The sequence below is a fragment of the Ictidomys tridecemlineatus genome, chromosome 2 (genome assembly GCF_052094955.1).
Source record: "Ictidomys tridecemlineatus isolate mIctTri1 chromosome 2, mIctTri1.hap1, whole genome shotgun sequence".
In the NCBI taxonomy this organism is placed as follows: Eukaryota; Metazoa; Chordata; class Mammalia; order Rodentia; family Sciuridae; genus Ictidomys; species Ictidomys tridecemlineatus.
In genome coordinates this window covers 80,520,756-80,589,648 of record NC_135478.1, presented here as the reverse complement: position 1 = coordinate 80,589,648, position 68,893 = coordinate 80,520,756, and the positions used below count along the sequence as shown (strand labels likewise).

General features: G+C 50.2%; 3 protein-coding genes and 1 long non-coding RNA gene across 9 annotated transcripts; 2 read left to right on the top strand and 2 right to left on the bottom strand.

The window, feature by feature from the left end:
- Positions 1-18,740: 18,740 nt before the first annotated feature.
- C2H12orf43 (chromosome 2 C12orf43 homolog) lies at positions 18,741-51,228 on the bottom strand. Of its 3 annotated transcripts, XR_013434675.1 has the most exons (7): positions 51,043-51,228; positions 46,495-46,537; positions 46,229-46,327; positions 42,937-43,010; positions 42,318-42,408; positions 23,199-41,825; positions 18,741-20,145 (listed from the first exon to the last, which is right to left on the bottom strand). XR_013434675.1 is itself a non-coding variant. In XM_005336793.5 (6 exons), the coding sequence occupies exons 1-6, from the start codon at positions 51,182-51,184 to the stop codon at positions 41,471-41,473; spliced, it is 804 nt and encodes a 267-aa protein (XP_005336850.1). In that variant the 5' UTR covers positions 51,185-51,228; the 3' UTR covers positions 18,741-41,470. The 3 variants fall into 3 exon arrangements, 2 of the variants coding, with proteins under 2 accessions (XP_005336850.1, XP_021589905.1); XM_005336793.5 differs by having other exon boundaries at positions 18,741-41,825; XM_021734230.3 differs by having other exon boundaries at positions 18,741-41,822.
- On the top strand, positions 21,277-40,315 carry Hnf1a (HNF1 homeobox A). 2 transcript variants are annotated; one of them, XM_040289382.2, is made up of 11 exons: positions 21,278-21,812; positions 29,820-30,019; positions 32,828-33,014; positions 33,459-33,700; positions 34,721-34,872; positions 34,996-35,197; positions 36,063-36,254; positions 37,296-37,417; positions 37,510-37,654; positions 38,304-38,375; positions 38,933-40,315. In XM_040289382.2, exons 1-11 carry the CDS (start codon positions 21,487-21,489, stop codon positions 39,058-39,060), a joined length of 1,968 nt encoding a protein of 655 aa, XP_040145316.2. In that variant the 5' UTR covers positions 21,278-21,486; the 3' UTR covers positions 39,061-40,315. The 2 variants fall into 2 exon arrangements, with proteins under 2 accessions (XP_005336852.2, XP_040145316.2); XM_005336795.5 differs by lacking the exon at positions 38,304-38,375 and having other exon boundaries at positions 21,277-21,812.
- Positions 51,229-52,687: 1,459 nt separating the features above from the next.
- On the bottom strand, positions 52,688-68,648 carry LOC101964051 (2'-5'-oligoadenylate synthase-like protein 1). Of its 3 annotated transcripts, XM_078038987.1 has the most exons (6): positions 68,429-68,648; positions 64,250-64,532; positions 62,307-62,482; positions 57,727-57,968; positions 55,294-55,441; positions 52,688-53,701 (listed from the first exon to the last, which is right to left on the bottom strand). In XM_078038987.1, exons 1-6 carry the CDS (start codon positions 68,624-68,626, stop codon positions 53,201-53,203), a joined length of 1,548 nt encoding a protein of 515 aa, XP_077895113.1. In that variant the 5' UTR covers positions 68,627-68,648; the 3' UTR covers positions 52,688-53,200. The 3 variants fall into 3 exon arrangements, with proteins under 3 accessions (XP_077895113.1, XP_077895111.1, XP_077895114.1); XM_078038985.1 differs by lacking the exon at positions 64,250-64,532 and having other exon boundaries at positions 68,429-68,637; XM_078038988.1 differs by lacking the exons at positions 52,688-53,701; positions 57,727-57,968 and having other exon boundaries at positions 55,299-55,441; positions 68,429-68,638.
- On the top strand, positions 53,491-54,786 carry LOC120891292 (uncharacterized). Its single transcript, XR_005735671.2, has 2 exons — positions 53,491-53,629; positions 54,697-54,786. It is a non-coding gene; the product is annotated as an uncharacterized LOC120891292 (long non-coding RNA).
- Positions 68,649-68,893: the final 245 nt, after the last annotated feature.

The window sequence follows — 68,893 nt, the reverse complement described above, 5'->3', positions numbered from 1 at the left end:
CCTCTGGACTCCCCGGCCTCAGTCCTTCCTGGATCTTCAGCTCTGAGCAGCCGGAGGAGTCCTTAGCAGATGGAAGCCAGGTTGTGCCATTCCTCTGTCTTGGACTCTGGTGGCTCCCCAGTGCCTGATGTCCCAGCACCGTGCCCACCTCAGCGCCGGCCACCCCTCCCTCCCCACCTGCGTCACACCCCTTCCTGCCTCCCCACCAGCGCTGGCCTCGCCTAAGCCTCTCTTCCCTTTCACCTGCTCCTCCTTCGGCTCTCGAGGCAGATGGCATTGGAGGCCAGCCTTCTCGTATCTGTCCACTCGCAGGTCGGGCCAGGCACTCGGGTTGAGGCCCCGGGCCTCACACAGGGAGGCAAGCGCACTATGCGGAGCCTGGCCCTCGACCTGGGGCTGGTCCTGATGCCGCATTCTGGGGCCTGCCTGTCTGTTTCCAGCCCTGGATGCAGCGAGTGGGGACTCCCCCTTCTGCAGACTCTGGCCCTCATCCCAGGGGCGCGCCTCATCTGGAGGGGGTGACCCTGCCTTCCACTCCCCACGCAGCAGCGGTGGTCAATGGCTGACTAATGGGGAAGGGGCACTTTCTTGGCTTCCTTTCGTGTGGTGCAATTTGGACTCCAGGGCAAGCCTCCTTCCCCTCCTCTGTAGAGGCTGGGTCAGGCCCAGGGGAGACTTTGCCTGAGGCAGAATCCTTCTCTCCCTGCCCTCTTGCCCTGTCTGGCTGTCCTGTCACCTCTCAGAGAATCCCTGTACCTGGCTCAGACTCTGCTCCCAAGGGACTCAGCCTCAGATAGTAACATTGTACATGAGATTGGAAAACTATCCATGCTGATACCCAGCACTTCTGCTTCCTGTTCCTGATGGAAGTGACAGGCAGTATCAGGGACAGTTCAGCACTGTCCCTGGGCCACGAGTGCTCTCCAGGGCTGATGCGCTTCCCTTTTTGCCCCTACATGTTTCACTTATCTGCTAGTTCATTTTCAGTTGCTATAATAAAATGCCCGAGGCTGGATACTTTATAAAGCAAAGAGGGGTGTTGAGCTCACAGCTCTGAAGGTCCAAGAGCATGATGCCAGTATCCACACGGGTGTGGTGAGGCCTCCTTGGCTGTGTCACAGCATGGTGCAGAAGTCATCATGGTGGGAGTGTGTGTCAGAAGGAAAGAGCGGTTGACGGCAAGACCGGAAGCTGGAGTCTGGGGAGAGGCTAGCCTTGCTCTTTTTATAGCAATTCACTCTGGAGGGAACTAACTGGGTTCCTGGGAGAACTACATTAATCCCATCCAAGGGCAGCATCCCTGATGACCCAATTACCTTCCAAGAGGCCCCACCTCTTGAAAGTTCCATCACCTCTTGATACTGCTGCATTGGGGACCAAGACTCCAGCCCATGAGCCCTTGGGGTATGAACTGCATCCAAACCATAGCAACTTGCTGTGTCTCTCTCCCATTGTCTCATTTTCTACCTTATCCTCATTACCTGGCACCTTGGGGGAGCCCGATACATGTTTGGTAAAGAATGTTCCTCGCTGAACTATTTACAACACCAAGAGATTACAAACAAATCTAGATGCCCTTCAAAAGGAAACAAATAAATAAATCAGGACTTTCCTCTGTGATAGAATACTACACATCCATTAAACCTGAACAGAGTGGATTTATGTGTATTGATATAAAACAAACTTATGTATGGGTAGGTGAGAAAACTCTATGTGCTCAACAGTACATCTAGCATACTATCTTTTGTGTTAAAATATGCACTTTAAAAGAACTATCTAAGGATATTTGTAGAAAAACAAAAGTATCAGCACACAACACATTTACCTAACAAAGTGAAACTCACAATTCCAATATCTAATTTTTAAAAAAATTGTAGCTAGGCGCTGTGGCATATGCCTGTTATCCCGGCAGCTCTGGAGGCTGAGGGAGGGGGATGGTGAATTCAAAGCCAGCCTCAGCAACAGCGAGGCCCTAAGCAACTCAGTGAGACCTTGTCTCTAAATAAAATACCAAATAGGGCTGGGGATGGGGCTCCGTGGCTGAGTTCAAGCCCTTGTAACCCCTGCCCCAGAAATTATCTACATCCATGTGAGTGACTTGCTTAAATGTAGAAGAGTGACTATCTTCACAGTAGGGGCCTGGGTGCCTGCAAGGTAGGAGGGAAGATAATCATTTTACTCTACACTCTTTCCTCTTGAATTTTGTACTGTTTACACTTTATCTAGTCAAAAATACATAATCTTTTACAAATTTTTTGTGGTGCTGGGGAATAAATGTTTGAATGAGTGAATAAACTGTCAGAAGAAAAATTTCTTAGACCAATTAAATTTAGTGCAGTTTAAGCAAAGCAGGAAGAAACAAAAATGATTAGAGACTCAGAAGCTCTCAAAACCACAACGCGTTCTGAGAACTCCAACCAACAACGTGATCCGTCAACACTTACAGAAAAGGTGAGCTGGATGCCAGCCTATAATCCCTGTGACTTGGGGGCCAAGGCAGAAGGATCACAAGTTCAAGGCCAGCCTCATTAACTTAGTGAGTCCATAAGCAACTGAGTGAGAACCTGTCTCAAAATATAAATAAGAAGGGCTGGGGATATGGCTCAGTGGTAAAGTGCCTTGGTTTAGTTCTCAGTGCCACAGAGCAAATAAACAAACAAGCAACAATAAAAACCCAGAAGGGAGGTGTAGAAAACAACTTGATTAGCAGGGACGCCTGTCATCCCAGTGACTTGGGAGGCTGAGGCAGGAGGATCTCCAGTTCAAAGCCAGCCTCAGCAAAAGCGAGGGCCTAACCACTCAGTGAGACCTGTCTCTAAATAAAATACAAAATAGAACTGGGAATGGGGCTCAGTGGTTGAATACCCCTGGGTTCAAGCCCTAGTTCCCCCCCTCCAAAAAAGACTTGATTGGCTCCCCCCTTCAATCAATCAGGCAATTGGTCCCAGCAGACTTAATTGATTACCATGCTTCTTGCAGCAAACCAGAGCTCGGTTATCATAATGAAACTCTATTCTGGTTTTGCCTGCTGGGCCTGGTGCTGGTGCCCAGCTCAAATCTGCGACCTTCCAAAATTTATTAGAATGACTGGGGCATAGCTAGCAGCCTCTTTCCTGTTTTCATTGACTCACAGGCAGCCGGCCGCTTTCTCATGACCAGCTTCCTGATGTCCTGCACTTAGGGCCAGAGGAATCAGAGGATCTGAGAAGCCCCAAGACACCTCCCCGTCATCAGCCAACCACTTGGGAACCAGAACGGGGCAGTAGAAGGAGCGTGGGATTTTCTTGGCTATAAGTATCCCCAGAGCCAAAGGAAAAAAGCATGCAAACAGTTTGACCCAGAAATTCCCAAACCAGGAATTTATCCTAAAGGAACAATGAAGGAGTGGGCATGAGGCTGAGCTACGTGAACATTCACTGAGTGGTTGGGTACCCCAGGGGGCCAAGAGTACAGGAATGACCTCAGGAACAGGGGACAGGCTGCATGAATCGGGCAGGGTTCCCGAGAACCGTGGTGCTCATCCCTCTTGAACTTTTAAAAAGTTGTGTAGAGCCACACCCGGTGACACACGCCTGTGATCCCAGCTTTTTGGGGAGGCTGAGGCTGGAGGATCAAGTTCAAGGCCAACCGGGACAACTCAGTGAGACCTTGTCTCAAAGTAAAAAAGTGGAAAGGGCTGGGGAGGTGGCTCAGTGGTAGGTCATCCCTGGGATCAATCCCCAGTACCCTCCTCCCCCACCCAAAAAAAAAAAAAAAAAAAACTTGTTTAAAGAAAGAAAAGAGAAATAAGAGTGCTGGCCAGTACCAGGCCTAGCTTGGTTCAAACCCTGACAAACTACAGGAGTGTCCCTTAACCAGGGATCCCCCTCAGCCCATGGTCAACCCAGGTCTGAAAATATTAAGTGGAAAATTCCAGAAATAAGCCAGTCCTCAGTGTTAAATGATGTTCTATTGAAGTCTATAGGTGGGATCGCTCTATTATTAGCAGGTATTGCTCATCTCCTGCTGTGCCTAATTTATGCATTAAGCATGACCATAGGCGTGGACAGGAACAGCGTGGTCTATATGAGGGTTGGTTCTGTGGGGCCAGGAGCCACCCACGTGGAGATGTATCTCTGCAGATAAGAAGTGACTGCTGTCCTCATGAGGCGCTGTGACCTCCATCCACTGGATCAACCTCTCTGTGTCTCTGTTCCACTGTTCTGGGGACGGCTGACCACAGTGACAACAAAATCTCCCCTGGTTGACATGAAGAACGGGATACACCTCATGGGCCTCCTGAGAATGAGTTTTTGATGAAATAGTACCCAGTAGATGGGCCAATAACTTTTTCTTCTCTCCCTTCCTCTGTCGTAAGGTAGAACGACCCTAACTCTGCAAAAACCCATGTCCTCCTGAAAAGTTTTATGTATAATGAGCCAAGATGTTTATCCTTGGTGGGGAAGAGGGTGGAGCCACTGGAGGGCAGGGTTTCCATTTAAAAGAGCCCTGGAGAAGAGACCATTCATTCCACCCGTCTACCTTCCTTCCACCCAAGTAACCTGCCCAAGCCATCTGGCCACGCTGCTCTCCAGCATAGAACCTTCAATGGATCCCTATTGCTTGAAGGGCCAAGTCTAAACTTCTCACCTCTGCAGGTTCTGGCCCCAGCCTTTCTCCACAGCTTCCTGCCTCACCCTTCCACACCTCAATTTCTAGAACATCCCTTGCTCCTGTCTGCCTCTGGCTTTTACGACCTGCCCTCTCTCCCACACCCCTTTTCGATGACCCAGCACTCCCTCAGACATTCTGTGGTGTGACTCAGGACCTGTCTCTCCCACCAGGACTACGCACTCAGGCAGGTAGAGGGTGACATCTATTCTGCTGGCCACTCTGTGTGTCCAGTGCTTTACTTTCCTCGTCTGTAAAATGGGGTCAATAACGGTCATGTCCTCTTCTCATAGGCTGCAGCCCCAAGCCTCCAGGAGACCAGGGCTTTAAGGAAATGGCTGAGGTTAAGGGAGGTCATAATGGTGGGGCTCCGAGCCAACAGGATCAGTTCCTTATGAGAAGAGACAGAAGAGGTCACATGAGCATGTAATGAGCCGGCCGCGGCCCCCAAGTCAGAGGCTTCAGAATGGAACGGCCTTGCTGGCACGTTGACCTTGAACTTGGCCTCCAGAACCATGGGAAACGGACTTCTCAGTCTGTGATGGCAGCTGGAGCAACCAACCAACGTCACGGAACCAACCTTCAACGCTTGCTCTTTGAAGACGGCGGATCCCTGGAAAACACTATAACACGTGCCTGGCGTGCACCCCGATAGCCTTCTCACTGTGAGGGTGGCCCCGCTAGTGTGTTTGTGGGGTGAGTCAACAGACCTGTCTGCAAGGTGAAGTCCTCCGACAGCGGCTTCTCCAAGAGGACCGACCTGCATCCTGATCTGGGGACACGTGGACACAGATGGGCTGCTTCGGGATTGACAAAGACAACACTGTCAACTTGAAAACCCGGGCAGGCGGGTAGGCGAGGAAGGTCTCCAAATCAGGGGGCTCCTGGGGTGACCATGGTGGGGAAGGAAGAGTGATTGGTTTCCTCCATTGATTTGCTCCACGGGGGTAAATGAAGTCAATACCGTCTGGATTTGACTGATGAAAGAAAAACAAAAACTCAGGCCAGTTGAAAGGCCAGCTCGGGTCTTGGATTCCCTGGTCTAGGGTTGGGGTCTGGACGATGTCTCTGAGCCTCCCCGAGTTCTCATCTGGGAAATGGAAAGCATCCTACCTGGAACACAGGGTTGTTGGGAACATCGAAGAAAAGCATTCTGGTTTTTTGTTTATTTGCTTTATGGTACAGGGGACTGAACCCACGGAGTCACACCCCTGGTCCTTTTTATTTTTTTTTTATTTTTATTTGGAGACAGTCTTGCTAAATTGCCGAGGCTGGCCTCCAATTTGTAATCCTCCTGCCTCAGCCTCCTAATGGCTGGGATTACAGGTGAGCACTGTGGATGACACTGTGCCCGGCTTGAGATCAACATTTTGTGAGAAGGCTCGCTGTTGCTATCCTATCACTAAGTTGCACGAACCAACTTAACACGCATTGTCTACATAGGGAGCTAGCGATGTCACCCCTGGGGGACTCTTGCAGTTCGGTCCACTAATGCCTGTTGTTGAGCGCTGGGGATTTGTGCCCGCATTTGGGGCTGTTTCTAAATCATTTTTGCCACAGTTTCTGCTGTTATGCATTGTCAAGGCCTGTCTCATTTCACCTGCCTGCCTGGCCGCTAAGGCTTCTGAGTTGGCAGCTTGTGGTCTACACAGAGAGTTCTCCTGGGCGCCAGTCAGGTGGTGACTTGGAATGCTGCGTTAATCATCTCCTCCCGATTATTTATTGAGTCAGGCATCAGGTGTATGCATGATATGTGTGAGCCAAATATAACCAAGGCCTCTTGTTGCCTGGCTGCTGCATGGTGACTTATCTGGCAGGAGAATGTCATTGGAAGTAATTAAAATCTTTTCTCAGTCTAAAAAAATGCCAGTGAGTATATTTATTTATTTTTGCGTCTCTGTGTATGTGAGTGTGCGGTGCTGGCGTTGGAACCCAGGGCCGCACATGTGCTCAGCAAGCTCTTTACCACAGAGCTGCGTCCCCAGCCCCCACAGCGGGAATGCTTTTCAACAGAGCTCTGTCGGGGTGTAATTGGCATGCGATAAATGGCACATGTTTGAAGGGTACAATTTGATAAGTTTTGACATGAGTGGACCACTGTGAAAATATCAGCATCATCAATCAGAAACCCCAGAACAGTTTCTCAGTCAATAATGGACCACCCATCAGACCGTGGTCCTGTGGGATGTCACCTAGCGACCCTGCAGCCACCTCAGCTTGTGTCAGTAGGTGCTATGATGTCTGCCCGTATTGAAGTGGCCTAAGGTAACTCTCAGAATGTACCCTATCATTAAGTGATGCCGATTGTATACCTGTCATTCCTAATGTTTTCTCGGGATCCTGGGTAAACCCTTCTTTCTAGTATTTTAACATAGCTCCCCATTCCCAAGTCATCACTACTCTGCTTTTTATCTATGCAATTTGCTTTTTCTAGAATTTTCTATAAATATGATCATGAAAGCTCAATAGTGGGAGCTGTGGTGGCCCACGTCTGTCATCCCAGAGGCTCGGGAGGCTGAGGCAGGAGGATGGTGAGTTCAAAGCCAGCCTCAGCAACTTAGCAAGACCCTGTCTCTAAATAAAATGCAAAATAGGGCTGGGGATGGGGCTCAGTGGTTGAGCGCCCCCAAGATCGATCAATCCCTGGTACCACCCACCCACCCCCCAAAAAAAGGGAAAACAAAGCAGACTAGCTTTTATGATTTTTTTGATGGTTTTAAAATTCTCTATGCAAAACGCTCCTCTCTGGTGCTAGTTGCCCCCCGCCCCCTCATTGGGAGGTGACGGGAGGAGGGATCTGGTGGTGTCTTAGGGCAGAGATGGGAGGACAGCTGACCATAAATAGCTGCTCAGCCCTGATTTCTCCGCATCAGCCTCAAGGAGGAATCTTCTAGAAGCTCTTTTAAAGAGGTGAGCTCCAGCCACACAGGGCGGTGACCCTGTCGTTGGGTTGATCCCTTTCCTCTGGGGCCCGTAGGGGAGGAGACGTTCCTGACCGTCCTCAGCCACTTAAGGGCCTGCATGGGGACTCCTGGGTCCACACTGTTCCTGTGACTTCGTCATCCACAGTGGGAGCCCTGGCGCCCACTGAAGAGGGCATTCTCCCCTCTACCCTCCCTCTGCCCCACCTGCCTCCAAGTCACCTGCATGCTAGGACCTCGTGGGTGGCTGAGGACGGCCTTTGTCCAAGGCCTGGACTCTCCAGTTAGAGCCGTGTGCATCAGGGTCAACCCGAGGCGCCCTGGAGTTTCTGATTCGGGAGGTTCGAGGAGCGGTTGAAGGACGTGCTACTGGTCCAGGGGTCACACTGAGAACCATCCCCCTACTTCTCTCATGGTAATTCCATTCCCTTTGGTAATTCCATTCCCTTTGGCCAGCGGTTGATTTAGAGTTGGGCCTGAGCCCGTGGACCAATGAGATGCAAGGAGAGGCTCTGGGCTGTTGGAGAGGCATAGTTCCTCCTGCCCCCTGGAGGCCCCTGTGAGTGGTGGCAGCCACTTTGTGACCATGAGGGGAAAGGACCCTCAGTGGAGCTGATTCTATGGACTTGTGAGAAGCCAGAGGAGAGACTCTGGCCTATAATGATACCTATCATAAAGACCACGCAACCTTGGGATTTTTCTGGTGGGAGTTCCGGGGGATTGAACTCATGGGCACTCAACCACTGAACCCCATCCCCAGCCCTATTTCGTATTTTATTTACAGACAGGGTCTCACTGAGTTGTAGCACCTTGCCTTTGCTGAGGCTGGCCTTGAACTCGAGATCCTCCTGCCTCAGACTCCATAGCTACTGGGATTAAAGGCAGATTTTTTGTTTTTGTGTTTAACTCTGGGGAAGCTTTTATATTGACTGTGTAGTACGAGGCCGATGAGCAGTCACGGATAAAGCCCCGGAGTTTCATCCCAGGCTTTTAAAGGACAGTTGTCCTCAGTGTACCTGGGGAAGGCTGCGGGAGAAGGTGGAGGGGGAGAAGATCGAGAACTCTGGTTGCTGCTAAAGACCTACTTGAAACAATGTTTGTTTTGGTTGTTTCAAGAAGTTTGTTTGTTCGTTTTTTAGTTGTTGTTTTTTTTTTTACCCCCAGTACCAGGGATTGAACTCACTTTACCCCTGAGCTAGCTACATCCTAGCCCTTTTTGTTTTATTTTGACGCAGGGGGGTCTCTAAATCGCTGAGGCTGGCCTCAACCTTGCCAACCCCCTCGGCAGCCTCCTGGGTCACCGGGGATTACAGGAGTGCAACAGAGCATCTGGCTTGGGATTCTCCTAACAAGCTTTCCAGCCGCAAGGGAGAGGGACTGGAGGTGGCCAAGACCTCTCAGGGTGGGATTAGTGACATGATGGGACAGATAACCCAGTGCGTCACTCCGTCACTGAAGCTGACTCTCCACCAACCAGGGCTGGTCCCTGGAGCAAGCTGACCGTGGGGAGGAGCTTCTTCCCCTCCCCCTCCTGCACTGGGATAGAGAAGTCACAAAGGACAGGGAGGGCACTCGAAGCATTGACGACCTGCATTTCCCCCCAGTACTGGGCCCCGGGGTGCTGTGCCACAGGGCTACATCCCCAGGCCTTTTGATTTACCTTCTATTTTGAGACATGGAGTGACCCGCATATTTCTATCATCTGCATAACCCTACTGGGTGGAAGTGGTGGCTCACAGCTGTAGTCCCAGCCGTTCGGGAGGCTGAGGCAGGAGGATCACCCGTTGGAGACCAGCCTCAGCAGCCCTGAGCAACTTGTCTCAAGATAAAAAATAAAAAAGGGCTGAGGAGGTGGCTCAGTGGTTAAGCAGCTGTGGGTTCAATTCCTGGTTAAAAAAAAAAAAGTCTCATGATCGGTTTGGGGACTGCCAGTGAGGGACAATCAGGGCTGAGGTACCCATCCATTGCCATGTCCCCTAGATGACTAATTCAGCTGCAGCACATACATCTTTTTTTGGAGGCTAGATACCTGGGTCAGCAGGTCTTTGCTCTCTTTGAAAGCTGTAGGGCAGAATCCCTGCTGACCGCATTCATCTTTTTGTCTCTGGTGACCTTTGGTGGCCATGGCAGGACACCCCTCTCTGCCTCTATCACTGTGTGACCTTCTCTCTTTTTCCCTATTGACCTTCAATGGTGAGCATCCTAACCAACCCCCAGTCAGAGTCACTTGAGTTTGGAGAGTGTCTCAGGTTGACAGTCACCTCCAAAGTTTGTCACATGTGGCAACCAGGAGGAGGGAACAGCCCAGGACAACTAAAAAGTTTGTATTTGAGTCCCTTTCCGACTTGCGCCTATGTGTTCCTCCTTTGGACTGGCATGGCAGTCCGTGGAAGACTGTGCCCTTAACTCTGAGTTTAGCAAATTTGTTGCAGAAGGATCAACAAAGAATACCCTCATCTTCTTTTTTTCTTTTTTTAAGGGGTGGTGGTGGACCTATTGGGGTTGAACCCACAGATGCTCTACCACCGAGCTACATTCCCAGCCCTTTTTATTTTGAGACAGGTTCTCGATAAGTTGCTGAGGCTGACCTCCAAGCAACTTCTGATCCTCCTGACTCGGCCTCCCAAGTCGCTGGGATCACAGGTACACACCCCACTGGACCCAGCCACCCTCATTTTCTTGCAATTTGGGACAGGTCTGAATTTCTCCCTGGGGTGTTAAGAATATGATTTTGCTTGGAAATCAAATTACTTCTGACCCAAGACTTCCACGTGTTTGGGTGGGGTGACGTGTAAGCTCAGGGCTTCCTATTTCTAACCTTGTACAGAGGTTGTGAGATTCCTATGCAGGCAAAAATGTTTGAGGGGAGCCCTCTGGCCTCTGGTCTATGCAGATTCTGTCGACATACCTTTCGTTCAAGCCTATGGGGCCCCTGAAGTCCAGCAAGACCAGCATTTCTGTGCCACACTTTGGCGCACAGGTCTCCGTCTAGACTGGCCACTCTGTATCAGGATCCGGCTTCCGGATGTGTTAGGAATCGTCCATGAGTTAGTTGCTTGTGGGTCATGGTGCTGGAAGCCTCATGAACATTTTCTCTGGTCCATTGCCCAGGGACAGTGTGAATTTCCATCCCGCTCTGCCGTGGCCCACACAGCACCTGAGATGGGTGTGACCTGCCAAGATGTCACTCAACCTGCTGACTGCAAGACATCTCGAAGCAAGACTCCCCTCTGGAAACCTTATCCCTGCCTCTGATGTACCCCTTCAATAAGCCACCAGAACCCGTGTGGACCAGATCTATCAGAGGCTTCGGCTTTTGTAAATGTATTTCTGAATATTTGTGTTCTGTTATTCACTAATTATTTGAGACTTTAAGTTTAAGGGTGACTTAGATTCTCCTGGGCAGGAAAAGAGACCCCCGATAGATGCTGATCCTCAGAACCTCCACAGCTCTTCTCCTAGCTTGGGGGCACGGCCTACTTCTCGTGAAACACCAGCCATTTCTCCAAAAATGACTCAGTCCCAGGCCTCCTTTCTGTAAATTGCAAAGTACATCTGTTCCCCGAGTCTGCCGTCACCTGCCTTTCTTCTCCCAGTGTCTGCTGCCCCACAGAGAGGGACAGGGGACATTGGCCTCATGGTTTGTTCCTTCCTCTGGGGGACAGGGTGTGTGTGGGGGTCTCTCGGGCTCTCCAGGGTTGGCTGGGGCAGTGGGGGGGGAGTTGCACGCCAGATTGTGGCTGGTTTTCTCTCAATAGATTTGAAATCAAACGTGTCTCAAACCACCAGGATTAATTTCCTTCCGAACACATTCCCCTCTCTCCTCTGCATTAGGAATTCATATTCCTCCCAGTCACAGGGCCGTGACTTAATTTCATGAATCCTGACCTTATCATGCTAAGACAACATCACACCCTCCCTGCTCAGGGTCACAAAGACTTCTCACATCAGTGGCTCCCAGCAGGGTGTGTGTGTGTATGTGTGTGTGTGTGTGTGTGTGTGTGTGTGTGTGTGGCTACAGAAGCAACAGAAGGCAATCTTGTTCGAGCAGGCTGCATTTTTTAAGTGTTCGCTCAATACATGCAGATGCTGGGGTCATTTGTAGCCAGTTACACATCTAGTATACATTTCTGTCTTTTCCTTAGTAACACAACCCTGATCTTGTTGCCTGGGATAAAGACATTTCCCAGTCTCTCTTGCCCCCCTACATGAGGTCCTATGATGACATTTTGTTCCTTGTTGTGTGAGACTCCTGGGAATCTCAGCTGTGATTCCTGGGAATCTCAGCTGTGATCACTGCTTTTGCCTTTCTACCTCTTTCTGCTGCCTGGAATTTGGATATCATGGCTGGTGCTTCAGCAGCCACAATGGACTAGGAGGTAAACCTGAGTACAGATGCTACCTACTGAGGATGGTACAGCAGAAAGGTAAAAGCATTGGAGACATTATGGGAGGCCTCAGTCTTAGAATGTCTACTTCTGGAAGGAACAAACTCTTATGTGTTTATGCCACTGTCACTTGGAGTTTTCTGTCTAATATAGCTAAACCTAATACCTAATTGGTACCTTTTTAGAACTGAACTGAATGAAAGCTTTCATGAAATCAGGAGTGTCCTGCTCCTGTAAGTGATCAAACAGAGAAGACGGATTCACTGATTCATTCTTCACGTTTCACGTGCCAGGCCTTATTTGGTCATGAACAGAACAGAAACGTCACGAAGTTATAGTTGACTGGGGAGAAACACGTATAATTACAAATGTTAACAAGCACCACAAAGGAGCCACACAATGCAGAGACAAGGAGTGATAGAGGGGACGGTGTTTTGATGTGTCAGGCAGGGCATTGTGTGACCATGACATTTCAGCTGAGGAGTGGGATGTGCATTCGTCAGCTTTCTGCCACTATGACAAATACCCGAGACAAATCAACTTGTCAAGAGAAAAGGTTGACCATCGCTCTCAGTTTGGGAGGTCTCAGTCTGCTGTTGGCTGGCCCCATTGCCTGGGCCCGTGGCAGTAGATGCTGGTGTCAGCTCTTGGTGGAGCAAAGTGATCTAAAGACCTCCCACTAAGCCCCGCCCCTTAAAGGTCCCACCACTTTCCAGTAGCACCCTGCTGGAGGCTGGGCCTCTAATGCATGGACATTTAGGACCCAAACCATAGCAGGGATCTTAGTCTCTTCTGGCTGCCATACAAAACCCCATAGGCTGATTCCCACGGTTCTGCAGTCTGGAGGTCGGGGAGGACCTGTTTACCAGGTTGGCATCTTCTGGAGACACCTCCATGGCAGAAGGACCAAACAAGCTCCCATGAGCCTCCCAAGACAAGCAGGAGAACGGAAGGAGGGGGCCGTGATGGGCGGGGTCCTCTCTCCCAGTCCCAGTGGCCAAAGTAGTGTGGGTTTCCCATGTGCTGGGCCGTCCTAATGCCAGCTTTTTCTACTTCATTATGATCCTGGCCATTTCCATCTACATCCGGGTAAGACTCTTGGCCCACATTATCCCTACTTTTAGATGAGGACACTGAGGTTCAGAGTGGCCCTGGGCTCGCTCAAGGTCACACTACTAAAGAAGAACTTGCTTAACCTGTGCCCTCAACTAGCCCTGGGAGTCCCAGGTAATTTATTTATTTGTGCTTTGTGCTTCTGTATCACAGGTCTCTCTGGGCTTTTCTTGTTAGGAGCCAATTTTTGTCTTCCCTCCTGCACACCCGGAGGACAGGAGCCAATCTGAGACACCCTGGGGCTGTGAGCTGGACTTCTACAACTTGCTTGATCCTGAGCAGCTTTCATGAGTTGTTTATGCAAACAAGAGACTCTCTGGCATTTTGACTGGAGAGTCTGATTGAGGAATAATGAGACTGGGCCTTGGACTGTGAATTCTAAACCCACCCCACTGGTTAGGAAGGTCTGGAGGTTTTGCAGCGTGGAAGTAGAGCGCCCTCTGCTGTCAAGGAGGAGGATGGCAACCACCCCAGGCATTCCCAGGCAGGGCCCTTCTCTGCCTGGCGCAGGTGTCCTTCCTCTGTTTTCCTCTGGGGGGTAATTATGTGTCCAGATCAGAGTTGGGCAGGGACCAGAAGAGTAAAAGGAAGGTCAAGGTTGTCCCCACCTTCCCAGAACTCACAATCTAATTCTATTGGCAGTTATGAGAAAGGCATCCAGAAACCGTCCAATTTACACTTGGCAACTATTTCTTGGGCACCTGCCGTGTTTGGAGTTCTAGGTGTGTAGGTGTGAATGTCTACGGAGCCCTGCACATTCAGGGACCATGGGAACTTTGTTCTTGTCAGCTATGGCCAGGTGACAAACACCTGAAGATCCAGAGACAGACAAACACCTCTCACAGGGAACAGAACTGTGGACTCCTTTTTTGAGGGGAAGGGAAGTGGAGGTAACACCCAAATAAAATAGTAATTTTTTTTTCTGACAAGTAATAAATGTTCATATCAAATGATTCAAATAGTTCAGAAAAGAATAAGCATGAAAGTAAAAATGACCTGAAATTCCACCACCTAGAGATAACTGCAGATGCAACTTTTGGAGACCATCCATACGGCTTGCTCTGGTTCATATCCAGACCTGAACCAAATCACTTCATTATACAGGAGGTGTTTTATCGAGGCCTATTTTCTTTAATTCTTTTCCCCTATGCTGCTAGTGTTTTGTTTATGTTTGTACGGACCTCCCCTCCAAAGGTAACTGATGTGGAGAGTTTGGAGTACATCCTTTCACACCTTTCTCAAATACTTCACTACAAACACATCTTGAGAACAGCACTCAGTTCTCTGCTCTTTAATGCAAGGAGCTGGCATAATAAAGAGATCCATCCCAGACCTACTAAATTAATATCTTTAAATGTGGGCCCCTGAATCTGTATTCCTAAGATTCAGGACATGGAATTCAGGATATTCTGGTGCTACTGGCTAAATTCTAGTGAGCAGGGAAGACCATCTAGTGAAGGCTCATGTTGCTTTAAGTAGAAGGGATTAGTTGGAGATTCTGACCAGGAGGATCTTGAACATGGTAACAGGCCAACAGATGGAGGTTTCAGGTAAAGAAACAGTTTGAACAAAGGCACAGATATAATAAAGTTCAGGGTGTGCAGGAGATGACAAAGAGTGTGGATGTCCAGGTAGGGGCTGTGGAAGAATATGAGGCTGGAAAGATTCAAATTAAAGAGGGCTTTGCCCGTAATTCCAGCTATTCAGGAGGCTAAGGCAGGAGGATTGCAAGTTCAAGGCCAATCTGGGCAACTTAGACTCCATCTCAAAAAAAAAAAAAATTGAGGCATAAGCTTTAATCCCAGGCTAAGGAATTTAAAAATAATGATTTGTGGAGATAAGGTCTTGCTGTTGCCCAGTGTGTTAGTCAGTTTTTTGTTGCTGGGACAAAATACCTGAGAAAAGATACTTTTTAAAGGAGGAAAGGTTTATTTTGGCTCTGTTGATTCTGGGCCTGAGGTGAAGCAGACCATCATGGCAGCAAGGGCCTGAGGAAGTGAGTTGCTCCCTTCATGGCAGCCAGAAAGGAGTCTGAGGGGAGAGGAGAGGAGAAGGAGAAAGACAGGGCTCCAGAGGTTGGGGACAAGATATACTCTTGCAGGGCATGTCCCTAGTGACCTACTTCCTGCAACTAGGCCTCACCTCCTAAAGGCTCCCAATAATGCATCAACCCATTAGTGGATTAATATGCATCAACCCTTTAGTGGATTAAGCCATTGATGAGTTTAGAGCCCTCATGAGCCAATAATCCCCCCCTTCCCCTCTTCTGAGCCTTGCTATGCTAGAGATCAAACCTTTGGGAGTCTTCCAGATGCAACCCATAACTCCCAAGTTGGCCTCCAACTCCTGGGCTCAAGCCAACCTCCTTCCTCAGCTTCCAAGTAGCTGGAACCACAGGCACACACCACCATGCCTGGCAAATCAAATCTTGTACGTGTCTTTTTATTTTTTAAATCTTTTTCCCCAGTGCTTGGGATGGAATCCAGGGTCTTGCACGTGCTAGGCTAGCACTCTGCCACTGAGCTCACCCCCAGCTTGGGAGTCAAAGCTAATATTGTCCTGCTGCATTCTCCAAATGATGGAACACAGGACAGTTTTAGGTGATATGGACCCTTTGGTCATTTATGGAGAACACTGTCTTTATAGTTCCTTTGAAAGTGATCACCTCAAAGAGGAAGCCTCTGTCAGGAGCTAGTCTATCTTTAACAATCTTCTGATAGTGGCTAATTTCCTTTTAATACAAAGGGGACAGGCCTTGGGCTTAGAGGCCTGGCATGAAACTAGACCAAGGGAGAAGGCTTCACTCATTTATTCTCTATTTATGGTAAGGAATCCTTTTTGTTTGTTTGTTTATTATAACTTTTTTCTCTTAAAACACTTTTTTAAATTTTTTAAAAAAGCGAGTTGCTAGGAGCCCAAACTTTTACATAAATAGTGGTACAGATGGCGCTCAAATGTGGCAAAAAAAAAAAAAAAATGCAGGTCCTGGGTTCTTGCATTGGGGAAATAATATTATAGGAAATGGGGAGCTATTGAAAGTTCTTGAGCAGGCGAGTGACCTTGAGCTTTAAGGAGATGATTCTGACAGCTAGGATGCACCCATCCATTCCACGGGTATTTATTGAACAAACAACTGCTGGGTGCCAGACAGCGTGTGTGTGTGTGTGTGTGTGTGTGTGTGTGTGTCTGGACATAGAGTGGGAGTCCAGTGTGGTCTCTGCCCCCAAGGAGCTCACCATCTGATGGAGCAAACTGATGTTTAAATAGGAGATGAGGTAGCAGTAGGAGGATGGTGGAGGGCCCACTGCAGATCAGGGGCGCCCTCTGATGGGTTTGCAGATGGTATGATGCAGCTGGTGGTGTAATTCAAGGCCAAAATATTTGGGAGCGCGAAGTGAGGACTCAGGAATTCTGAGATTGGCTAGAGTGGTCCCCATCAGTGGGATACTCAGGGCAGGCTTCTCGGAGGAAGGGCCCAAACAGGGACTTGGACATCACCATCGTCATGGTCAACATTGCCTGGGGAGGCCAACACTTCAGGAACAGAAAGGCCATGCCAAGTGTTTACACCATATTTAACCCTCATAAAACTCTAAGAGGAAGTACCGTTACCACTCCTTCCTTGCAATAAAAAGCAGGTGCACAGCCGGGTGTGGTAGTTCACACCTGTAATCCCAACCCTTATGGAGGCTGAGGCAGGAGCACTGAGAGTTCTAAGCCAGCCTCAGCAATTTAGGGAGGCCCTAAGCAATTTAGCAAGACACTGTCTCCAAAAGAAAATACAAAAAAAAAAAAAAAAGGTGGGGGGCTGGGGATGTGGCTCAGTGGTGAAGTGCCCCAGGGTTCTATCCCTGGCAGATAACAACAACTAAAAACAAAACAAAAACAAACTAAAAAAACAAACAGGTGCAGAGATTCAGGCCACGCCTCCCGTCCCAGAGCTCCTAAATAATGGAGCTGATATGGAAACCCAGGTTTTTTGGTCTCTGGAACTCATCAGGAACGGGAGGAGTATCAGGTTGGCCTTCTGAACACCAAAGAAGCAATTAAAGAAACGACCCCAAACCTCCCACCCGACCAGATCTGCAGCACTTGCCTATTTCCACGAAAAAGCTTCAATGCCGCCAATCTGGCTTCCCAGGGTTTGGGGCGGGAGGCGAGGAGAGAAATTTTGGAGGAAACACATCGCCATCTGTCGGCCACCCTGTGAGCTACCAGCTCGAGGTTTTCCTGCGAAGGTTGAAGGAGGCGAGGTTGCAGGATATCATCGCGACTTCCTGAGGCTGAGTTTATGGCCTTTCTTGAGATAAAGAGCAAAGTGCCTTGAAAAAAATTACTGCAGAGCAGGAAATAAAGGTGGTGGTGTCCAATATAATGCCAAAGTTCGAGCAGTGGTGCAAAGCCCGCCGCATGCATCCCATGAATCCTACTGCAGGTGTATAAGTGAACCAAAAGATGATTTTTCAAGTTATGCACATTATTTTTTTCAAGCAGATGCTCAGTTGTTAGGTCATAAATATAAGTCGTTTTGATCTGCCTACTTACTAAACGTGACTGCTATTTTGGTGGGAAGAGGTGGTTATGAGTGTCCTGAGATGCAGAGCCTGCTTTGAAGCACTGAAGGTCAGGGCATCAAGCCCTTTATGCAAAGTTGTCTCAAAAACCTATCAGAGCCATACTTCTGTTTTATAGATGGTCAAGAAAAACTAACTCAGCCAGCACCATAGCGCAGACCTGTAATCCCAGCGGCTCAGGGGGCTGAGGCAGGAGGATCACGAGTTCAAAGCCAGCCTCAGCAAAAGCAAGGTGCTAAGCAACTCAGTGAGACCCTGTCTCTAAATAAAACACAAACTAGGGCTGGGGATGGGGCTCAGGGGGCAAGGGCCCCTGAGTTCAATCCCTGGTACCAAATAATATAAAATAAAGAAGATTAACTAACTCACTTGCCCGAGGCCACCCCGTTGCAGGTGGATACAGTGAAATTCAAAACCAATCCTGGGTGCTTCTCAAGAATACAAGCTGCCTGACAGGAGGATGTTACGTTGAATGAAATAAGCCAGGTACATGTTCCCACTTATACATGGCCGTCAGCATGTCCTGTGCAGCCGGACCACCTGGCTCAGGGGGACTGAGACCTCAGTTCTGAAGGACTCTGAGTTGACAGTTATTTAACCCTCAGAACTTCCCTTTCTCCTCCTGCAGGATGGGAATAATAATGGTCCCAAGTCATAGTTTTTCTGAGAATTTGCTACATGACTAAAGCACAGTGCGTGACTCAGTGTACACAGTCAGAATATCAGCATCTGAGGAAGGCAGCCTCCCTCTGTGTAATCCCATGGCAGAAGGCAGAAGGGCGAGGGGGGGGGCGGTGCCAGGCAAGAGAAGTCAAATTCACTTTTGTGCCAGATCCACTTTTTTAACTGCTAACCCACTCCTGCCCTCAGGATCTACCTGCTTATTATGAGGCCTCACCACCCAACACTGTCACACTGGGGATTAAGTAGCATGTGAACTTTGAGAGAAATATTCAAACCATAGTAGACTGGATTCAAGCCCCAGGGCATGCCCACACCTGCGTGCTTGCACGCACACACACACACACACACACACACACACACACACACACACACCACATACACAAACAAAAAACTACAGGACATAATTGCACTGAAATTTAGCCATTCATTTATTTAACCAGTATTTATTGAGCACCTACTAGGTATGGATAAGGCAATATACTAGGCCTTGGGAATATGGCAGTGAACAAGACAGACCAAAAAGCCCTGCCCTCATGGGACTTACATTCTAGCAGAGGACTATTTATGAGGTAAAATCAACATAATACATAAGTAAATTATAGAGGAGCACCAATGGAAATATAATGTGAGCTACATATGTAAGTTATTTATTTATTTATTTGGCAGTGCTGGGGACAGAACCAGGTCCTTGCACATATAGGCAAGTACTCACCACTGAGCTTTACCCCAAGACCTATATATATTCAATTTAAAAGTTTCTAGTAGTACCATTAAAAAAGTAAAAGAAACAGGTGAAGTTACTTTTTTAATTTTAAAAATTAGAAAGTATAATTTTCATTAATCAAAATCATATTCAATTCAAACTATTTAAAATTCAAGTTAATTTAAGTGAATTTAAATGACCTATAAATATTAATATTAATATATTAGAATATTAGAATCTATCAGAATATTAGAATTAATGTATTTAAAATTAACTTTTTAGTCTAATTTTTTTGGATTTGGCATTGAAGATTGAACCCAGGGGCCCTCCACCATGGAGCTACATCTCTGACCCTTTTTATTTTTAATTTTGAGACAGGATCTTGCTAAGTTCCCCTGGTTGGCCTTGAACATCCTCCTGCCTCTGCCTCCTGAGTCGCTGCGATTACAGGCATGGGCCACTGGGCCTGGCAATTTTTTTAACTTTAAAATTTCAGCCTGGCATGTCCAACATGTTATAAGCATTTCAACAAGAGGCGTCAGCCGTGGTTCAGATTGTTAGCAATGGCGTGGGGCTGTGCCACTTGCTATGTTGGAAGGCAGTCGTGGGGGAGGTTGGAGGTTGGGCAAAAAGGAAGAGATTCAGGGGAAGGGACCAGGAATACCAGGCGGGGAGGGGAGGGCATCGGGCTGACGCAGGGCAGGAGACAGGGAGACACACAGACTGTCCCTTGTAACCAGCCCTCGGGCTCTCCTGCCCCACAGGCAGGGCTTCCCCGCCATGGCTCCTTTTCCTTCCTTCTGTGGCCAAGCACCCCCTGGCTCCCCAGAACCCTGAAAGGTACCTCTGGACACCACCCAGCTTGGCAGGAAGCCCCTCAGCACCACCTGCCTCTCCAGAGTGTCCAGGGGCTCAGGGTGGTTCCCACCAACAAAGCAGGTTCTGGTGACCCCAGCCCCAGCTGCGGGAACCACATGGGTCTACCTTCTCTCTCCGTGGGTCTCCTGTTCTGGAAATCTCTGGAAATGGAACGAGGCCTACTGTGACCAGCTTCTTCACTTAGCATGTCTGCAAGGTCCATACAGGCAGCGTCATGGGTCAAAACGTCATTCCTTTTATGACAGAATGATATACTATTGTATGTTGTACATTTTGCACTTTGTTAATTCATATGTTGATGGTAGTTATGTTGTTTTTTTTGGGGGGGGGGTCCTAGGGATTGAACTCAGGGGCACTAGACACTGAGCCCCATCCCCAGCCCTATTTTGTATTTTATTTAGAGACAGGGTCTCACTGAGTTGCTTAGGGCCTCACTTTTGCTGAGGCTGGCTTTGAACTCACGATCCTCCTGCCTCAGCCTCCTGAGCTGCTGGGATTGCAGGCGTGCGCCACTGCACCCAGCTGGATATTTATGTTTTCTCCCCATTTTTTGGCTACTATGAATAATGGTGCTGGGAATATCCATGACGTTTTTTTGGATTGTTTTGTTGGTACTGGGGATCTGAGCCAGGGCTTCATGCCTGCCAGACAAACGCTTTCCACTGAGCTCCAGCCCCAGGACTCGAACGTGAGAATTTTTGTATGGACACGTGCTTTTAGGGGTTTGCCTTGATTTTAATTTTTAAAATCCATTGCATAAAATCTTGATTACTAAGTTTGTGGGTGCCCCTGAAAATTTGTACTGAGGCAAGTGCCCAGCTCCTGTCCACCTAGTCCCATCCCACAGGTCTAATCCCTTCCTGTGTGACTTTGGCCACGTTGCTTCATCTCTCAGAGCCTAGATTTCCTCCTCTATAAAATGGAGACAATCCCTGCACCCACTCACGGTGAAGTAAAGGCACACGTTACAGACCCAGCACCATCCCTGAGCACAGGCCTGGTGTAGTGTGAGAGGGTCCCCAAATGAACAGGACCTAGCTCTGTCCTTGACAGCTGGCCCAGTGGCCTAAAACTTCTTGTGGCTTCTATTCCCCCAAAGAAATGGGCGTTCTGCGTCCTTCTGCCTTAGCCTGACTTCCTGCAAGGCCCTGGGGGTGGGCCCCAATGCTGCCCCCTGGCTCCTAGCACCTTCGGTCCAGCTGCCACGGTCCCCCCTCCGCCTCCCCACCCTCCCCTGCCCACTCCCACTGAAGGCCGCGCTCAGGCCCTCTGCGGCCATGAGGCCTGCACTCTGCAGGGCTGAAGTCCAAAGTTCAGTCCCTGCGCTAAGCACACGGATAAATATGAACCTTGGAGAATTTCCCCAGCTCCAATGTAAACAGCAGCCAGGGGCCTGATTCACCGGCCGCTGGGGCCAGGGTTGGGGGCTGGGGGTGCCCACTGGGCTTGGCTCGTGGGTTTGGGGGGGCAGCGGTGCAGGAGCCTGGCTGGTGGCTGCCGGCCGGGCCAGTGGAGGCCCTTGGGCGGGGGGAGGTGGCAGCGGGTGGCCGGGCCGCGTGGCCCTCTGCGGAGCCATGGTGGCCAAGCTGAGCCAGCTGCAGACCGAGCTCCTGGCCGCGCTGCTCGAGTCGGGCCTGAGCAAGGAGGCGCTGATCCAGGCCCTGGGGGAGCCGGGGCCCTACCTGCTGCCCGGAGAGGGTCCCCTGGACAAGGGGGAGGCCTGTGGCGCCGGTCGAGGGGAGCTGGCTGAGCTGCCCAACGGGCTGGGGGAGACGCGGGGCTCCGAGGACGACACGGACGACGACGGGGACGACTTCACGCCGCCCATCCTCAAAGAGCTGGAGAACCTCAGCCCCGAGGAGGCGGCCCACCAGAAGGCCGTGGTGGAGACCCTTCTGCAGTAAGGACCCCTCCCCTCCCCAGCTGCCAGGAAGGAGCCCCCAGGGCCACCCTCCGCTCTGACCAGCCCCTCTGCCAAGTCCAGAGTCCTCCTGAGCCGTGGCCTTCACCTTAGCCGTCGGGGAGGGGGACAGGGCCCAGGCCAGGGCTCGGGGGGTCCCTGTTCAGAGGTTGGAGCCTCCAGGCACCAAGAGCCACGGTCTTCAGCCCTGTCCTCGGGAAGCGGGGACAAGCCCTGGGGAAGCTCTGGGACAGGGACCCCAGAGTCCTGGAGAACAGAGGGGCTGGGAATCCTTAGCCATGTGGCCCTTTGTACCCCCGACAAAGTGCTCAGATGGCAGGCCCCGGGGGGCAGAAAGCACCTCTGGGAGGCAGGGCTGAGACTGGGGTTTTGGGGAGCTTCCCTGGCCCCCCACTGGGAAAGCCCAGGTCTTTCTTAGCCAAGGCAGAGGGGACTTCGGGGTGGGAACTCTTACCTTTCCTGCAGCGCCACGGGTCCCCAGCAGGCTGCATGTCAAAGCCCCCCAGTATGTCCTGCACCCCCATCCCTGGCCTTCTCCCCACTCCTGGAGAACTGGGTGGGTCCCTGGCGATGCCTCCCCTCTCCCCAGCCGAGCTGCCCTGGTTACTAATTACCCACGTGCTTTATTATTTCTCTTTTGTTTTATAAATTTATAAACAGCAAAAGGCTCTGATAAGGGCTGTGATCATTAACTTGTAGGATCGTGGCCCGCAGAGGCAGGAGCCAGCCCCAACCCCGCCGTGGGGTGGAGAATGGGAGAATGGGGGGCACGGGGTTGGGGGAGAGCAACCTGGGGCTACGGGACCACCAGTCCCCCAAGCTCCCTAGGCCTGCCCCTGACGGCCACTGTTCCTGCAGCCCGTCTGCCTGCCGAGGGTCCCTGTGTGATTTCCATAATGTGGAGCTGAGCCCGGGGAGGAAGCTGTTGAGGACTGTGCCTCACAGATGAGGAAACTGAGGCATGGAATGGGAAGGTGCTCTGGCAGGAGCCAGGGCCCAGCGGGGGGTGGCTGAGGATTTGAGGGAGGGCTCCAAAGTGCTCTGTGGGGGACCATCTTTTCTGTCCAAGGTGCTGATCCCTCCTTGGGTGGGGGAGGCTGGTGGAGGGACCTTCTCAGAGGCTCAGGGAGCCTCGTGGGGCCCTCGGCAGGGGGCAGGGGAGCAGCCAGGCCCCCGACTTGGCAGGAAGAGGAGGGCAAAGGCTGCGGCTCTGCAGGGGAGGGGCAAAGAGCCAGGCAAGGCCAGACCCAGGGCGAGGGCCACCTGGACAGGGTGGGGCTGGGCCTGACCTGCTCAGGGTCCCAGGTGGAACTGGGGGGCTTTGGGGTGAGGGCTGGGGCAAGGGGCACCAAAGGTCTTTCTTACCTGGCTCTGGGGGGCCTCTGGATCAGCAGCCCCTGTGGTGGGATGGTGGGGCGGGGGAGGCTGGTTCCACAGCATTTGTGGGGAGCAGAGGTCAAAGTGTCCTTGGGGACCAGCAGAGATCTGGAAGCTGGGGGAAAGAGGGACAGCAGGGAGGAAAGGAGAGGCTGTCGGGGAGGCTGAGAGAGAGGGCAGAGGAGCCAGGAGGGGAGAGGGGTTCAGGCCCAGCTGGGAGAAGGGGCAGGGGAGAGAGCGAGGCACCCCAAGCTGGGAGGAGGCCGGAGTGCCTCCCTCCTGCCCCGATTGGGTTTTCTTTAATGCTAACAGCATGCTATTTACTTTCCATTTAAATTTGAGATGTTGCTATAAATTATCAACCAGCTCCTCGTTCCTGCAGAGTTTATAACTAACTACCCGGGTTACTTATTGTTCAGGTAACAAAAGGGATCTGAAACGCCCCAGGGATAAAAGGGGGGCCTTCAGCCTCAGGGCAGGGGAGAGGACCCCAGGGAGAGAGGTGGGGGACCCCTGATGGAGGCCTGGGCAGCGGAGAGGCTGAGGCTGGGGAGACCACAGAGGCAGGACCTGCAGCTGGAGATCTTTGTGTGGAGCAGGGGGTACCTGGGAAGAGGCAGGGAGGGTCCCATGTTTGAGGCCACAGCAGGAACCTGAGTTCTTCCCTCAGGTCTCCACCCTTAGTCCACTGTGTGACCTTTGGGAAGTCCCTCCCCTTCTTCTACCTCAGTTTCCTTATGTACAAAATAAAAGTAACGTGAATTCCCTGGTTCCACCCCGCTGCCAGTTGACCACCTTCCCTGGCCTCACTCTTTCTCATCTTGCTCCCCTTATGCTGACTTTGCTGCCCCTCAACACACAAGCTGATTCAACCTCTGGGCATTTGCACATGCTGTCCCTGCTGCTCAGGACCTCTTTTCCTGATCTTCCCGGCTTTCAGCTCCCTGGTTGCCCCCTTCATAAGTGAGCCTCACCCCCATCTCTCTCCTTCACCACTTTCACCTTCCCTTTTCATTTAGTTATTATGATCATATTTGTTTTCTATCACCTGCCATGAAAATAGGGAATTCTTCAATCCCAAGGCCTGCGAGGTCTCCTTCACCACCACTCACCCCTCCCAGCAGCAGCCCTGGGGCTGACCTGAGACATGTGGGAATGAGGGATGAGTCTCCGAGGCCCTGAGAGCACCTAGCTAAGGGAGGTCCAGGGTTCCATCCTGCGCATCCTTGCAGGCCCCCTCTGGTCCTGAACAGCTCAAACCCCAAAGCTGGAGCTCTGTGCTCCTCCCCGTCAAGCAGCGCCCAGGCACTGAGAGCTAGGAAGACAGTGGCTGAGGTGGGACAAAGGACCTGACTGGGCCAGCCTGCCTGGCCCTCATCCCCGTTCTGTTCCAGCTCAGCAGCTGGTTTCAGTTTTCTAAGCCTCAGTTTCCTCTGCAAAGTGGAGATGAAAATCACTCTCACACCCAGGACTGAATGGCATGGTGCCTGCAGAACTGTACATGGAGGACTCGCAGGGACGGGTAGCTGATCCTCCTGTTTCAGGTGACCCCATTTTACAGACGAGCCAATTAAGGTTCAGAGAGGCAAAGGACTCACCCAAGGTAACACTTCCAAGTACTGAGGCCAGGACTGGGCCTGCGGCATCCTCTGCCCACTAGTGCGGAGCCCTGTGCCCATTAAACTCTGAGGCCCCCCAGGCTTCCAAATGCACGGGACTCGTTTCTCCCTCCTGAGGATCTCTGAGAGATGAGACATTTCTAGCCAGGGTTCACAGACGGGAAAACTAAGGCCGAGCTCCTTCCCAAGGCATTCCGATCCTGGGCAGAAGAGTCGGGATTCGGACTCAGATCTAAGACCAGAGATGGGGGAACTCAGCTCCTCTTCTAGGGGAGCAGCCCTTCAGGCCAGTATCCCCCATTCCATGACCTTGGGGACCAGAGGACAAAAGGCCCAAAGTCTTGGCTGTCCGGTTGACCCCAGGGTGGGCAGAAGGCGAGAGCAGGAGGAGGTGGGCAGATCCTTGGGCTTCCTGGGCTCTGCGGGGAGGCCGGGTCTGAAGGACCACATGGTGGACGGGGATGTGAGGGCGAGGCCCAGCATCACAGTATCCTACCCTTCCTGAGCCCCTCCTGAGGGCCAGGCCTTGCCCCAAACCCTCCCTGAACGCTCCTGACAGGTGTGGGGGGCATGGATCACCCGTGTTTGGGAGCAGTGAGGGCAGGCGAGCTCACACAGCTGCGGGACCTGAACCTGGCTTGGTGCGACTCTCAAACCCACTGGGGTCAAAGCAGGAGGGACCTGGGGCCTCGGTCTCTTAGTTCTGAGCTGGGGAAGCTGTCCAGGGAAGGGTCGGGTCCTTGGAGACCAAGGGGGTGTGTGAGTGGAAGAGAGGGAGCCACCGAGAGACAGAGACCAAGTCAGTAGGTTCTAGAAAAAAGGAGCACGGGAGACTTTCCCCAGAAAAGGGAAAGGGAGGCCCTCTTAGTGTTTGTTTGCAGACCGACTGTTTTATTTTTATCCTTTGGTACTGAGGTGTGAACCCAGGGCTTTATCTATGAGTAGTTACATTAACAGCCTTTTAATTTTTTTTCTTTTAATTTTGAGACATCATTTTGCTAGATTGCTGAGGCTGGCCTCAAACTTGCAGATCCTCCTGCCTCAGCCGATCGAGTTGCTGGGATTTTAGGTGCGCATCACGAGGCCTGGCCTGATTGGTATTTTAAATTCACCTTTTTTTTTTTTGGATGTGCATTTGTTGTCTAACTTTACTAGGTGTTGTTCTTTATCATTATACCTCTATTTTGTTTATTTTTTTAAATGTGGTACTGAGGATTGAACCCAGTGCCTCACACGTGCTAGGCAAGTGCTCCACTGCTAAGCCACAACCCCAGTCCCAGGAATTGTTTAAAAATGGAAAGTTCTACCAGGTGTGGTGGCACAGGCCTGTAATCCCAGTGTCTCGGGAGGCTGAGGCAGGAGGATCTCAAATTCTGAGAGCCTCAGCAATTTAGTGAGGCCCTAAGCAACTCAGTGGGACTTTGTCTCTAAATAAAATATAAAAAGGGCTGGGGATGGGGCTCAGTGGTAAAGTGACCCTGGGTTCAATCCCTGGTACAAAAAAGAAAAAAGAAAAAAAGAAGAAAGGAAGAAAGGAAGGAAGGAAGGAAGGAAGGAAGGTCCTATTAACTGAGTTTAATGCTTCTGCTTGTCATTTTCCCCATCCAGGTAACTGTCCTGTGTTTGTGGAAAGTGGTTGGACTTTATTTTATTTGATCTGGTGTGCAGGAGAGAGAGAGAGAGAGAGAGAGAGAGAGAGAGAGAGAGAGAGAGAGAGAGAGATATGCCCTGGGGAGAGGACTGACCCCATTCTCCAGGGAGGAGAGAAAGGGGAGGGAGGAGCAGGGAGCAGGGGGCGGTGGCTGCCACCAGGGGCAGGGGCGGGAGGCCATCAGATAAACATGTTTGCCCGCAGCACAAGGCTGGACTTTGTACTGCCCTTCCCTCCTAGCTCTGAGTGGCACCCAGGGAAGGGGGAGGTGGCAGAGGCTCCCAGGAGCCCCTGATCACAGAGCGAGAAGCCAGGGAGGGGCGGGCGGGCCCCAACAACACAAAATATTCTTGTACCCCAGTTAGGTCACCTGACAGCAGCCTCCCCTTCCTGAGCCTAGGGGAGTGGGCATCCCAGTGGAGCCTGCTTCCTGGGTTATTGTGAGATTAAATGGTCACCCGCAGGACAGTGCTGGGCTCATGGCAAATAATCCAGGATCATTAATTCTCATCATTGTCATTTTTTACGAAAGTGGGACTTTGCAGTACTACGCTGACCAATTGACTTACCTGTCCCCACCTTCCTTTCCTCTCTGCCCTGCTGTCAGAGAACTGCTGATAAGGAGGAGGAAGTTAGAGGGTCCCATGACAAAGGCTGGGGTCCCTGATCCCTGGGGAGGGCACTGCCTCCTGAGGGAGCCAGGCAACCGCTGCTTCTTGGAGGGAGAGAGGGCCGTGGGGTGGCTTCCGAATCTAGGGGGTTGATTTCAGTTTGCAGTTTCATTTAAAATCGTCTGTACAGTGGAGCCCTGTATCTGCAGGTTCTGAATCCTTGGCTGCTAAGTCTGCAGATTGAACCAACTGTGGATTGAAAATACTCAGAAAAAAATGTGTCCGTTTGGAACACAGAGAATTTTCTTGTCTGGATTCCCTAAACAACACAGTGAAATAATTAGTTCTACAGCACTGACGTTGTATTAGGTATTATAAGGAATCTGGAGATGGCTCAGAGTATGCAGGTGAGTGTGGCAGGTTCTCTGCAAATACCATGGCATTTTATACAAGGGACTTGAGCATCCATGGATTTTGATGTCCAAGGGAGACCTGGCAGTGATCCCCCTTACTGAGGGACTGTATGAATTATAGAATATGATTCAAAATTGCAATGTATTAAGTGATTTTAAAAGTACAGCTTCAGAGAAAATCCCTCTCACCCTGTCCCCAGCCCCGCCCCCTGAGGGTCACCTGCATCCCCAGGTCCTGGCACACCTTTCTGGTATTTGACATGTGCACAAACATGGAGAAAGCCTGTTTCACCGCCCTCTACATTTTACACAAATGGGAAAAAAACAAATTTTACACAAACAAAGCAGAGCAGATGTCCCTAACTGCCCCGGGCGGCTGCGCACAGGGCTTCTGCAGGGGGCTCCCAGGGCGCAGTCAGGACGCAGCCTCCTTTTGCTGGATTGGTTGCTTGCTTGGGGTCTTCTGCCCGGGCAAGCAATGCAGCAAGAGTTGCCTTCTATGAGCGCCATGTGTCATGTGTGCAAACAGTGGAAGCCTCAGATTCTAGAAGCAGATCGCTGAGTCAAGCCAGGAGGGGAGAACGGGGGGGGGGGGGGCTTTGGAATCACGCAGATGTGGGTTTCGCCTGTTCCAGCACCGACGTCCTGATCCGCATTTCAGTTTGTACTGCAAGCGAGGGGTGGGGGCTTGGGGCAGAGCAAGAGAAGAGAGAATTGATACGGTATGGGAGTGTGATCCCTTCTTTCCTCACAGGGAGACTCACAGTGAGCAGAGGATAGAGACATGGATCACAGGTGACCTCAGGCCCCTTGAGTCACTCTCCTGGAGAGCTTCGGTCCTCAGAGTGGGATTCCAGAACTCAGTTTTATTTTGGTTTTGGTGCTGGGAATCCAACTTGGAGCCTCGCACATGCTAGGCAAGCAATCTACTCCTGAGCTACATCCCAAGCCCTTTTTATTTTTTGTGTTGAGGTAGGGTCTTGTGATGTTGCTCAGGCTGGACTCGAACTTGTGATCCTCCTGCTAGAATGACAGGCTGCTTTACTGTGCCCAGAAAAACACAGGTGTTGTCGTTACTGGTGGTACTGGGGATTGAATGCAGGAGGGCTCTACCACTGAGTGACATCTCCAGCCCCCTCCCCTCCTTTCTGAGAAAAGGTCTTGCTAAGTTTCCAAGGCTGGCCTCAAACTTGTGATCCTCCTGCCTCAGCCTCCTAAGTCACTGGGATTCAGTGTGCACTACTGAGTCTGGATGAAAAAAACAATTTTGTTGTAATGAGGGTTCTGAATGCAACCTGCATCCTGGGTTCACCTGGGTCTCTGCTGGTGCTGTGGAGAGACTGGCTAGGCTGCTGCCAAGGGCTGAGGGCAGATTTCAGGCATTTTGACCCTGTGATTTTGCCTGATGGGCTGACTGAGAACTGAATCCCTTTAGTTAGGATGGGACCCTCTAGGCCAGCCTTGTGACCTTGGGCAAGAGACAAAAGTAATTCCGGCTCTCTGAATCTCAGTGATCCCGGCTGTAAGCCAGAAGGATCCGCATTTCTGCTTTTTGTCCCCAGTGGGTATCCTCCATACCCATCCATCCTCTGTCCATCTGCTCACACATCATTCCATCAGCCCTTCTGCCTGCCCTTACTTCCCCCTGTCTGTCCATCCATCTATCTACCCACGCACCCTCCCATCCTTCCATCCAACCACTTGTTCCCATGTTCCCACATCAATGGCCTATTCTAAGTCAGGCCCATTTTGGTGCTGAGAGGACAGTTCCTGCCCTCGAGGTGCTTACAGTTTCTCCAGGTAGATAACACACATTTAACATTCCTAGGGCCAGGCGAGGTGCATGCTTGCCATTCCAGCGGCTTGGGAGGCTGAGGCAGGAGGATCGAGAATTCAAAGCCAGCCTCAGTGACTTAGCAAGGCCCTAAGCAACTCAGTGAGACCCTGTCTCTAAATAAAATATAAAAAAGGGCTGGGGGTGTGGTTCAGGGGTTAAGCACCCCTGGGTTCAATCCTGAGCACAAAAAAAAAAAAAAAATTCTCAGAGAGGATGAGGATGAGGGGAGGAATCCGTGGGAGTCTGTTCAGGCCTACATCTGTGTCCATCTGTCTGTGTGTCCTCAGGCCTGTGTCCTAGGGTGACTGCACCTCCCCATTCCTGCCGGGTGCAGCCTCTGGGCTCCGTATCCACCTTCCTCCACAATCCCCACCCAGGGGCAGAGGAGGTCTCGGGTGCCCGGGCCCCACCTCACCTGCTGGTTGGCAGGGGTCATCCGGCAGCCCAGAGAGCTGACCCCGTCCTCGCTCTCTCCCAGGGAGGACCCATGGCGCGTGGCGAAGATGGTCAAGTCCTACCTGCAGCAGCACAACATCCCACAGCGGGAGGTGGTGGACACCACGGGCCTCAACCAGTCCCACCTGTCGCAGCACCTCAACAAGGGCACCCCCATGAAGACGCAGAAGCGCGCGGCCCTGTACACCTGGTACGTCCGCAAGCAGCGAGAGGTGGCGCAGCGTAAGTAACCGCCCCAGCAGGTCCCCAGGCTCCTCCGGGCCTCGACCCCACCTAGGGCGGGGCTGGAAGCTTCCCTGCCCCATTATACAGACAGGGAGACTGGAGGCCAGCGGGACTCAACCCACATTTATTAAGGCACTCTGGGGGAGGGTGCTGGGTTGGTCCAGGGCATCCAAAGATGGATGGACTGGACCCCTCCTGCCTTCCACGAACTCACTGTTTAGTGGGAAGGGGGTGGAGACTGTTAGGTTACAGTGAGACATTATAACGTGGCAACAAAAACAACCATGAGATCTAGTATTTATTGAGCACTTACTTTGTGCCAGGCCCAGGGTAGAGTAGTCAGTATTTCAGAGTAGTGAGTTGACTGTGGAGGGGGGAGATTAACTATTCTACCTCAGGGTGGCAGAGGTATCAGGAAGGTTCACACTGAAAGTATGACCTTTAGATAAGGTCCTCAGTGTGAGTTGAATTTTAACCTTTGGAGATGCAGGGAAGGGTGTTTCAAGCAGAGGAATGGCACCAGCAAAGGCTCAGAGGCAAGGGGGTACACTCCACTGATAAACTGGGAAGACCTGGGTACATAGTTACTCTGGGAATGGTGAGTCTCCTTATTAAGGCTTCCCTCCCCCCCAAGTTCCCAGTGCACTTGCACGCTCTTGAGCTTCCATTTATATGTAAAATTTTGACCTTTCTTTTATTCATTTTCCAGGTCTTAAAAAAGGCAATATGTATTTGGTTTTAAAAAATGATAAAAATTAGTTGTCCTTCCCCTAAAGCAGCCATTGGCATTCCCAGGGTCCTGTGTACCCTTTCAGAGATATTTTCTGCATATACTAGCTTTAGATGTTTCTTTCCAGTCAATGGGGACATATTACACACAGTTTTGGCACCTTGCTTTTTTCTCTCAGCAATAAAATTAAGCCTGTACATCTTCTTTTTAAAAAATATTTTTTATAGTTGTAGATGGACACAATATCTTTATTTATGAGCTGAGGATCAAACCCAGGGCTTCATGCATCCGCGGCAAGCGCTCTACCACTGAGCTACAAACCAGGCCAATAAAATTAATCCTATATATCTTCTTATATCAGCATTGAGAGATTGATTGCATGCCCACACTCTCACTTGCTCTCTTTCTCTCTCTCTCTCTCCTTTTTTTTTTTTTTTTTTTTGGTACCAGGGATTGAATCCCAGGGTGCTTAACTCCTGAGCCACATCTCAGCCTTTCTATATTTTTTATTTAGAGACAGGGTCTTGCTAAGTTGCTGAGGCTGGCTTTGAACTGGAAGCCCTCCTGTCTTGCCTCAGTCCCCTAAGCCACTGGGATTACAAGTGTGTGCCACTGGGCCCCGCCTGACCTCATTCTTTTTAAGGGCTACTGGCTATTATTTGAAGGTACCTATAAGGGCTTATAAGGTTTTTCCAATCTGCTATTGCAATCACCTGCTGCAAAGAACATCCTCACGTGCGAGTCTGTAGGAAGAATTCCTAGAGTGAAATGCTGGGCCAGAGTAGGTACTTTGGAATCTTTGATAGATCCTAATGTAGCCAGCTGCACTCCTGTCATCCCAGCAACTCAGGAGGCTGAGGCAGGAGGATCCCAAGTTCAAGACCAGATTCAGCAACTTAGTGAGGCCCTAAGCAACTCAGTGAGACCCTGTCTCTAAATAAAAAGTAAAAAGGGCTGGGGTTGTGGCTCAGTGGTAGAGCACTTGCCTAGCACATGAGAGGCACTGGGTTCGATTATCAGCACCACATAAAGATAAATAAAGGTATTGTGTCTATTTACAACTAAAAATATATTTTTTAAGAGAGAGAGAATTTTTTAATATTTATTTTTCAGTTTTTGGCGGACACAACATCTTTATTTTATTTTTTTTTATGTGGTGCTGAGGATTGAACCCAGTGCCCCATGCATGCCAGGAGAGCATGTTACCGCCACATCCCCAGCCCTAAAAAAATATTTTTACAAAAGGGCAGGGATGTGGCTCACTGGTTAAGCACCTCTGAGTTCAATCTCTGGTACAAACAAAACAAAACAAAACACCTGCTCAAGAGGTTGCTTTTTTTTTTTTTTCTCTTGGATTATCTGTTTTTTCTACTGATGGTTTTATAAGAGTTTCTTAAAATACACTCCGATTATAAGGCCTTTAAAAAAAATTAAGTACTGTAAATATAATCTCCTGCTCTGTGGTTTGCCTTATACTCTAAACTGGATGTCATTTGATCAGCAAAAGTTCTTAGTTTTTAAGCTTATAGTTAGTTTTTGTGTCTGTTTATGAAGTCTTTGTTTAACTCAAGGTCATGGAGAGATTCTCCTATATTTATCCTGATCATTTAATTTTTCCTGGCCAACATTGCATTGTAAGCTTAATTTCCAGGTCTGGAGAGGTGACATGAGCTCTGAATCTGCTCAGGGGACAAGGTGCAAGTTTCTGCTTTCTTGTGTGGCCTTGGAAAATTAGATAACCTCCCTAAACCTCACTTCCCTCGCCTATAAAATGGGGATAGTAAACGTGCCAAATCTGAAAAATGCTAACGCTTACCCAGGGCCTTGTACTGAGGATTGGGAGATGACATCTTGGCTCAGTCAAAAAGTGTGCAGGGGTTGATTAGTGATGTCTGCCTGGGACACGCGTTAAGAAAAGGGGTGTGTGCTATGCTTATTATTATTGGATTAGCTGATTAGATGGGATGAGCTGAGTTCTGGATATAAGCTCCTCTGGTTCAGCCCCCTGACAATGAGAGAATCGGGGGGATGGTCAGGTGAGCTGATGCCCTGCTCATGTCTTTCTGGGCCTGCAGAGTTCACCCATGCAGGGCAGGGTGGGCTGATTGAGGAGCCCACAGGTGACGAGCTGCCAACCAAGAAGGGGCGGAGGAACCGTTTCAAGTGGGGCCCAGCATCCCAGCAGATCCTGTTCCAGGCCTATGAGAGGCAGAAGAACCCCAGCAAGGAGGAGCGAGAGACCTTGGTGGAGGAGTGCAACAGGTGGAGTGGCGGTGGGGGTGGGGCTGCCTGGAGCGGGGCTGGGCAAGGCCAGGAAGGTAACTCTGGATCTCAGGAGGGCTCCCCAGTTCTTGAGAGCTCCTGCTGTCAATGAATGTGGCTTGGCCCAAAGAGTTGTGGGGACTCACAGCTGCTCAGTGTCTTGAACCTCATTCTATTCCTAGTGTTCTCCACCCACCAAGCAGCCCTTTGGGTGAATATTCACCTCATTCCAACCTCTCCACAACCCCATGGCTGTTTTGCTCATATGATAACTGAGGTCAGAGAGGCTAAGTCACTTGCCCAAAGTCACACAACAGAATTGGTATTAGAATCCAGATCTGCCAGCCCCCAATACTCAGGTAGAGCTCAAACTTCTCAGGACCTTCCCCAGGAGAGGGCTCCTCTGTGCCCAGCCTGGAGGCTCATGGGTGGCCATTTCTGCAGGGCGGAGTGCATCCAGAGGGGAGTGTCACCGTCGCAGGCACAGGGGCTGGGTTCCAACCTTGTCACGGAGGTGCGTGTCTACAATTGGTTTGCCAACCGGCGCAAAGAAGAAGCCTTTCGGCACAAGCTGGCCATGGACACGTACAGTGGGCCCCCATCGGGGCCAGGCCCAGGACCCGCGCTGCCTGCCCACAGCTCCCCTGGCCTGCCCCCACCTGCCCTCTCCCCCAGTAAGGTCCACGGTGAGTGCTATCTTGGGGGGTAGATTGGGACAGCAGGTAAAGGGGCAAGTGGGTGGGCTGCCCCAGTGGCAGTAGACACCCAAACCTCTGAGCACTTGTTGGTTCTACTTTATAAGCCCATCCTGCTCCCTCCCCCACACGTACTCCATGGACTCGTCCAGCCCATCCCACCCTCCCCTGTCCTCTTCACCCATGTCCAGTTATTGTCCCGCTCCATCAGAGCTGACCACTCCACCTCACTCTTCAATTCCACTGAACCTGACTGGGGTCACCTCAGTGGACCACAGTCACCTCAGATCCATTGACTCAAACCCTGTTAGTTCCACTGAATCCAATTCGGTTCCCTTCAATTGTGTTCAGGACAGTTTAGCTCACTTAAGGTTGGCCTCGCTCAACCTCGCTCAACCCACTCAATGCACTCAGTTTAACTAGGTGAAGTTCAAGGCGATTTGCTTTAATTTTAAATTTGCTTAATTCAGGGCTGGGGATGTGGCTCAAGCGGTAGCGCGCTCTCCTGGCATGTGTGCGGCCCGGGTTCGATCCTTAGCACCACATACAAGCAAAGATGTTGTGTCCGCCGAAAACTAAAAAATGAATATTAAAATTCTCTCTCTCTTTAAAAAAAAAATTTGCTTAATTCAATGTAATCCAATTCAGTTTGGCTTCATTCACTTAATCGAGCTTAGCTCATTTTCGTTCAGCTTAACTAGATACAATTTAATTCAGCCAGTTCCAGTTCATTCCATTCAGTTCCCTTCAGTTTACCGCCACTAGCTCCAATTCAGCTCAGGTCCATTCTCTTTTATTGAGCACCTACTGCATGCCAGGGATAGAACTAGGCAGCGGGCGACATGAAGCTGCAAGCACAGGCCGGGGCCTGGCCCCAGGTGACGCTCAGCAGTTTGCTGCTGCAGGAGGAAAGATGGGTCAGCTGACCTGAGCCAAGCCATGGAGTGACGAGGTCTGTGAGGCAGGAGGGGACAGGGAGGGTGCTGAGGCTGGACACTGTCCCCACTCCAGGCGTGCGCTATGGACAGCCTGCAACCAGTGAGGCAGCCGAGGTGCCCTCGAGCAGCGGTGGTCCCCTAGTGACAGTGTCCACCCCTTTGCACCAAGTGTCCCCCACAGGCCTGGAGCCCAGCCACAGCCTGCTGAGCACTGAAGCCAAGCTGGTGAGTGTCCTGACCTGTGGCGGAAACCTTTCCAACCCCACTTTCCTTTGGCTGGGAGACCGGGGTGGTCCTCTGGGAGGCTGTTTGGGCCCTTCCCTGACTCGGCCTGACTCTCCTTGGCAGGTCTCAGCCACTGGGGGCCCCCTGCCACCTGTCAGCACGCTGACAGCACTGCACAGCTTGGAGCAGACGTCGCCGGGCCTCAACCAGCAGCCCCAGAACCTCATCATGGCCTCGCTCCCTGGGGTCATGACCATTGGGCCCGGGGAGCCTGCCTCCCTGGGCTCCACGTTCACCAACACAGGCGCCTCCACCCTGGTCATTGGTAAGCTGGCGGGAGGGTGGGCACCTGGGTGGCTGCTGTAAGTCCCCTGCAGAATCTAAGGGGTCATTCATTCATTTGTTCCCACCTACAACACACACTGTCTTTTCTTGTCTTTCTGTTTTTGGGGATTGAACCCAGGGCCGCTGAACCATGGAGCCACATCCCCAGCCCTTTTTATATTTTATTTAGAGACAGGGTCTTGCTGAGGTGCTTAGGGCTGTGCTAAGTTGCTGAGGCTGGCCTTGAACTCACGATCCTCTTGCCTCAGCCTCCCAAGCTACTGAGATGACAGGTGTGCGCCACAGCGCCCAGTGCAACATGCATTTTCTGAGTGCACAAAGGAACCAAATCAACCCAAATCTCAGAGAGCCCAGTGTGGAAGGCAATGAGCACAACACGAAATCATATAATACCTCAGATAAAAAGGTGGGGAAATAGCACAGGGTGAGGGGGGGCCATGGATACTTCCTACTTTTTTTAAAGCCCAGAAAGCCTTCATTCGCAGAAATTAGTATGCAAATACACAACAAGATAGAGAGGGGCTGCTGGGAGGGGGCAGCAGGAGCTGAGCCCAGGAGCGCTGCTCTGCTGGGGAACACCGGGGTTCCAGGGCACCCAGTCTGACAACCAGGGAAAGGGTCGTCGCCCTCCTCTTCATCAGCTCACGGGAGCTAAAGGCTCAGAGAGGGGGACTCGCCAGGATCGTGTAAGTTCCTGGTGGTCCAGTGCAAGCTGCTTCCTGACTGCCCCACCCTCCCCTCTTTTCATCCGGGGCTCTGGGTAGGGGGATGGTGCCTCAGGGGATCTGGGCAGAGTCAGGGGACTTTGGGGTGGTGGCTCAGCTGACTCCACCCTCTTGCCCCAGGCCTGGCCTCCACTCAGGCACAGAGTGTGCCGGTCATCAACAGCATGGGCAGCAGCCTGACCACCCTGCAGCCGGTCCAGTTCTCGCAGCCGCTGCACCCTTCCTACCAGCAGCCTCTCATGTCACCCGTGCAGAGCCACGTGGCCCAGAGTCCCTTCATGGCCACCATGGCCCAACTGCAGGGTCCTCACGGTGAGAGCCCTTGCCCTGGGCTGGGGCAGGTTGGCCGTGCTGGGGGGCAAGGGAAGCAGCAGCGTGGCACATGCCGTGTCTGGTGTGGGTACGAACGCTTTGGGGACAGGGCAGCTGCAGATCACCTTATGTCTCCACGCGTGAACACTCATGGGCGAGTGCACATGTGCGGCTGGAGGCTGCATTTCAGTGTGCTCTATGTGTTTAGAGGCTGTGCGTCCCCGGGGGGGCGGGTGCGGGGGGCCCAGGCCACAGCCCTTTCTCTGGAAGCCTGGAGTCTGCTGGTTGTGACTTTAGAAGGGTAGCTAGGTGGAAATGCCACGTGTCACACACTGTTCCCATCCTGTCATCAAGGGGGTCTCTGCAGCAGTCCCATGAAGCAGGTTGGAGATTCACGTAACTGGTAGCTGGGTTTTGTGTGTGGGGGTTGCCATCAAATGAGCTCTGGGCCACACCATGGGAACCTCTGGGCTGCAGACCTCTTTGGAATGAGGGATTGGGATAAGGGCTGTAGATCCCTGTGTGTGTGTGTGCATGTGTGCACACAGAGTTCAAAGTGTACATCTTTGTATGCCTGTGATGTCAGGCTTCATCTGAGTCCCTCAGAAGTGTCTGTGCTGAGGGGACACACTGGGTGTTGGAGAGGTGTCATGCAGATGGAGGCATTACTGTCCTCTGCCCTGCTCACCTGGATGGAGCCACCTGCCTTCTCTTCTGAGGCCTGCACTTATGCAACAACACCTGTGCTTAGTACTGTGGTGCTTGTGCTTAGTACAATTGCACCTGCATCGTCCCTTCCCTTTCATGCCTGTGGTCTCCAGGTGGTATGAGGAACTGGAATTGGTCGCTGGCCTTCCCCAGGTTCCTCCCCATCAATTCCAGCTGAACAGGTCTGGGGAAAGAAGAAGGCCCCCCTCCTGCCAGGGGCTGGGCATTCAGAAGGCCTCATGACCCCTTCCCCCGGAGCCTGTTTTGAGGCCTCCCAGGGGAGCTCCGGGGTGCCATGTCTGTATCCTCTTTTGCTCCGTCTGTCCCCACCAGCTCTCTACAGCCACAAGCCCGAGGTGGCCCAGTACACCCACACAGGCCTGCTTCCACAGACCATGCTCATCACCGACACCACCAACCTCAGTGCCCTCGCCAGCCTCACGCCCACCAAGCAGGTAAGGCACTGGCCTGTCTGGCCGTCCTGTGGCCTGTCCCAGAGCCTCTTGCTCCATGTACCAGGGCTCAGGGGACTACTCTGGGCCCCCAGGTCTTCGCCTCAGACACTGATGCCTCCAGTGAGTCTGGGCTTCACGCGCCAGCCTCTCCAGCCACCACCATCCACATCCCCAGCCAGGACCCTGCCAGCATCCAGCACCTGCAGCCTGCCCACAGGCTCAGTGCCAGCCCCACAGGTGAGTGGCGCTTGTCCCGTCCCTGCCCTGCTGTCCCTGAGTCGGGGCATGGGGTGGGGTGTGCACAGAGGCAGGTGGGGGGCTAGTGTCCCAAACACGGCCTGGGAATCCAGAGTGCACCAGGAGTGTGCCCGGTCACAGGGAAACGGGGCCGAACTTATAGGACTAGGGATTGACTCAGTTAAGGACAAGACACGGCTCTGGAGAGGATGAGGAGCGAACTGGGCTGTGGACCAGAAGGGACTCGGATGTGTTTGGCTTGGCTCAGCTTTTAATATTGTTCGAATTAATGGGCAACATTTAAAAATCTGGAGTTTTCACAGAGGAATCTGGCGTTCTGGTTTCTCCTGGGGAACTGGGAGTCCATGTTCCGTCTCCCCAGTACAGGGTGTGCCTTCTGGCCACTCTGACCCCACCCTGGTGACCCTGGTGGCCCCTGCCTGCAACCTGTGGGGTTAGGAACAGGCGCCTGGGAGTCAGGCTGCTGGGCACTGGGGCTTGGGCGGCCATCAGGACCCCTGAGTTTAGGAGCTGCCCTCCCCGGAGGTCCTAGGTCCCCCAGCCCCGAGGGCTAGGCATTCTCAAGGGCACTCCATGCTCCAGCTCCTGCTCTACCCCATGGGGCATGTGCCTTATCCTCATTTTACAGAGGAGGAAGTGGACACTCGAGGTGATGGACCTGTCTCATCTACTGGGTGGCAGAGCCAGGACATGAACCCAGGTCCAACCCCAAAGCCCGTTCTCTCACCCCCATCCACCGGTCAGGGTTCCCCCAAGGCACAGGCCCAACAGGAAGCGCACTACATACGGGGAGAATTACTTTAGGGTTTGTGGAATTGTGGGGCTGGCAAGTGTCCTCTGTGGCTGGTCACTCAGAATTAATGTCTTGAGGCAGAATAACCTCTTCTTTGGTAAACTTCAGCTTTTGCTCTTCAGGTCTGAGGCTGATTAGCTGAGGCCCACCCACACGATCAGGGCAACCCCTCTTTAGCAGCCAGCTGACCCTAGACCTTAGCCACATCCGCGAAAGGCCTTCCTAGAAACAAAATCAGCCTGGTTCAGCTGGCTGAGCTGACTGCAGCTCCCATGCCATCTCGCCTGACCTCTGTAGTGTTCCCACTAACATGTCCTGAGGAGGCCACGTTCTGGGTGGCTCCAGGTAGAGGCCTGGCACTGGGTTTCTGGAACCTCGGAGGCCCTGCCTCTCCTGCCTTTGGGGGAGGTGTGGGGTGGGCCCGGGGTGTGGCCGGCAGCCAGCAGCCTCCCTTGCCCCCGCAGTGTCCGCCAGCAGCCTGGTGCTGTATCAGAGCTCCGACTCCACCAACGGCCACGGCCACCTGCTGCCATCCAACCACGGCGTCATTGAGACCTTCATCTCCACACAGATGGCCTCCTCCTCCCAGTGACCGTGGCAACTTCCTACCAGGGGCTGGGCCCTGGAGCCTGCACTGCCTGCCTGGGGGGTGACGAAGGCAGCAGTCACCACCACCGGGAGCACCTCTGAGCCTGCCACAGGGCTGCTGCCTCCCCTCAGTCCCCACCTCTCCCTCTGCCAGCATTGGAAAGGTACGGTTCTGAGGAGCCTCAACCCGAGGAGATTGTCACTTGCCTAAGAGGGGACTGTGGAGAGCGGGAAGCAGAGCTTGTTCTTGGCGGGACCCTGGAGGGACCACCTGTCTGCCGAAGTTGAAACTTGTTACTTGGAAGAGAAAGGGGCAGCCTTGGGCTCCTGAGCCCCCAACGCGGGCCTGAGGACAGCCCTGGGACTCAAGGGGCTCGGGCAGCCACCTTCTCATGGCACAAGCCTGGGAGCTGTGACTCACTGAGCTCTGCAAGTCCCTGAGTCGGCCCTAGGTCAACACAGCTGCATTGACACCTCTGCCTCCACAGGCCACTCGGCCCCCTGCAGGTCCTCCCAGGGAGTGAGACGTGTGCCCATTTGTACCCTTGCACCAGGCATGTCCCAAGGGGTTGCTTTCTCCCAGGCCTGGGGCTCAGCGCCCAAGCCCTAGGCAGCTCAGGCGAACTGGGAGGTAACACAGGGCTCTCCTGCTGCTCCCACCCCAGCCATCCCCTCTCCACGGCCCCAGGACTTCTTATTTTCCTGGACATTTGCTCCTGATCCTCAAGCCTTCTGAAGCAGGCCTGGCATCTTGCCACTACCTGAAAGACCACTTTGGGGCCGTCCTTGCTCCTGTGACCAGTTGTCAAGCCCAGGTCCCAGGGCAGCAGCTCGTCTGGCCTTGGGGTGCCTGCAAGCCCTTCCCTGGTTGGGATGGGAGGTTGCTGAGCTCCAAAGGCAGCAAGGCCTGAGCACCTGGCAGAGCTGGGGTGACCAAGGGAGAAGAGAGTGGCAAGATCAGCAAAGGGACCACCTGTGTGGTCGCACTGATGCTTGGAGCCCTGTTGGCTGAGGACTGGGGCCTAGGCAGTTGGCAGCCACCCTGAGGAGTCTGAGGTCCTAAGTGTCACTGGGAGGGCAAAGCAGCTGTGAGAATCTTGTCTCCTGGGCCTGCGGTGGAGAACCCAGGCCTCAGTGGGCAGCCTCTACCTGGGATTGAGCAAGGGTTCTGGGGAGACCCAGCACCTCTGTGGCTCATAGCCAGCTGTGGGGGAGGGACTACATTTATTTAACTTTTAGTAAAATCTCTAAGAAATGTATGGAAACTCGTTGCTTGTTAAGGAGTCTCCCAGCTGGGGCCTGGAGACGGGCTGACTGCGCATGCTCGCAGCTGCCTGGTGAGACTGAGGCAAGATGAGGAAGCCGGAGCGGCTACTTTGCAGGACACCCTGCTGTATGAAATCAGGTCCACAGGTGCTGGGACACTTCCTGAAGTCTTGAAGCTGGGTGAAGGGGCACTTGCAGGTAGGTGGGAGGATTCCACATGGGATGTCACTGAAAATAGTTCATGAGAATCCAGCATGATGGGGAGGGCGTGCACAACACATTCCAAGCACTGGGTACCTCCACAATTTTCTTTTTTTCATTTTGTGCTGGGGACTGAACCCAGGGCCTTGTGCCTGCTAAACATGTGCTTTTCCACTGAGCTACATCCCTACTCTGACAATTTATTTTATTTTTTTGGTACCGGGGATTGAACTCTGGGGCACTCAGCTATATCCCCAGCCCTATTTTGTGTTCTATTTATAGACAGGGTGTCAATGAGTTGCTCGGTGTCTTACTTTTGCTGAGGCTGGCTTTGAACTCACCAATCCTCATGCCTCAGCCTCCCAAGCTGCTGGGATTATAGGTGTGGGCCACTGTGCCCGGTCTGACAATTTATTTTTGATGAGTTAGTTGGCTCGGAGACATCATTGTGTATGATAAATTCACAAATGTGGAGAAAGAAAATTCTGGAGAATGGTACAAGGGGGTGGAATCTTTCCTCTTTTGCAGTTCTACCAAGCTTATGTGGGCTAGAGGGAGGAGGACAGAGGTTTCCCTGGGCCTTGGCACCTTGGGGGCTCCTTCCCTCATTTTCTAAAGACGTCTTCTACACCAAGCTGAAGAGGTGGGGGAGGGAGAGACCTTGCCCATCTCAGAGGGTGAGAGGGAGATGACAACTTTAACACTCGGCCACTAGTCTTGAAGAGCTGGAAGACTCCTTCCTGAGGCTATGGAATGTTCTGGAACCAGAGGTCCACCCCGGCCCTCCGTGGAAACATGGGGATAGGCCTTGCTGAGACTCTGGGCCAGGCCCCACACACTGTCAGGTCTGTGGGCAGAGGCTTGCCAGCCAGGTGCTCTCACGTGGAATCGTGGTCCGCCACCCTTGGGTGCCTGTCCTCAAGCTGGGGACGGCGCCCACAGACTGGTCAGTGAGCAGGCGCAGCGGCTGCGCTCTTTGCTGGTGAAAATGGCGACGCCTCGCTGGCTTTCTTTGCCTTTTTCTTCCTTTTCTTCTTTTTGGTCCCCAGTGATACCGGGTCCCCGTTGGCCCTCCCTGACTCCCTTTCCTGGGTCTGGACCGAGGTCCCGCGGGCGGGGCTGGTGGCTGCAGCTGAGCCAGCGCCCGCCCCCTCCTGGGCTTTCCTCCTCAGCCTCCTTTTCTTCTTCTTGGCCTCCGTCTCCACCTTGACAGGAACGTGGATGGCCGACTCCTGCAGAATGTCCGAGGCTGACACGGCTGCCTCCCGGCACCGCTGCCACTCCTCATCACTGTCCTCACTGCTGCAAGGGGAGGGCAGTGTAGGTCAGCTGTGGTCAGGGCAAGTCCCAAAGTCGCCTTCTGCCGCGCCCCCCTTGGTCAGAGTCTAAGATGGAGGCAGTTTGAGAGCGAGCGCAGGCTTAGGAGTGGGGCACACCTGGGCTCTAGTCTTCTCTGCCAGAAACCCTGTGACCTACACCTCATTAAGTGACTTAACCTCTCTGACCCTTAGTATCTTCATCTACAAAATGGGGATCTTAGAATCCAGACCTCACAGGGATGTCTTAGGAGGCAAATACAAGAAAATAAGGAGTCTGACCCAAAATGAGTCCTTAAAAACAGCACAGATCCACCCCAAAGAAGCCCAAAGCACCCTGCCTGCTGGGTATGCCTCTCCAGTTACCTGACAGGCCCCTTCTGCGGCCTGTTGGTCTGGCATCTGCTTCATTACACCAGGGGGACGGCCAAGACGGGAGAAGACAGGAGGGGCTGTGAGGAGAGGAGCAGGCTCTCACCTGGAGCTGGAGGGCTGGCGTTTTGGGCGGGGGCGGGGAGAAGCTTCCTCTTCGCCGCCTCCAGGGATGGATGTGAAGAAAAGCCGAAAGCCTAAGATTCACAGGGGCAAAGTCAGCGCTGCTGGATGCCAACCTCTCCTCTCCCAGGTGCTGAGGCTGATGGCCTCTGCCCTCAAGGAGCCCCTGGTGCAGAGCTGAAGTCCTGGGAGTCATCGTCATGTGACTGCAAACTGAGGCTTCATCTGAGAGAGGCCTGCTCCGTACCTGATGGGCCAGGACATGCAGTGTTTGCAGGGCGGCAGCTGCCAGATTGGGGAAGTGATCCCTCAGAAGCTCCTGGAGTCACTAGTTAAGCCTCCCAGTACCTAAGGCAGCCTCCAATGAGCTCACAGAGCTGAGCAGGGCGATGGACTCAGGGGGGAGCCTGCTCCCGCTCAGGGTCAGACAGAGGAGCTTAGTGCAGACAAGTGACTCTGTCTCAGAGCCTCAGTTCCCTGTCTGTGCCTGGGGTATCGTCACCCGCCTTAGGGCAGGGCCTGAGTGGGTGAAAGGACATACTACACCCAACCGTCTGCCCAGCTCTAGGTCACAACAGCTGCTATTCGCAGTGACTACTCACCGTCATCCTCCGGGGCCACCTTGTGTTTCTTAGCTGTCCTTGGCGCCTTCACTACCTCTGAGATGGTAATGGAGCTAAGGGGAGAGGAGACGGCTGATTAGGGTGTGATTTGGGGTAATGACAAAAGCAATTTTTGTTTTTAAATTTAAAAAACATTTATTTTTAAGTGGAGGCGATGGGGCACATGATCCTAAATGCAAAAGTGGAGACCACACTGGCTTGGTAAGAAGGCTGAACCTTCAGCCGTGACAGTGCAACAGCAATAGCCCCTTCCGATTCTGCAAGGTTTCTTTTGTTTAAACCTTACCATAATTCCAGAAAGTACTGAAGAACTTTTAAAGATACAGTACAAAAAACAAAAAAACAAAAAAAGTAATTTCAACAGGGCAGAGAAAAAAAAAATGGGAGAAGGAACAGGAATTGCCGGAGGTGTGATGAGGGAGTCTTTCCTATGTACTTTACTTACTGGAGAAAGGCCATAGATTTTGCTTTGAGCTCACTGCAGAATAGCATGGAAAGGGAAATAGGACCAGTCTAGAGAAGCGGTTCAGAGGTCAGCTTCTAGAACAGGGCAGACCTGCTCATTTTTTTCCTTTTTTTTTTTGGACCACTGAGCCACATCCCCAGACTCCTCCCCACCTTTAATTTTTTTTTTTTTTTTATTTAGAGACAGGGTCTCACTAAGTTGCTTAGCGCCTCACTAAATTGCTGATGCTGACTTTGAACTTGCAATTCTGCTCCCAAGCCTCTGGGATTACAGGTATGTGCCGCCGTGCCCAGCTTTTTCTTCATTTTAAGAGTCTGAGATAAATATAGATTGACAGGCAGTTGCAAGAAATAATAAAGATTCCAAATACCATGTAAAACTACAGTACAACATCATAACCAGGAAACTGAAATTGATACAATTCACTGACATTAGTCAGACTTCAGAGTCCTTTGCGCTTTTGTGATACTGAGGATTGAACCCAGAGGTGGTGTACCGCTCAGCTCCATCCCCAGCCCATATTACTTTGAGACAGCATCTTGCTAGATTGCACAGGTTGGCCTTAAACTCGACATCCTCCTGCCTCAGCCTTCCAAGTATCTGGGATTACAGCCACACCCCCTGCGCCCAGCAGAGGCCTGGGTTTTGGATGCTGGCTTTGTTACTTACTGCTGTGACCCTCTGGCAAACGACTCTGCTTGTCTGAGTCTCTGTCACATTTCTGTAACTGGGAGCAACAACAGTCCCTTCCTGTTAGGGCTGTCAAAAGGATCAGATGAGAAATGGATGTGGAGCCCTTGGCACAGAGCTGGCCACAGCAGGTGCTCAGGACATGGTAGCCAAGGGGGTGGGGTGGTGGAGATGATGATGTCATCAGCTTCCTAGAACCCCTCACAGAAACCAGCCACAGCTCTCTAGAGGCAGAGGCCAGGAGGTGGGTCCTGCTGTCTGCTGAGGCAGAGTCATGCCCTGCAGAACCGGCGCTCTCTGCGTGCGCTCAGTGCTTTTCCTAACTTCCCTCTGCATAAGCCACAGGCATCTCCCAAAGCCCTGTGCAGGGAAAGAATTTGGGGAGAGGGAGTGGAGATGATGCTGTCCAGGTCCTGGTCTCTGACCTGACAGAGCGGCTCAGTGTAGGTCCCTGGGTGCATGTGGCAATGCCTGGAGACACAGTTGGTTGTCATGACTGGTGGGGCAGGTGCCATTAGCATCTCCTAGGTCGAGGTCAGAGAGGCTGTTGAGCATCCTGTGATGTGAAAAGCAGCCCACAACAAAGAGCTATCCCATAGTGTCTAGGTTGAGATGCCTGATCTAATAGAAGGAACCAGCTAGGGTATCATTTAAGTCTCTTTGGAGAGAAACATGAAGCAGTACAGGGACTATTCTGGCCATGGTGACGAGCATTCTGCTGGACTGCCACCCAAGGAAGCATCTGTGCTGGTTTAATGCAAAGCCAAGCAGGTCATGCAGAAAAACTGCTCCCTCAGGCTGAGTTGCACCTGGCCTTCCTCAAGCCCCTTCCCAATCCTGGAGTTGGGGACCTGGCACCAGTGCCGTGGGGGCTCAGGCTGCTGGGCTCTGGCCCTATGCTCAACCTCACAAGAACAGCTGTTCCACCCGTGGGAAGGAGCATCTGTCGTTTTGCATATTTACTTCAAATTGAAGGACCATGGCCCCAAGTGCTCTTCTCCTTTCAAAACCTGCCAGGACTGTCAATCAGAAATGGACGAGGAGCAGCCTGCCCTTCGATGTGTTCCACAGTACATGTACTGATCTATGAGGCCAGGCCACATACTGTGGCCGAATGAGTTTGGAAAATGCAGGGCCAAGCAAATGACACAGGTTTCCCTGCCACAGCAGCTCCCGGAGCCCTGAATCCACTGTAATGACCCTCACTCTCCAGGGGCATGTGGATACATGTGGACTGCAGTGTTTCTCAAACTTCTTTGCTGTTGGATCCCTTCTTCTAGAGCTGCACTTTGGGCCAGGCCTACGGTCTGCATGTCTGTGCAGCCCTAAAATTTCTATGTTGAAACTGAAATCTCAAGGTGATGGTGTTAGGAGGTGAGGTCTCTAGAGGTGCTTAGGCCACGGGCCTGGGACTCTCATGAATGGGATTCATGCCTTTGCAAAAGAAGCTTGAGAGAGAGACTGCCTGTCCGTTTCCGCCACGTGAGGAGATGGTTAGAAGGTGCCATCTGTCAACTAAGAAGAGGGCCTCGCTAGACACTGAGTCTGCCAGTGCCTTGATCTTGGACTTCCCAGTATCCAAAATGTTTATAAGCTACGTTGTTTATGGAATTTTACTACAGTCGCCTGGATGGACTAAAATAGGTAGCATTCTTGGTACTCGCTTTGGGAATGCCAACCTGATTCTTTAAAGGCTAACCTTTCTTTTTATTTATTTTCTATTTTTTTCTAAACAAGTATGTTTATTTGAATAAAATGAAGCGAATGGATATTAATTTTGGGGTCAATCGTTTTCTTTTCCTCAATTCCTGCTTCTCCTCAGGGTTCCTCTTATCCCATGACAGCAGGATAAGGCAGGGGTAACGAACACTTTAACCGTGAAGTCACACGCAGCTGGGTGAGGCCCATCTCTGCCCCTTGCTCCCTGTTACCTCAAGAAAACACATCTCCTTGCTGACAGCCTGCTTCCTCACCGGGGGTAAGGACATCAGCATGACCTATGTGACGTGTTGCTTATGAATGCACTGAGGAGACCAATGCCATATGCCTGCTCAGACTTCCCGAGCTCCCAGCCAGTGTGCCGCTGCACTGGTGTCTACGTACACTTTGGCTCACCTGTCCAGAAGGGCTCCCAGCTTCTTGGCTATGTGGGCTCGGAACTCGGGGGTGGTCTGAAGTTCGTTGCCATCTTGTTCGTGCTCATCCACTTTATGCCTGTGACAGACACAAAAGAAGCTCATTTCCTGCTGGCCCAGGAGTCGCCCCATGGGGCAGAGACTCCCCGCATCCATCTCACTCTGACGACCAGACTAGCATCTAACCCAGCAGCAGGCAGTATCTGCCGATGAGTTGAGGGAACTGCTCTACTGAGGGCGCAGTACCTGAGGCTCAGTCGGGGGGCTGGCAACTTGTTATTTGCAGCATCTGTGGAAAAATGAAAATTGAGGAATTAGAGGCAACAACAATAAAAACATCTATTTGTGACAGGGACTTTTTAAAGTGATTTACATGTGTGACTAGTGAATCATCTCCAAGCTCCATTAGATAGATTACCATTATCCCCACCTGAAGAGGGAGGGAGATTCAAGGAAAGGTAAAATTAGCTTGGGCAGCATCTAACAGCCAATTTAACAGAGCTGGGAGGGGACACAGGCCACCTGGCTCCAGAGGCCCCTGTCAACCACTGTGCTGAACAGGCAAGTCTAAGTGTAATTTGTATAATTTGTTAAATGCCTACTACTTGCCTGGTTGTGTGCTAAGTGCTGCGGGACAAGATGGAAGAAGATGGCTCTTTGTGCTGATCGCATGTTTCAAGCCAAAACACTGGGACTGTCTGGCCTGGTGGACATTCACTCAACCAAACACCTGCTGCCTTTTAATCACCAGGTCTCTCAGTTGCTGAACAACTGAGAGGCTATTCCTGTTTCCATGCAATTTACATTCTAGACAGATAACAAACATGTAAAAACTCACTATAAAATTGGATAATGGCCAGTAAATTAAAAAAACAAAACAATGCAGAGGAGAGAGGTGGGGTGGGCTGTGCTGGGCAGGGGGGGGGAGGGGTCACTGTATAAAGGTGGGCAGGGACAGTTTCTCTGATAAGGTAACAGTGGAACAGATATCAGAGAGGTAAGGGAGTGAACCAAGTGGATACCTGGAGAGAGCCTTCCAGGCAGAGGGAGGGGCATCTGCAAAGGCCCTGAGGCAGGAACTGTCTGGAGTATGAGAACCGGCAAGAAGGCCAGTGTGGCGGGGACCCACCCAGCCAGCAGGGGCCCAGTAGAGATGAAGAACTCCTGGGGGTCGCATCACAGAGGGCCCCGTGTGGGTCAATGTGAGGATCTGGGCTTTGAAGATGAGCAGCCACTGGAGGATTCTGGCCAGAAGGGGGACATAAACTGATATAGATTTTTATATAACATCTGTGGCCACTGTGAGGAGTGAGATCAGAGTGGGGCAAGGGCAGATGCAGGGAGTCCCCTGCAATGATTGGGAATTCCTGATACACACGGTTTCAAGGTGGAGTCCATAGGATGTACTGATGGACTGGACGCAGGTGTCAGAGATGAGCACAAGACAGCTCGGAGGCTTCTGGCATGGATAATGGGACAAAATGGGCTTGTGCCTTTAAGGAGCCAACTGAGCAAAATGGATGCGTGGCACCAGGTTGGGTGTAGGGGTACAGTGTGTTAAACAACTCCGGCGGCCCTGCTATGCCTATGCCGTGGTATAGTCACATGTGTGTGTGATTGCAGGCACCCCGTGATCTGTGCTGATGTGCCCTAGAGCACACCGAAGCTGCAAAAAGTGCCTGATGCTCCTAGAGGAGAGTGTGTGGAGCCCAGCGGGATGTCTTTACAGGCACAAGAGGAAGACCATCTCTTGCCATGAACGAGAGAGGAACTGTCAGGTCCTGCCACGGAACACAGCAGTACTCACCTCTCCAGGGAGGCAGCTCAGTGGAGTCCTGGCTCTGACACTAACAAGCTGTGTGACTCTGGGCAAGACACTTTATATCCCTGAGCCTGTGTTCTCCTCATCTACTATGGGGTAAGATCACCCACCTTCCAGAGTTAGTGTTATGGACATGCTGCATGTTCATCTTCTTGCATTTGAAACACAGGGTTTGTTATTATTATTATTTTCTTTCTATTTCTATCTCCTAGGACTGTGCTTTGATTTGGAATAAAAGTTGTACAAATCAATCAAAGTATGTAATTGGTGCCCCTAAATTTAAGTGGTTTGAAGGTCTGGTGACCTGTTCCTCATCACTACAGTTAAAAGCTGTATCTGAAGGCTGCACTCATAGAACAGTGACTTACATTTCCAAATGATCAGAGGCCAAAGGGTGAGAGTTTAGTCCACAAAAAACACTTGTCTGTGGCAGGGAGTGACATACCAGAGAAACAGAACATGGACCTAGAGTCTGAGCGGTCTAGATTTACACCTGGGTCTGCACTTTCACAAGGCAAGTGACCTTGGCCAAGGTACTTCACCTTCAGTTTTTTCATTTATAAACTGAGGCCGATAATACCCTGTTTATAGAAGTGCTGGAAAGATTGAACCAGACAATACAAAGTATGTAGAATAAGAGCACACGGGGCTGGGGTAGAGCACTTGTCTAGCACAGGTGAGGTGCTGGGTTTGATCCTTAGCACCCATAAAAATAAAATAAAATAAAATAAAATAAAGGTTACTGTGTTCACCTACAACTAAAAACAAACATTTTTTTTTTTAAAAAGCACACATTATGGTGACATTATTATTAGAATTGCCCAAGACTGTCTAAGGTCCAGCATCTTGCCTGGCACATAGTAGGTGCTCAATAAAGAAAAGTACTTATTATTAGCACCTACATGTATTTTCATAGCAGAGAATTTTTCTCCTCCTGGTACTGGATTGGAACTAGGGCCTTGGACTTGCTAGTCAGGTGCTTTACTCCAGAGCCAGCTCCCCACCCCCCTTTTATCTCCTGAGCCAGGCTGTTTTCAAACTTGTGATCCTCCTGCCTTAGCCTCTAATGCAGCTGGGAACAGGTGTGCACCATGACACCCAGCCTAGCAGGGGATTTATAATGTCACAAAAACAATGAATTGAAAAGCTGGTACCTTGCATACCACTTCTCAGGTGTTCATCTCTTACTACTGCCCACAGAAACCCTTTAGACTGGGAGTTGGCTGTAATCCCGGCCTCTCTCATCAGTGAGGTGCCCATTGTGCGAATTCATTTATTCGAGCCCTGTGCTAAAGTCCTGGGAATACCATGGTGAAAGAACAGGCCATGAAGTTCATATCACATAACCTCTCAATAAGTATTTGTGCAGCAAATATTGGCTAGGGATGCAGAATTAAAGGAGAAAAAGATAAGACAAAAAAAGAGGTAAATTGCAGGAAAAGATGAAAGTACTATTTACAAAGGGAATCACACAAAGAATGATGGGGGACACACAAGGCAGGTAACCCCAACTTGAAAGACTGAGAGAGCTTTCCCAAAGTGGTTTTGTCTCGTTACATTAAAGGATGAGCAAGAGTTAAGTCTGGGGGAGAGGCAAGCAGTCCATGTACAGAAATCAACCACACATTTGCCACCATTTACCGGGCCTTTCCTATGTGCCAAGCACTGCAGATGCATCATCTCAGTAACTTCCCAACCTTATAAGAGGAAATTCAGGTACAGCAGGATGTAAACAGCATGCTCAAGTTCTTACTGCTAGTGAGTGGAAATGGAGACAGAGAAGCAGATTTGTCTACCAAAACTGCAGGAAAAACTGCAGTTCTCCGTGTTCAGAGGTAAATGGGTAGGGTGTAGTTTGGCCTCTACCTGTGGGAAGTGGAGAATGGCAAGAGCACTAGGGAGAAGCAGGCAGGGAATGGGTGACCAAATATATGGATTTTAACCTTTCTTTGCTTTGGTTTTCTTTTTTTAATTTTATTTACTTATTTAGTTAGTTGTAGTTGGACATAATATCTTTATTTTATTTGTTTATTTTTATGTAGTGCTGAGGATCCAACCCAGAGCCTCAAACGTGCTAGGCAAGCCCTCTACCACTGAGCCCCAGCCCCAGCCCTTTGCCTTAGTTTTCTTTAGCAGCACCATGAAGCCTGGATCCCTTCTCAGAATGGTTCTGGTCATAAAATGCAACATACTGACTCATGGAAAACCCCAATAACGCTGAAATTTAGCTCTCTTAATAGTAAACAACCAAATTTTTTATATTAATGCATATTTTTTTAATTAATGCAGATCTTTATTAAATAAGATCTAGTAATGGGTCTAAAATTCACTGTTTTTTAAAGCAAGGGGATGAGTATAAATGACCTCTTTCCAACATAATGTGAATAAGAAAAATATTTCGATATATGGACAAAGATTGCAATGCAATTCGAAAATCTGGTGATTCATGTTGTAACAAAGTAACAGGTATCGTCAAAGCAACTGTGACTTGTTGCTCATGCACATGACGGAAAGAGCTGCTACATTTTAGTTAGGGGTTAATGCAAATAAAGATACAATATTTTTTTTTTCCACTTCAAATACAAGGACCCTAAGGATTCTAACCACGATTATGTTGAGGGATTTCAGATTTATCCCCAGGGCACTAGGGAGCCCCCGTCACACAAGGACTGAGAGACGTGGACAGAGCTTGCAGGCATCCAGAGGGTAGGGAATGCACTGCAGGCGCGGAAAGGCTGGGCGCGAAAATGAAGGGAGCAGGGCTGCTAGTCCTCTCAGAGAGGAGGCTGTAAGGATGTCCCGCAGAAAATGCAGTCGAGAGACATTGAGGTGTCTCAGTTTCTCCCGCTGGGACCACGGAACGACCCTCCCTACTGCACCTAGAAAGAGGACTCCCTCCCCACCACCCATGCTCTCAGGTCCTAAGGGAAGAACTCACGCCCCACGGAAGCCTCCCAGAACACACCCCCTACCGGCTCGTGGTTTCTCTGCTCCCCGCGGGCGCTGCTCCAGGTCCCAGGCCGACATCGCAGCCTCACGGCACCGCGCCAGCTCCTCCTCCTCGCTGCTGCTACTACTCTCTGAATCCCTCACGGCGCCACCGGGGGCCGCCATCTTGGGCTACCGCAAAGGCTCGCGGGAACGCCTCTATTGTGGACCCGCCCACAGGGCCCTACGTGAGGGTGGAGAAGCGCAGGGCATTATGGGGATTGTAGTCTTCAGATTCAGGCACGCTGTGGGCCCGGAACTGTCCTAGAAGGTGGAGGCTGTCCTCCAACGTGAGCGCGTGAAGAATCCAGGAGATGAACTTCTCCAGTCTTGTCTTGATGAGAAAAATGAGACCCACAAGGCTGAAGGGAATTGCCTGAGGTCACACCACATTCCAACCACGTTCAGGTTTTGATCCCATGTAGTTTAGACATTATTTATTTATTCCAGTAATTTCTATGTCCATCTGTGGGCATAGAAATTACTGGAATAATTTCTTAGGGAACTTGTTAAACTGTGGGGTTTCTAATTCTAACTGAACTAGAATCTTTTATCAGATTTGGGGCCCAGAAATACCTTGGGGCCTTGCTGCTGAGAGCTTAGTTCATGGCCCCAGTAGCAGCAGAATTCTTGGGAGCTTGTTAGAAATGCAGAAAAGTCTGGCTTCAACACTAACCTTCCAGATCAGAATCTGCATTCTGAGAAGCTCTTCCTGTGATTTGTGTGTAAAATGTGAGATGTATTGTCCTGGCTAATTCAGATGGGAAACTCGGTAGTTTTCCAGCCCAGGACTTTTCAATCAGTATTTTAAAAAAATACTGATTCCCAGCACTGACCCAAGACAGACAAATAAGAATCTCTGTGTCTAAGATATTCCGCGGGTGGAAGATAAAACAAAATAAGTTTTGTCTTTTTGGAATGCTTTGTTTATCTCTTAGGATGAGTGTGTCAAAACATCATTCAAACAGATTCTCTGGCCTTGACTTTTCTATCAAAAAAAGAAAGAAAGAAAGGTAACTGCTATGATCAGAATGTTTGTGTCCCCCAAATTCTTGTATTGAAATCCTGACCCCCCAAGGATTTCAGGAGGTGGGGCCTTTGGAAGGTGAGTAGGTCATGAGGGGCAGAACCCTTATGATTGGGATTAGTGGCCCTCATGAAAGAGACCTCCTCCTCACTTCATCCACCATGTTGTTAAAATTAATTAGTTGTTTATTTTAACATCTCTTCCACCATGTGAAGACACAGTGAGAAGCTGCCATCTAAGAACCAGGAAGAGGTCTTTACCACATAGCAAATCTGTTAGCACCTTGATCTTGAATTTCCCAGCCTTCAGAACTGTGAGAAATAAGCATTTGTTATTTATAAGCCATTGAGTTCATGGTATTTTGTTAGAGCTACGAAAATGAATTGAGACTGATTTATTCAATAATTCATTCATTCATTTATTTCTTTTCGGTACTGGAGATTGAATCCTGGGGTACTTAACCACTGAGCCACATCTTCAGCCCTTTTTAAATATTTTAAAGACCGTTTCAATCCTGAGGACTCAAATTTGAGAGGTTCAAATGATTAAATAATACCCATTAGGACGGCATCAGCACCTGTGGAAATGAATGACCACCCAAATGAGAACAGAGGTTGTTTATTCCCAACTTTCAGGCACCATCCTTTGCCTTCCACGGAGACGCAGAACAGGCAGGAGAATGGGAAAACTTTACAGTGAACCTGATAAATGATGAAGGCTTCAGGCATAGCCTGATCAAGCTGGTTGTCGCTGGGAAGTTGTAGGTGCCAACTACAAGCAGACTACCTCTGTGATTGGTTTGGGGAGCTCATTTGGTTTTCTTTGGTTGGTCCTAAATGGAAAGTGAGTTCTAGGTGGCGTGGGAAATTAGAGAAACTGGCAGTGATTGCCTTAGTCCTGGACTTGGTTCTCCATTGGCTGCTGTGGAGGCTGTGGGTCAGAGTTTTACTGTCACATAGGATCTGGCCATGGGCCATTTGTATATTTAGTCTCTCGCACCTCTTCCCCTCCCCTACTGGCAGGGCCAGTACAGGTGTTGACAAAGTCGGTGAAGATGTGGGACGGGGTCTGGATTAGAAGACAGAGATGCAGACAGAGAAGCTTCCCGGAGGAAACTAGCAGGAGGGAAACCGGGCTTCTCCTGCCTTCTTCTGGGACAGAGTGAGCGTGTCGCTGTCTCCGACGCCGTAGTAGCCCAAACTGAACCAGTCCTGCAGGACCTGGCCCCGGAACTCGAGGCGCTGCAGCTCCCGGAGCAGCCCCTGCCGGTCCTCGATCTGCTCCTTCAGGCTGCGGACCAGGTGGGAGGGCTGGGCGGCGTAGGCGTGGCTCCCACCGTCCCGGCTGCTCACGAAGACCTGGATCTCGGGGGAGACGGTGTCCAGCAGGCAGACGCTGGTGTGGGAGAAGATCCCGTAATAGGCCAGGGAGCAGTGACTGCGCAGCAGCTGCCGCTCGCCCCCGGGCTCCTGGAAGGACAGGCGCTGGAGACCCGCGCAGCCCCGGCTCCGTCGGATCTTCTCCTTCATCTTCTTTATGGTCGCGTAAGGGTTCACCCAGAGGACGAGATCCGAGCAACCCCACTGCTGCACCGTCACCTGGATGTCTCTCGCTGCCTGCAGGGAGGGGGAGGGGAGAGGAGAGTAGAGGGGGAGAGGGAGGGGAGAGGGGGAGGGGAGGGGGAGAGGGAGGGGAGGGGGAGAGGGGGAGAGGGAGGGGAGGGGGAGAGGGAGGGGAGAGGGGGAGAGAGGGAGAGGGGTTACCTTCACGCTTCCCTACGTGCAAAAATTCCCTTCACCTTTTTCTTTGCAAAAGCAACCCAACCAGCAGCAGTAGGGGCTGGGCGTCCCCTGCTCTAGTCTGAATGCGGTTTTCTTCTTACTGCAGCCCTAGGAGGTCGGATCTCCCCCGTTTTTAGGGATGAAACCATTGTGGCTAAGCAGGGCTAAGTGATCACTGGATATTAGTCCCAGAGGGAGTAAGGGCCCCGCAGTTCTGGGCAGGAATCTAGGTCGAGCGCTGCAAAGTCTTCTCATTTTTCCAGATAAAAATGTGTGCACGATTATTATTTTTTTTTAATATTTAGGAAAAACCCAGAGGCATATCATTTTCAGCATACCTGTAGGCCTCATGTGGTTGGTGAACCCCTGATTTGCCCTCTGTGCCTTATTATAGAGCCTCTGTTTTTGCTTCTGCCTTCTGCTCTGATGGGTTCCTGCACAGAACCTTGCTCATTCCCACATCCTGTCCTTTATCCTTTAGTCTCACTCCAGCCCTCAATCTAGAGTGTCCTTTGTTCTGAGCATCTATATCAGAGCATCCAAAGACACAAGGTGAGGTCTTTTGGGTTCACCTTAAGCCCTGGTTCCTTCAAGGAATCTTCTCTGGTAACTTTAAAATCATTTATATTTCCTTTTTTTTTTTTTTGAGCTCTACAAAGTCCTGGCTGTGAATCCTGACTTTGCTGACTCTGAGCAGTGTGACCTTGATTAATTGACTTAACCTCTCTGAGCCTCAGTTTCCTCACCTGTTAAATGGCAACAATAGTGATATTATTATTATATTATAATGGAGATAATGATAATGTTTGAATTTCCATTTTTTTTTTTAGAATTGCCCATGAGGATCAACTGAGACAATTCCTGGATAAGCACTATACAAATTGTAAAATATAATATGTGGATTAAATAGATTATGATGATCTTTGCCTGTACTGTAGGTTTGTTACTGCATAATAACTTAGTAATTTCTTTTTTCTGAGTATCCAGTCTCCTCTGGTAATTGTTCCATCAGTTTTGTGCAGTTTGTTTAGTGGACTTGCTTCTGAACAGCATCGGGGGAGTTCTTTGAGGCTAGGGACCACGTCTTATTTTTGTATCCCTGATGCTGCCCCTCCCCCACTCCCAGCTCCAATTTTGGAACCTAAGAGCTGATTGAGTTGACTTGGCAAGCTCAGCTTCTGCAAGGAATGATCAGGGACATGGAACTGATTTTTTTCAGTAGGTTATGGGGGAAAAGAAAGAAAAGGAGGAGAATTTAAAGATCGGAAATCTGAATCTTAGTCAAAGAATTTTCCTAGGTTTATGGAACCAGTGGGCGGTGCACCGGGCTTCCCTCTGTCTCATTGTAAAGCGCTGTTCTTCATCGGCACAAAAGCAGATAGATCAACAGGCTTCAGGCCTGTGGTGGACTCAAGAGGAGCCATTACCTTCACAGTCCAGGTGGGGACTGGGATCTCTCTGCTGTCATAGCAACAGTCCTGTTTCAGGCACTGTCTGGCCCTCTGAGCGACTAAGTCCCATCTGTACCCTTCTGCCACATTGTGGGTGGGGTCCGCCGGATCCAGGATGATGGGCCTGCAACACAGGGATGGGATACCCAGGCTCCTTCTGGCTTGGGGACTGTGAGCCAGAGTAGCCTCCCAGCCACCATCTATTCAAACCAGCAAGCCTCTGTAGGTCCAGGGCCTCAGGCTCCGAGTTCAGGAGGTCCAGAAAGATCAGAGCAAGAGGACAGAGACCATCAGATTTCCAAAAATTCATCTTGGGGTGTTCTCTAGATCATTGCAAGAAATTTTAGGATGGAGCGAGTGAGACCTTAAAAGTCACACTGGAGCAATAATAGAGACCCACTCAGGCAGGTGTGCCATTCAGAGGCAGAGCAGACAGTGCCAGTTTGAGGCTAGCACAGCTGAGTGGCTTTGGGTCATAGTAACAGTGCCAGCACCAACAGTGGACTTTCGTTGAAGCTCTAGAGACAAACCCTCTGTACATGAACCTAATTCACTCCGTACAACAATCTACAAAGTAGGGACCAGTATTACTCTTGTTGGGCCCATTTTACAGGTGAGAAAATGGAGGCACACACACCTTCCTGTTCTCACGACTAGCAGCTAGGGTTCTTCCTCATTCTAATCCTACTGCCTTGACCGAGAGGAGGCTGGGCTGCTGCCAGTTCTCTCGTTTATATAAATGTTGAATGAATATTTCAACTAATGTCAGCTGAGTGGGCCATCTGGGAATGGCAGCAGGGGTGGGTAAGACCAGGCCTCTCTCTCCAGGATCTTTTGTTCTGGGAGCCTGACTGTGTGAGAGAACCTGAGAGCAGGCTGCTGGGTGGATGGGACACTCTGGGCTCCCTGCTGGCTATTCCCAACACTGGCCTCTGCTGCCCTGCTCCCTGGGGTGGTCCTATCTGAAGGCCAGGGGAGCAGTGCAGGCCCTCCCATGGGACTTGTGACATCTAAGGCAGAGTGGCTCATCCCGTGGTGGGGCACGTGATCTGCCACACAGGGCTTGTGACCAGGGATTGGTCTGGTTTCCTCTTGGGTTTGGCCCAGGGATGAGAGGGGGCCCCCACTAATTGGGGTGAAGAAGAGGGCAGGATAAGGAGGAGGAGCAGAGGGGACTGGAGGGGGAACCCGGTGGTAGAGCACTGAGCACTTGCCTGGCTTGCAGGAGGCCCTGGGGTGGATCTCAGCACTGCCAGGAAAAAAGAGCAGAGACAGGCAGGGGAGAAGGGCAGAGAGAGAGAGAGAGAGAGAGAGAGAGAGAGAGAGAGAGAGAGAGAGAAGGAGGGGGGGAGGGGGAGCGGGGGGGAGGGATAAGGAAAGAGAATCAGGCTCTAGTCTGCCTAAGGTCCTGAAGTTATTTTATAACTGCACTTTTCTGGATAATCCTCTCCCCCTAAGAAGACCCTCCTTTTTTTCCCCTTGCATGAACCCCCCAATACTCACATAATGGAATATTACAATTTCTACTGCAAAGTATTGATCTGCTTCCCCCAGAAGCAGATCTCCAAATAAGGATTTGGCTTTTTTGGAAGGAGAGCCTGGGAAACACTAAGAAAGGAGTGAGGGAGTCAGACAAGAGAAGGAAGGAAACCTAAGAAGGGGGACGTGATATCAAGGTCATTACCACGGTAGCAGCTAGAGGTTTGTCCTGCCAGGGAACCCTGGGAACCTGTGTGTGGAAGAGGAGACCCAGAGTTCCTTCATCTGAGGTGAGCGGGAGCTGGGGTGCTCTCACAAACTCCCTCCAGTTATTAGTTGAGGGTTATTCCAGAGGGGCTCCTGCTGGGGAGAGGGGTGCAGGTGCTGGCACTTGGAAGCTGAGCCAGCTCTCACCGGAGCCATAAAAGCCAAGGGCATTCGAGGTCTATAACAGTGAGCATTTTTTTGCAGCATCTGCCCCACACTAGATATGGCGGATCTTTCTCGCTGATTTTCGGTGACCCTTGTGGAAGTCCTGTATGGGACCTTCCCATTGCATAGCAATGAGAAAATGACACAGCTGAGACTCAAACTGGAGGCTCCAAGAATCTTTTCTAATGCATCTCTAAAAAGCACTGGAATGGTCTCCTGAGGGCCAGAGGGCTAAGGGAGGGTGGAGGGGTTGTTTTGAGGACAAGGGAAAAGTTCATAACCCCTCACGGTGATCTGCAAACGTGAGACACTAACTGGAGCCATTGAGAATCTCAGGGTCAACTACTGTGGCAGCCTTGCTGGGTACTTAAGTCAATGCAGACAATTCCATACCATGTTTCCCTCAATTCTCCTCCCTCCCTTCTTTCTTTCTTTCTTCTTCTTCTTCTTCTTCTTCTTTTTTTTTTTTATGTGAGACTTAGTAAGCAGGGCCCATACCTCTCTTTTTTGAACTGTTCTCTGACAAAGTCCTGGATGATTGGGTGCTGGAGTGTGTAGTACTTGGTCCAGTAGATACAGATGAATTCATAATCCTGGAGCAGCTCCATCACTGTGCTGAGACCCTCGTCCAGCTTGAAATTCTCATTCTCCTGAGTCCCTGTTTCCCAGGCATAGATGGTCAACAGTTCAAGGGCATAGACAGGGGGCAGGTTGGCTCTGGGGCACTTGTCTCTCACGTACTGTTTAAAGAGATGGGAAGACAGAGAGACCCCGAGTTTATATGTGATGATGGCATTGGACTAGAAGCTGGAAATCCACAAACTCTGGGCCTCATTCTGCTGCTTATTGGCTGTGTGGCTGTGGCCAAGTCACCTTCCCTCCCTGGGCCTTGGTTTTCTCATTTTAGAATTAGAAGGCTGGGTTAGTGCAGTGTTTCGATTGTTCTTAACAAACATAACTCATGGCGTGGAGTCGTGAAGATGTGGCCTAAGGAGTGAGCTGGCTGGACCTGCCACCAGCATCTCAGCCTCAGAAGCACTGTTTTAATCTGTTTCAATGTGCTGAGCTTTTGGGAAGGGTTTCTTTAAATAAAGGGCTTTTCACTAACAATTGAGGGATTGAGGGAGGTAATGTTCTATAGTGAACCTTGGGATAGACTTTAGAAGACATTATTTCCTATACCATTGTATTGCAGCCATACTGTTTGGGTGGGGTTGATTCTATTCTTTTCTTTTCTTTTTAGGTGGAAACAATATCTTTATTTTATTTTTATGTGGTGCTGAGGATGGAACCCAATGCCTCATGCATGCTAGGTGAGCGCTCTACCACTGAGCCACAACCCCAGCCCGATTCTATTCTTAACTCCAAAGTTGGCACAAATCCAACAACATAAACTTTTACCTCTTGCCAAATGACTGATTCAAGAGAAAAGTGTGTAATTTGAGGATGATTCAATTAGAGCATAGTTCTTTTATTAAGAGATTGAAGGAAGAGAAGTCCTTTCTTGTGTGTGGATGTGAGGGCAGGAACAACTGTGGCCATTTTGCCACTACAAGGAAGACCAAGGCCCAGGGAAGGAAGGTGACTTGATCACAGTCATACAACCAGTAGGTGGCAGAAATTAGAATTCTTTTTTTTTTTTTTTTTGTATTTTTTTCTGTAACTTGCAAAACAAAACAAAACAAAAAACTCCAAAAACATTTTAACTGACACTGATCACTTCCTGTCTGAAAAACCTCTAATATTCAGCCTTGCGCTAATCTCAGTTCCTTGGAAGGCTGAAATGGGAGAAGCATGGATTTGAGGTCAACCTGGGTAACGTAGTGAGACCCCCATCTTTAAAAAAAAAAGAAAAAAAGCCTTTCAAACAGTCAGTTAGAAAGTGAAAATTTTTGTCAAATATCCAGCTACTGATCTGTGAAAGCAAAATTGCTATCTTTCTTGTGGCCATTATAAATGAAGAGTGTATCACATCCCATAGTTAAACAGTAGCAGCAAGAACATAAACAGCAACAAAAACAGACACAAGACTTTGACCTTAAAACAAACAAACACAGGAAAGCCACAGGGTCATAGGAAAGCCTTGTTCTAGTTTCCCAAATAAATGGAACTTGGAGCCTTCCTAGAGGTCAGTGACTCCTTACAAAAAACAACTTTATCCCTGACCTAAAATCGTTTTTAATTTAACTCAAATTTATTTATAACTTGCTATAGCTTTTCATGAATCCACACTTAATGCTCAATGTTATAAATCCTAATTAATCAATTATAATTTTGTTGGAATTTAAACTCATGTCAATACAATTTATTTTCTCCCCAAAATGTTGTTTTCTCCAATACCAGTGAGATTTTACATTCTTAAAACTTAGATATTCCCAAAATACAGAATGCCTGTAGTCGTTCAGATGTAAACTTTAGGAAAAATGAATCCTATACATCAGATAGGGTGTGCATGCCTTGTAATTACTGCTGCTGGGGAGGCTGAGTCAGGAGGATCCCTTGAACACATAGTTCAAGACCAGACTGGGCAACATGGAACACCCTGTCTCAAACCAAAACAACAACAAAAACCCACAAAAAATTTCATTCCTTAAGAATTTTTGGAAGGCTATTTAAAAAAGACCTATGTACTCCTCTAGGGCTGATGTTCAGGGATGCTGGGTGGGTTAATCAGTCTTCTGTCTTCATAACAACTTAATAATCAACTTGTGAAGAAATAAAGTTGAGTGAGGCATGGTGTTGCATCCCAGTGGCTTGGGAGGCTGAGGCAGGGGGAAGGCGAGTTCAAAGCCAGCCTCAGCAAAAGCAAGGCCCTAAGCAACTCAGTGAGACCCTGTCTCTAAATAAAATACCAAATAGGGCTGAGGATGTGGCTCAGTGGTTGAGTGCCCCTGAATTCAATCCCCAGTACCTGCCCCCTCTTCAAAAAGAAATAAAGTTGAGATAATTAACTTATAAAGAGAAGAAGTTCATCTTTTTTTCAGTTGTAGATAAACGCAATACCTTTATTTAATTTACATGATGCTTTGGATTGCACCAGTGCGAGGAGGCAAGCAAGCGCTCTACCCCTGAGCCACCACCCCAGTCTAAAAATGCTCATTTTGGTTCAGAATATTGGAGGCTTCAGTCCCTGATTGACGGGCCCCATTGACTTTGGGCCTGTGGCAAGGCCAAACATCTAGGTGGGAACAAATCCACTCACCTCCAGAGAGGAAGAGGAAAGGAGTGGGGTCCTCCCCCTTCAAGGCCACATCCCCAATGACCTGAGGGCCTCCCACCAGGCCCCACCTCTTAAACGGTCCACCTCCAATTAGCACTAAGCTGGGGACCAAGCCTGTAATGCACCAGCCTTTGGGGGACAGGTAAGGTCCAACTGTAGCAGATGCTATGACTTCCTCATATTTTGGATCTCTAACTTTTACAACCTTTCTAGATAACGATAAACATCTGAGAAAACAATTTTCCACTGTCAACAGAGCCTAGCTATAGACCTCGTCATCTTGGTACTGTGTCTTATATATTTTATTGGGTTAATCCTTTTCTTCTGCAACCTGATTCCCTTGCAAATTCTCTGCAAGCTTTCACTTAATAAATGAGTTTCTTTTTTTCTTGTTTTTTGAAAATTTCTTTGGGACAGGGTCTTGCTATGTTGCCCGGGGTGGTCTCAAATTCCTGGGCTAAGCAATCCTCCTGCCTGCATCTCCCAAGCAGCTGGAACTGCAGTGTACGACACCACATCTGGCTATGTTGTTATCTCTGATTCTGATTCTTGTTTTGATTTGGTTGGGGCCACTACACCCCTGATGATATAATCTGTGAGTCCAGTTTTAGGTTTTGACCACTTGCTGGTGTCTATTTGGAGGTAGATGGCACCCATTTATTCCCTAGGAGACAGTAGTCAGTGGGTTTTGATTGTTCTTTCTTTGTCTTGAGAATTCTGATATCTCTTGGGAGCCTCACACCTATTGTCTTACATGTTATTATGCATTTAAATCAATCAGTGTGTGTGTGTGTGTGTGTGTGTGTGTGTGTGTGTGTGTGTGCTCTGTTAAATACAATTCCCGGAAAAACAATCCTGTGAGACTATGTGCTGGCTGACTGGTGTACTTTCTGTCGTGTTTATTTTTGTCTCATAATTAAAGTTGTAAAACCAAAGCTGCTGGTTCATTGTTTTTATAAGTGAAAAAAAAAACACATTTATATCACTTTTTTTTTTTAATTAGAGTGGTCTCATTTGCTGTATAATTTATCTTTGGGCAATGTCTTTCTCCCTACTCCACTCCAGCGAACTTATGGAGTAAAATTGGAAATAAATTCATGGGCAACGATTAATATTGAAGGGAGGGAATGGCAGGGAGAAGGGGAATTGCATGGATGGTGGAAGGAGACCCTCATAATGTACAAAATACATGGAATGAAGATGTGAATTTGGTGTCAACATATCTTGTCTACAGAGATATGATAAATTGTGGTATAAAGGTGTATTAAGAATTGTAAGGCAAAAAAATAATAATAAGAGAGCTCATGTAAAAATAAATAAATAAACAAATTAAAAAATAAATAAATAGAATATAAATTTTAAAAATAAATATACATATACAAGTGCGTGCGCGCGCACGCGCACACACACACACACACACACACACAATGAACATTGACACCTAAAGGGACTGAGTCAGAATTTTACCAGACTTATTCCAAAAGCAGGTGACTTCATAGAAACAGACTGCTTAATGAAAGACAAATAAAATGAGAATGAACTAACTGCAAGGCTAGTGTTCTATACACCGTTAGATTAAACTCAGTAATGACCATGACGCTGAGGAACTGGATCATTGAGGGGGATGGATGTGGGTGGAATTCAAGGAGTCTTTCTTTCCTCTTGGAGTCCTTAGCTTGCTGGGATGGATGTGGGAGCGAAGGGCACATGAACTTGACATTAGACAGGAACCACAGCATGTCCAGCACTTCATTACTGAAATACTATAGGCCACCTACTTTTCTCTTTCCTTCTCTTTCTTTTCCTCTCCTTCCTCCTCCACCTCTCCCTCCTCTACGCATCCTGGCAGCCCCCTTACCTGCTGGTACCAGTGTTTGACCAGCCGCAGGAGACTCTTCACTTTCGTTGGCCGATGTTTCACGAAGCTTCTCTGCAGCTCACTGAAGGAAGGGGAGAAATTTCCAGGGTATCCACAGGCCTTGATCAGATTCACGTAGACCTCAGGGGGTGGCTGGGAGTTGGGGACAGCAGGCCCTGAGGAGAGAGGAAGCAAAGTGAGGTTGACTTAAGAAGCCCCCGAGGGATAAATAGTCTCTGGAGGAGGGCCAACTCGTTCATTGGGGTGACTTTTCCAGGGAGACTTGAGACCTCATGTCCCTGGATATGAACAGTTTAGGGTTTGATTATCCTTCTTGTGAGATTCCTCCTCTGGAGAGCCAGTGTCGGGCTTTCTATGCCTCAGTCCACTCCAGGACTATTATTGTCCTCCTTGGATGTCCCCAACACTGTCAGTTTTCCTTAACATCTGTTTTAGACTGCTTTCTAGTGATCCATTGGAATCTCTCAATATCAGAGAGGAGAACCAGTTCCCTGGCACTGTCTTTCTTGATAAGATCAGATCTGTCTCTCTGACATCTTCTTCAAAGGACCATTCCATGCAGACGCTAATAGGACAATTCATAGGAGCTGGCGACGATATGGAACCTGCTGCCGTTTGGATCTTGAGTGTCTCCCAAAGTCCCATGGGCTCAAAGGTTTGGTTGCCAGCCTGTGGTGCTATTGAGAGGTGTGAGATCTTTAAGAGGTGGGGCCTAGTGGGAGGAAGTTAGGTCTTTGGGGGCATGCCCATGAAGGGCTATAGGGATGCTGCTCTGTGTTTCCTTGCCAATATGGGCCAATAGGCCTCCTGACTTCATGTTGCCGCCCTGATGTACTGTGCCTCAAAGTCCAAAGCAACAGGGCCAGGTGACCACAGACTAGAACTTCTGAAACCATGAGCCAAAATAAAACTTTCCTCCTTTTGGGTGGCTTATCTCCTGTATTTTGTCACTGAGTGACACAGAATTTACATCAGCTGGTATATTTTATTCCAAGAATCTAGGACTCTCTGCCTGAGGATTAACCATAAACGACATCAACTTAATGCTCCAAGAAGCAACGCTTAGCAAGTGCCTTCTAAGAAGTTTGTAGATCAACACTCTAGTAGCCCTTCTGGGATAATGTTGAGATGGGCTTTATATTATTAATTTGAGTCCCGCAGAGGCATGAAGCCCAGTTGTTAGGAGTGATGACTTGCTCAATAATGTACCTTGTGTTGATTCCTCCCCTCCCCTGTCTTTTTTTAAAACCAGTGTTGAACCCAGAGATGCTTAACCACTGAGCCACATCCCCAGCCCTTTTTTAAAAATTTGAGACAGGGTCTCACTAAGTTGCTTAGGGCCTTGTTAAATGACGGAGGCTGGTTTGAATTTGCGATCCTCCTGCCTCAGCCTCTGGAGTCACTGGGATTACAGGCGGGTGCCACCACGCTCAGCTCCCTTCCTTGTCTCAATGCCCTACTTCCTTCCCAGGGTTGGATCATCTTCCTCAGGCCCTTCCTGCAGGATCTGCTGCTAGGATGGTCCTAACAAATGACAGACCTCTGTACCCATAGTAAGTGCTACTTACTAAAACTCTTGGTTATTATTTTAGATCCTTTACTTCGCTAGGTCTCTGATCTTCCAGAATATCCTTTCTACAGGCTACCCAGGGCACCCCACTCTTCTCCTCTGAGCACTGACCACCATTTATCATCTGTTTATCTGTGTGATTCTTTGTTAAGCTTCTGTTTCCCAAGTTGGGCATCTTGACAGACAGAATGTGTGATGCTGGGCTCAGGGAGAAGCTCAGTCCCCAGCACAGGGCGTGGGAGCATAAATGAAGGACTGCAAGGTCTCCATGGGATCAGGAGTGACAGGTGAGGAAGTTGGGAGTCTCCCGGAGAGAGCCAGTGTGGAAGTCGTGGGCTTCCACTCCCCTTACCCAGAGCTCTGTAGGCAGGCACGATGGTGATATTGATGGGTTCCGCGGTCCCCCTGGTCTGGATGGTGAAGTCGAGAGCACTGGGGACTCCTTGGCTTATTCTCAGGTCATTGAGCCCAAGATCCAGCAGGTCCTGGCAACACCACAGTTTTCCCCAGATCAGTCTCAGGACAGCTTGGTGGTGCTTGGCCTCCTCCCGAAAGCTGTGGAAACAGCTCAGGAACACCACCAGCTCCACGTCTGCCTCGCTCCTGAGCACTGTGCCGTTCCCAAAGGAGCCCACCTGCAGGAGACAGAGGCCTGTTACCCGGAGGCCCTGGGCCCTCTGCTGTGTACCAAGCGGTGCGTTTTCCCAGTTTGTGCGTGACCACCCTGAGGGATGGGTGGGCAAGCTGAGGTGTCCAGAGGAAGGGTCGCTCACCCAGAGCCACTCAGTTTGCAGCCTGAGCCTAGGCTGCTTATCTATTCTGCACTGCAAGGCTCCTGAGACCCAGTCTTGTCCCCCCCCCCCCGTGGAGGAACGCCTACTCCCAGGGAACACAGGGTGAGCATCTCAAGTCACCCCAAATCAGAAATCCAAAACGCTCCAAAACCCAAGCCGTTCTGAGAGCTGACATGACATCACAAGCGGACATTCCACACCTGACTTCATGTGACAGGTCACAGTCAAAACAATTGTGCACTCAAGGTATTGTATAAAATTATGCTGGACGCGGTGGCTCAAGCCTGTCATCTCAGCAGCTCCGGAGGCTGACGCAGGAGGATGGCGAGTTCAAAGCCAGCCTCAGCAAAAGTGAGGCCCTCAGCAGCTCAGTGAGACCCTGTCTCTAAATAAAATACAAAACAGGGCTGGGAAGGTGGCTCAGTGCTTGAATGCCCCTGAGTTCAACCCCTGGTAATTCCCCTCAAAAAATGATATTCAGGTTATGTGAGTAAGGTATTTATAAAACAGAAGTGAATTTCATGTGTAGAGTTGGGTTCCACTCCCAAGAAATCTCATGATGTACATATAAATATTCCAGGATCAGAATATTCAGGACCCTGGAACACTTCTGGTCCCAGGCAGTTTTAGGAAGGGATTCTCAACCTGTAATAATGCCTATTCTGTAGCATTTGAGGACTTGAGGGTGTGTATCGGAAGGAACTCAATGCATTAAAAAGCAGGGAGCAGGTTTGACTATTGAATGAAGTAGAGCCGTGAGCTGTGGAATGGGGCAGTTTGACTTTGACTGTGACTCTTTTGCCCTGTCTCAGCTGTGTGATCCAGGGCTGCTCTGAGCAATGAGGGAAGCTGAGCCACTGGATTACTAGGAGGATTAGATAAAATACTGTATGCCAAGGGCATGGCGTGCTGCAGGAAGTCAGCAATGTATTTCTCTTCCTGTTTGTGTACTTGACTTAGCTAATCCTTCTGCCCTCTGGGAATCCATTTCCCATCTGGAATGGAAGGAGACTGGATGATTTTTTTAAATTTTTTTTGACCAGGGATTGAACCCAGGAGCACTTAACCACTGAGACACATCCCCTGGCCCTCTTTTATTTTTTTACATTTTATTTACAGACAGGTTCTCGCTGAGTTATTTAGGGCCTCACTAAGTTGCCGAGGCTGACTTTGAATCTGCAGTCCTCCTGCCTCAGCCTCTGGATCTACTGGGGTCACAGGTGTGTGCAGCACTGGACCTGGCCTCTGCCTGGATGATTTTGAGGGGGAGCTTTTAGATAGTCTGAAATTCTAAACTTGCTCTCTGAGCACTGCTGCCTGATAGACAAAGCCCCCTCACCTCTCTGGCTCCTCTCTTTCTCATCTCTGGAGGAAGAATGGATGGGGAAGGCCAGACCCCAGCGGGGGCTACATTTCCTTGCAGATGGAGTCACTGCACATGGATTTATAATTCAGCTGTGACAAGCTGAGCAGGCCTTGGGTCTGGCACCACTGGAAGCACTTTATGTATATTACCCCTTTAAATTATCACACTCACCAATGAAGCTGGGAATTACTAAGAGAATTCCCCAATGTACAGATGAGAATACTGAGGCTGGGGGGTGTTGATCAACTCACCGTGCCTCCCCCAGTCTGCCAGGAAATCAGATGAGTTAGAACACGAGTAGCTGGCGGCTCTTCCTCCTCTTTCTCCCTGGCAACCTGAGTCTGTGAGTCACAACCTACTCCTAGGAGGAGGAGGAGACACCTGCCATCTTTCCCCCACTTTACTGGATTTCAGACTCAGCATTTCCACTCCAGGTGAGAGGGTTGAAGTGGATACTGTGTGTGGGCGAAGGGCAACGCCTCTGGAGACCACGTCTACCCCACCTTTTCTGCTTTTCCCAGTGGTAAGATCCAGGCCGAGAAGGAAGAACAATCTAGAACAGGCTTCGTGACTTGCTTCCATTGGAGCCATTCAAGCCCACTTCTGTCAAAGGCAAAGCATTGGCTCATGCAGAGGGCTCAGATTGCCAGGTTTTCAGAAGGTGAGAGGAAGGAAGAGTCTAGAGTCTAAATAATTAAATACATTCTTTCTCACTGGTCATTATTCTTTGGGTGTCTCTACCTTTGAGAGGTTTTAGCGTAGGATCGTGGTCTGTAAGAAAAACTGAGGTTTGTGTAAATACCATTTCCTGCCATCAGAACTTAACCTGCTTGAAGCACTCCTCTCCCCAGACCTCATCCCATCCCTTCTTTCTCAGAGTTGTCTGGAGGGGGTGGGGTCTGCCCAAGTTCCCCAGGCCCAAAAGAAGGCCTAGGCCAGGGTTACAAATGTCTTTCTGTTTTTCAGCAACTACCCTGCACTGATCATCTAGCCTGCTTTTGTCCCATTTGCTTGGTGAAGGAGAGGGGAGGAGAATTATGTGCTCCAAACGTAGATGAGAGGAGATGGGATAGCTAAGGACATGCAGCAGCAGGACAAAAAGTCCCAGCTCAAACCCAAGACTGTCTGATGTCAGAATTCGTGGTTTTGCACTTGTAAATCCCCTATCCTCAGCCTCCTGGGCTGCCTGTAAAAGGAGAACTGGAGTCCTAGAATAGGAGTCAGGAAGCCAAATTCTAGTCTTGCTTTTGCCACCAACTTGCTGTGTGACCTTGGGAAGTCTTTTACCCTCTCTGTGTGTCCAGAGTGTTTAATGAAGGTTTGGCTGGGACTGATTCTTCAGGGCCTTTAGAGCTCTGGTCCTTTTAAATTTTGATCCTAGCTGGTATAGGAGGTGACATGAATCACGAGAAAATGTGCTTGGGGAAAAATCCTGGTGAGGGGGCTCGATCCCTAGCTGTGGAGTCAAAATTCAAGTCCCAGCTTCAATACTAGCTGTGTGTCCTTGGGAAAGCCACCTCACTTCTCTGGATCTCTATTATAAAATCTTCTTATTCTCAAAAACTAAAGCTTGTAGAAAAACAGAAAGAAAACAAAAAGATATATCCAACCTGGCCAGTTCCACACACCCAAACTCCCTGCTACAGCAAGAAACTTTGTCCCTAAATACTTCAGCATCGTGTCCACAAAAAAAAAAAAAAAGAGAGAGAGAGAGAGAGAGAACATTGTCCCCCATAACCCAAAACTACTATTACACCTAACAAAATCAACACTGATTCCCTCATGTCATCTAATCTCCAGGCCATGTGAAAATGTCCCCAATTGTCCCCAAACCATATTTTACAGATCATTCACACCAGGATTCAAAGACCTCGCATCTGGTTGTTATGCATCGTAAGACCCTGAGCCTTCATTATGCTTATCTGTAAAATGGGAAAAGAACCATCTCTACTTCACAGGATGCAAGAATTAGAGATGACATGATATTAAGGGATTAGGCCCTCAGAACCCTAAATATTAACTATTGCATCTAACATTATTATTATTATTATTATTATTTGGTACTAGGGATTGAACCCCGGGGCTCTTAGCCACTGAGTCACATCCCCAGCCCTTTTTTATATTTTTTAAACTTAGAGACAGCGTCTTGCTAACTTGCTGAGGCTGGCTTTGAACTCGCGACCCTCCTGTATTGGCTCATTCTTAAGGCAGCGGTGTAGTGGGGCTATGGGCAGCTGGCTGGGGTGTCCTGAGATGTCAGCAGTGTGGGCCAGGAATTCTGAGGCCAGGGGTCCCTGGTATGCTCAGGTATGTGGGCTCTTGTGCTGGGTGTCCCCTGCGCTGGCCAGAGGACAGAGGGGCCCAGGCTCACCTTGACCACCTTCAGCACCCGTGCCTCCGGGTCCAGGCCGCGCTCTCCCTGGAAGGCCTCCTGCCTCAGGAACTGCTCCACCGTGTGCACGGCCTCCAGCACCTCCTCTTTCCATTCCCGGCTGGGCTGCAGCCACTGAGCCACGAAGGAGTCCAGCCTGGAGGCTGGGACACCGTACAGCTCCTGGGCCAGGGCCATCTCTGCCGAGGGTGACACTGCTGGGCAAATATATAGCCACCAGCCCACCCAGCTCCCGAACACACACCCCTTTTTTAAGGGGGCTCCTCCCCCACTGACCTCAGACCCCTGAAGGATAAAGGACAGGGACAGAGAAGAATCCAGGGGTGAATGTGCTGCTTTTCTTGGAAGACCCCCTTGCCGCAGAAGGTGCAGTGTGCTGAGGAGACACTGGGCTGGGGCCCGCAGGTCTGGGGCCACCTTAACAGGGCTGGCATCCTGCCAACC

Bases quoted from the DNA above. Each gene is read 5' to 3' on its own strand.
- Hnf1a (XM_040289382.2), top strand. From the start codon at position 21,487: ATGGTGGCCAAGCTGAGCCAGCTGCAGACCGAGCTCCTGGCCGCGCTG. The intron at 36,255-37,295 runs GTGAGAGCCCTT...TGTCCCCACCAG, and splicing joins CCAACTGCAGGGTCCTCACG to CTCTCTACAGCCACAAGCCC. The intron at 37,418-37,509 runs GTAAGGCACTGG...CTGGGCCCCCAG, and splicing joins GCCTCACGCCCACCAAGCAG to GTCTTCGCCTCAGACACTGA.
- LOC101964051 (XM_078038987.1), bottom strand. From the start codon at position 68,626: ATGGCCCTGGCCCAGGAGCTGTACGGTGTCCCAGCCTCCAGGCTGGAC. The intron at 64,533-68,428 runs GTGAGCCTGGGC...TGTCTCCTGCAG, and splicing joins GGGTGCTGAAGGTGGTCAAG to GTGGGCTCCTTTGGGAACGG. The intron at 55,442-57,726 runs GTATGGGCCCTG...CCTGTGTTGCAG, and splicing joins GAACAGTTCAAAAAAGAGAG to GCCCATCATCCTGGATCCGG.
- C2H12orf43 (XM_005336793.5), bottom strand. From the start codon at position 51,184: ATGGCGGCCCCCGGTGGCGCCGTGAGGGATTCAGAGAGTAGTAGCAGC. The intron at 46,538-51,042 runs GTAGGGGGTGTG...ATTTTTCCACAG, and splicing joins AGCAGAGAAACCACGAGCCG to ATGCTGCAAATAACAAGTTG. The intron at 41,826-42,317 runs GTGAGAGCCTGC...CTCCCCTTGCAG, and splicing joins CGCCAGCCCTCCAGCTCCAG to CAGTGAGGACAGTGATGAGG.